Source organism: Perca fluviatilis, chromosome 7 (assembly GCF_010015445.1).
Source record: "Perca fluviatilis chromosome 7, GENO_Pfluv_1.0, whole genome shotgun sequence".
NCBI lineage: Eukaryota > Metazoa > Chordata > Actinopteri > Perciformes > Percidae > Perca > Perca fluviatilis.
The window spans coordinates 24,617,822-24,681,401 of record NC_053118.1 but is presented as its reverse complement, the minus strand read 5'-3'; the positions used below and the strand labels follow the sequence as shown (position 1 = coordinate 24,681,401).

Below are 63,580 nucleotides of genomic sequence, written 5' to 3'. Positions count from 1 at the left end.
CAAAATGGAAATGAACAAATCTTGTGGTCCCCTTAGTCCATCCTTCGGCACCTCACCTTTGGGAACCACTGATTGGGTGACTAGAAAGGATAATCTCACTGTTTTAGATTTGTTTGCTGTATTATTCTCTTTTGGTTGGACGAAGTAAGAGCAAGTTGGTGTTACTAGACACTTAATTCTACCTTTGCCTAACTATATTCATGGTACCTTGCACACTTAATTATGTATCATAAAGGCATACTGTTTCTGCCTTCCCTGCTCTACCTGTAAAGCACTTTGGGTCAACTGTTGTTCGTTTAAATGTGCTATACAAATAAAATGACTTGACTTTTAATTCCTGTCGCATGTTATTATCTCATTGGCAACTGTAAAGTAAAAGTTTAAAAGTAAAAGAAAAGAAAATGTGTCACATAAACAGCACTAAGAAATACAGTACATCAAATCAATTAAAGTTGTATAGTATGCAGTGCAGTATTCCAACAACAGGGGGAGACATTCAACGTGAAATGACTAAGCAGAGGGTGCAAAATAAACAATTTTTTGTTTTGATGGTGCATAAAAGTGCCAAGCTAGGCCTATTTCATGAAGTCTTATTTAACTTTAACACATCAGATCAGTCATTGACATTTCAGTCCTCCATGTGAGAGAAAAATGAATATGATGTTTCTTTTGGGGTCAGATAGGTCGAACAGAAAGATTGGCGGGAAGGAAAGAGAAAAAGGAAATACAAGTACCAGAGTTTCAAACAAACCACATCAATGTGTGCACACATTCGTCTGCGCTCGGTGTGACAAAGTGCCGTCGCTGTGAAAGTGCCTCACTCCTGTGCGGTGCAGCTTTTCTCTGTAGGGTAGAGGATGTGGTGAACTTACTAGCATGCCTCTGTATGTCACTGTACGCTAACTCTCACAGAGGATGCAACAGTCATGTGTGTATGTGTAAGGCTTATTGCTGTGCAGCGTGTGCATGATGCACAGGTTGTGGTTATATGTGGAACACAGAGCCGGTTCTGCGCAGGTTTCTGCGAAAGCAGGCGCTCAAAGGAAGCGACGGGAGAGGGATGTGGCACAGGTGAGAGAGCTCGGTGGTTCCTGTGGTCTTTCTCTCTTTCTCTCTCTCTCTCTCCTCTGCTGTGAATGGATCACCTGGATGACTGGCATGTCAACCGACGGGGGCCAGGAACCTCTACACACACACATACTACACGATGACCCTTTCCAAGTTCAAAGAAGGTAAAACCTGGTTACCTGAGTCATACGTCACATCACACACACTGACATATTGGGAGCACAGAAGCTACTGTGTCCAAGAATCTTTTAAAGCACTGGTTCCCAACATTTTTCACTGGTGACCAGTGGTGTAGTCTACGTGATATGCAGGTATACGCAGTATACCCACTAAGAAAGCTCCAGGATTTCCATATACCCACCTAAAAATGTGCAATGGCACATAACAAGATACTTTCCATTATATTTTTGATATATTTTGAATTGTCGTCTGTGTTTTTCTTCGCATAGGCTGAAAAAAGGTATTTCCACCGTAAATCTGTGCATTAAAGTGTATCAGAATGCAGGAAATTAAGTATTCGACGCTCAAAATTTCCTTGGGGGAGCAGACCCAGACGCCCCACTTTGATATGTCCATTCTGGTCCATATATTTATGTAGAGCAGTATACCCGCTAAAATACATTACACCACTGCTGGTGACCTCTTCAAATGAAGCTGAGTTGAACTACCGAGTTATTTTGTACTCATCATATTGTTACATGTTAATAACTGTAAGAGGCCTGATGAGCTAAAACTTTTGGCAATCATTGCTTTAAAGGATAGTGGCAGATTTATTGAAGTCTATACAAAACATGTCCATATAAATGTTGAAAAGGTTATTTGTCGCTGTCATCGTTTTTCCTCTCCATTGAGGGCGTGCAGTGAGCTCACGCTTGGCCCTTTTCTGTTACCATCCCTCCAACGCTGCTAAGTAGGGAAACACTCATGGGGAAACACAAAGAGGAAACTTCGTATTAAAAAGACTGAATTTGAAGTTTGATTTGACTCACTCAGACTGCTGAAGCCTCATATTACTTTGAGGGACTGTGGCTTTTGTCCATGATCTCTGATGATGTCATGTGTGCTTTCCTGTAACACCTTATCATGTATTTTGGAAGTGTTATGCCAAAGATTTCATGCGGACAAAAACAACCTTTAAATGTCAATCTAAAAAAATGCCATTCTTTTCTATTTTCCTAATCATATATTATATATATATGTAATATGTCCGTTATATATAACAATGAAACAAGTTTAAGTATCAGTCCTCATATCTACTTAAGACATTACTTTAACTATGAAATGTCTTGATCAGTTCTTCAAGTATTATTAAAAAATGCATTTTAGTGGTATATAATCCCTGCTGAACAATGTTTCCAAGTTGATTTGTATTTACTCATTTCAGATATTGTTTACTTTTGCTTATATTTGTGTATGTAGCCAGTGGTGTAGTCTACGTGATACGCAGGTATACGCAGTATACCCACTAAGAAAGCTCCAGGATTTCCATATACCCACTTTAAAATGCCCAATGACACGCAACAACATACTTTCTATTATATGTTTGATAAATTTTGAATTGTCATCTGTGTTCTTTTTCTTCCCATAGGCTATAAATAAAGGTATTTCCACCGTAAATTGGTGCATTAATGCGTATCCAAATGCAACCAAAATTAAGTTGCTGACGCTCAAAACTTCCCTGGGGGAGGACACCCAGACCCCCCCACACTATGATATGCCTCTCCTTCCCCAAAGGCAGATTCTGGCCCATACATATAGGCCAATCTAAAGTACAGTATACCTACTACAATACATTAGACTACACCACTGTATGTAGCCTATGTCTCTGTATGTGTATAGGCTATAGTTGAAGCTGCATTTTGTGGTGTTCCTTGTTTTGGATACATATATTATATATTGCATGACATAAACAAATCTACAAGTAACATTCAATGCCAGCAACTCTTCGCTCCAGCGGCTCATCCTCCTCCTCTTACACACAATATGTGCCTGTGGGAGCCAGCAATGACGTCACGTTAAAAGGTAAATGGGTGAGCCTGTGAGCATGATGTGGGTGAGTGGGCAGCAGCACTGCAGACAAAGTGCTTTTCTTTATTACTGCTAAACCATAGTCTGTAAAGTGCTAAACATATAACCTCAGAGGCCTCTGACTCATGGCAGCCATGAGTGTGTGTTTGTGTGTTTGTGTGTGTGTGTTCATATTTCATCCATGCAACCATCTCCAGCACCAAATGCTCTTGCTCTTTTACAATTAAAAATTATGAAATTAAATGATTGAAGTAGGGAACCGTTCCTTATAAAGCTGATTTTACTATACATAATATTATATATATTTTAGCTAAGACATCTTTGAATTTGAAAATAAATTATTTGCAAAAGATAAATCGCTTTACATTCAAAACAAATAGTTTGACATACGAAATACTCTCTTTCACTGTCTGGACTTAGAAGATAAGATTAATACTCTCTTACCGGTTCGTTGAATATTAAGCTAAAGCTAGCAGTCGGTTAGCTTAGCATGGCACAAAGAGGGTCCTTGGTGAAAACGGGGAAACCAGTAGTAAGCCTGACTCTGTCAAATGTTATAATATGTTTTATATAGTTTGTCAATAGAAAAAAACAAAGTTTTAAAACGATAATTGACCGTTGCAGTTACATTTTAGGCTATTTCTTGGCTGCAAGTCGTTGCCAGGCAACCAGTGGAGACTAAAGTTAGTTACCGGCGTTTATATCATACTGTCAAGGGGTTACCATTGGGGGTTACCGGTCACGGGCATGGATGTATTAAGAGAACATGGGCAGGAAATTAAACTTTTGCCATTTCCTTCCAGAAAGCGCAGTTGTGACTAATTTTTTTAATTTATTGTAATTTTGAAGTATATAGATACCAAAAGGCCTCATTGCTGTTGACGAGACAAAAAAGTCAGAGGGGTTAATCTCTTTGTTTACAAAATAAAATTCCACTGTCTGATTATGTTTTATTAATATGGACGAATGAAATAAGTGCAGACATAAACAAACACACTGATATTCATATTGGGTTTCAAACGGTTTTAATTAACCCTGATTACAGCTTAATTACAAGTTTGAAAAAAAAACACGAAAGAAGTGGAGAAATTCAATGTTACATCATGGTATTAACTCCCATCTCTCCATCTGAGTGTTATGTAACTGCTCGAGGGAGACAAGGCGAAAGAAGAGAGACTGAAAGAGGGAGAAGATACACAGTCAAACAATACACATCTTTTTTCTTCTTTTAAAATGATACAACCCCCCACCCCTCCAAAACAAATGAAAAAATATACAGAAGCAAAGAGAGAAAAAAAAGGTAACATTATAAAATAAAAATTACAATACATGACAAAATAGATAAAATCACTCCCCCTTTGCCCCTAAATATAATCCTCCACCACTGCCATTTCCTCTCAGTCCTGATGTTATTTCTCTGTCAGCATCAAAATTAATATTACACATTTTAGTTATATTACATTTGTAAAAACTAAAGACAAGAAAAAGGTCTCTGGTTGGGGGCTTTGAAAGGTTTGAAACAGGGAAAGTTTGGGGGGATTCCACATCATCCAAAGTGATGCAACACAACATAAAAAAGCAACAGCTAACAGAGCCATGGAATAATAATAATGCCAGGTGGAGAGGTAAATAACCCAATGAGAACAATATTAACAACAATAATCAATAGCAATATTGACATCAGAAAAATAAACTGAGAAACCTTTCTTTTGATAGAGAAATGTAATCTTTGTGCTGTTTATCTACCGTTCTTTGACTGTAGAGCCTGAAACAGGATGTGAGAGAGTCTGCGTTACAATCAATCGTTTCACCCTGCAATATCATGACTGACTCAGATCACGCCGCAATTTGCAGGAAGTCAGACAATGCCTCAAACAGAGTGAGGAAAAATTAAACAGAAAAAAGAGAGAAAGAGTGCAGAGCAGGTAAGACTGATGTCTCATCTGTTGCTGAGATATGAAAAGTAGTAATAAGGCAGCTGTCAGTTTAAATACAGACACAGGACTTGGTGTGTGTGTGTGTGTGTGTGTGTGTGTGTGTGTGTGCGTGCGTGTGCGCGTGTTGTGACATGCTCCAGTCCAGACCACAGGGGTCTGATGAGGAAATTCAATCAGCTCAGCTACACAGACAGCCTGGAGGCCATCTATCTCACAGTTTGCTGCTATAGATCCGTCTTGTCGCTTGTCAGGCAGGGACCGGCCACTGGTCAACATGGCTCAGTTAACCAATCAGACGCCTGGATGTACTTGCCGCAGAGACGAAAAGTTCCAGGATGTTAAAACATAATCACAAGTATAATAATTTGATGTGCATAGTTTGAGGAGAGGGCCTTTAAAGACAGGGCCTCCCATTTCCAGGCTATCTTACAGTAATGATGAACCCCTTTACTCCCAATCCAGAGCTGCTGTGAACTTTGAAGCATTATGCTAACTGGCCTAAAAGACAGGAAAGGATTACTTCTTTATAATCCACGAGCTAACTATGAGCACACCCACACACACACAGAGGTGGCCTGGGGCCAGGACAGCTTGGGTTGGGGAGAACCCCACTGAGCTGAGCGAGACTGTACAGACAGGAAAGAGCAGAGTGTTGCGGAAAGGGCAAGCTACTGCAAATGAAGTGAACAGCAGAGTGAACCACACATCTGAATCATTAGCAGTCTGTTTGAGTCCTGTTTTTTCCTTTTCTAGCTGGTCTTGTTCTGGTAGACTGGCCTGTGCTGTTCTTCTCTGGCTTGTTTTTCTATAAGACAAATTTACAAGAAGAACCCGGACCCCCACCCCGCTTCATTCTGCCCACCCCATCTCCATACCATATTACCCAGTGAGTGGCATGACATGTCTTACCATTCAAAATAATTCACTTACAAAAAAATGTAAATCAATCATATCATTAAAATGCTTTCGTTCTTCTTAAAATCTCACTTTCTTAATAATTTCATTTAGAATATATAAAGATATAGTCTGTATGTGTGTGTTATTAGAGCTCAGTTTGCACTTTTGTACATGCTATAAAAACAAGGCATAGAGAGGCAGTGTGTGTGTGTGTGTGTGTGTGTGTGTGTGTGTGTTTTTGCTGGTTTAGTTTAACACTATCTATGATTGTTAGAGGAGCTTCAGCTGGTGAACGAGGATTCTGTGCTGCTGGGACTTAAGAGAAACTATTTTCAGTGTACAAGCCATGTTAGGTGAAGTGAGAAGGCTAGTTAACAGTTACTTGAACCCCTCAAATCCTTCCTCCCCCTGCTGCCTTCCCCTTGTGGTCCCCTCAGCAGTCCTTTCTCTACGCTGAAGTACTTCTTCATTCTTCTCTTTTCCTCTCCTCACATCTCCCTGGGGTTGAAATTATTTCTGTGAGTGGAGTCATGATCTTTCCACAGGTGGTCCGCAAGAGAAAGAGGGGCAGGACAGGAGAGACAGAAAGAAGGTTATATAAAAGTCAAAAGCTCTGAGAGAACAGTGTGCCAGAGTCAAAGTCTGTGGATGTGTAAATGTGAATGTGTGTTGAGTCTTGCGTCACAGTGAACATTGTTAAGTGTCCATAAGCAATGCTTTCACTGTGAGTCCCCTTCACTGTTGGCTGTTTTTTTTTTGCTTGTGTGTGTTTGTGTGCATGAATCCAATAAACATACAGCAATAGGCTTCCCTGAGTGGAGTGGGCCAGGTTTAAGAGTCAGTTAGACAACACCCAACAGCCCCACTATTCATGCTCAGAGACACACTTTCCTTTTTTCCCCCCCGTGATTTTTCAATATCTGCCAAACTTTACAAGGGTTTCATGAGTTAAAGATGGATTACTCGTAGCAGTCCTCTCCTTTCTTTGCTCTCTTCCATGTCACACCAGGGCTGTGGGTTTTTAGATACAGGCACTTATCAAAGTCCCGTCAGCTTATAGGAAAATAAAACATAAGAGAGTGTGCACATCCTCATCCTATGTGTGTTGCTGGGTTTTTAGGGGGTGTGTGTCCCCTCAGGAAAGTGCTGAGTGGCTGCTGATCCTATTGATGGGGCCTAAAGGCAGGAGCTGTGCTACTGGGGCAGGGCATCTGTAGCTTCACTGGCTAGGTGGGAGGTGAACTTGGAGCCGAGTTCATGAGGGAGCCTCCTTCTGATTTCAGCACTGTTACAGTCACTTTGCCTGGGATGAGTTTGAGTGAGTCCCACCTCCCAAAGGATGTGTCCCAGAAGAGCCTTGATCCAGGATTGGTGGGGCGTCTGACAGAACAAGAGTCAGGCTGTCTTTGAGATGTTGGTTTTCTATGTGTGTATGTTGGACTGTGCTCTCAGTTCACTGGAGGTTTCAGGAATCTAGTTTGTCAGTGTGGGAGAGGGATCACAGAGGAACCATTTACATACTCCTGTGCCACCTCTAGTGCTACTGGAGCAGTAGTGTTTGGGCTTTGTCTCTCATCAGCAGTCTTTGTTCTCCAGAGACAGCTGTGCAGTGGCGCGATGCAGCTCAGCGCTCACCCTACGCTGTGAGGCCAACGGTGTGGCTAAAGAGCCCTCGTATGCCAATGGGGGAGGACTGTCCCCTTCTCCACTGCATGTCCCATCCTCCTCCATCTCCATCCGTCCATTACTTTGCCTCCCTCTTTCCCTCTCCTCCTCTGGCCGTACTTTCTTGTCGTCGGACTCCTCCTGTGAGGCCTCCATGCGCTGGTCTTCGCTCCAGCGCCTCTTGAAGCGCAGCTTAAGGGGGATGCACTTTGTCTGTGACGCTCCCGCCGAGCCCGTCTGAGGTGGGGGTGTGTTACTGTCCCCTGGTTCGGTGGGTTCACTCTTAAGAGTGGGCAGCATGCGATGGAGTGGACTGGAGTGTGTGTGCTGCGAGGTGAAGAAGGGCATCAGGCCAGGTGGAGGCGGAGCAGGGGCTTTGAAGACATCCTCGTCCAGGTCCTCATCAGGATGGGGGTGATGTTGGGGCGCGACTGTGCCGTTAGCAAGGTGTTGGTGGTGTTGGTGGTGTTGGCGGTGGTGGTGGTCAGGGGCTCTGGAGTGGCGAGGGGAAAAGAGTTCAAACTCCTCATCCCTCTCATCTGGGTCCTCGTCACTAATGTCGGTCACCTCCACCTCTTCCTCTGACTCGATATCAGAGATGGGCTCCACCTGGACAGACATAAAAATCGGAACAGAGACAAAGATGAACACAGCAGGAAAGCAGAAAATGGAGAAACTCACTGACAATTAATTAGTAGAAAATTTTCGTCCAGCAATGTTTAAGAAACAGTGAACACAATTGAAGTCAGCTTTAATTATATATATTACTGTAAATGTAGCTTTAATAAAAACAAGTTTGCTTTAAAGTGCTCATATTATGCTCATTTTCAGGGTCATAATTGTATTTAGAGGTTATATCAGAATAGGTTTAATTTTCAAAAAACACCATATTTTTATTGTACTGCACATTGCTGCAGATCCTCTTTTCACCCTGTGTGTTGAGCTCTCTGTTATAGCTACCGAGTGAGGCATCACACTTCTATTCCATCTTTGTTGGGAGTCGCACATGCGCAGTAGCTAGGTAAGGACTACTAGCCAGTCAGAAGCAGAGTATGAGGGCGTGCCATGCTAGCAGCTAGTTAACACATTAACGTGTGTTACAAAGTAAAGCCTGGACTACAATAGAGCTGTTTGGAGCAGTTTGTGAACAGTGTTTTCTTTTGGAGATGGTAAGTCCCTTTGGGGTAGACTTTGGGCTTTTTCACTTTGTAAACCTATAACGTGCACAAAAAGACATATAACACAATAAAGGAAATGGAAAAAGCCAAAAAGCATAATATGAGCACTTTAAGACAATGTCTGGCAATGGAGTGTTGTTAATATTGTAGATTGAATATACAAGTGTCTTTTTAAGATCTTGTGGTGATGTAACCCATTTTCCCTATGTCACTTTGAGATTACTGCGTAGACCATAATGGGGGATATTTGGGTCTATGTATCTCACCTTTATCTTGGGAAGTCCTGCACTGTTTAGAGACTGCGTTGAGGAGGAGGCAGAGATGAGGCCTGAGCCGCTGGCTGAGCTCAGGTCACTGCCGAATGACAGCGAGGAACCCAGGCCAGAGGTAGACGACATGGACCCAGATCCTGAGGACAGTGAGCTCTGCCTGGGTTTACTCTGGCTTTGACTCTCCCTGTGCTTCCTACCCAGTGGCGGTGGCTGCAACTTGAACTTGAAGGGAGACATGTGTGGAGGCTCCTCACCCAGGTGGAGTGGGTGATGCATGGGATGAGAATGGGTGTGAGGATGGGCAGAATGAGGTGGATGTGGGTGGTGGTGGGCAGAGTGAGCCAGAGGTGGATGGTGGTGCCGTTCTCCTCCCCTCTCTCCCCCCCCTGCAGTCGCTGCTCTTTCTGCTCTCTCGGCAGCTACTCTCTCTCCGCTCAGACCAGCCTTGTCTGCGGCGGGCCGGTGGGGCTGAGGGATGACGATGTTGGGGTAATGGAGGAAAGCTCTGGGGCTGAGGCCGTAGTTGTACACCGACTGGGTGTGGGCCTGCAGGTAGCGCTTCATGTCCTCTGGGTTAAAGGAGAAGTGGGAGCCTAACATGGGTGACAGGGTGGGAGAGGGGGTGTAGGGGAGGTGAGATGTCGGGGTCATGGAGAGCGCTGGGGACAGAGGAGGGGCTAGGAGGCCAGCTCCTCCTGGCCCTGGCAGAGGGGACACGGGGAAGGGCGACAGGGAATCTGGGTGGATCCGGTGCCCTGTGTGACCACGGGAGCCTGGGTGCCCTGCAGGGTTACCCGGTCCTCCATACATGCGGAACAGGGCTTCATGAGACAGACGGGGATGGATGATACTCCGGTAACCTCCTCCTCCACCACCAGATCCTCCTCCTCCACTCACACCCCTCTCTCCCCTCTCCTCCGCCGCTCCAGTGTTGCCTTCCTCAATCTCAGAATTGACAGAGGTGCCGTCGCTGCAATCGCTGACGGAGCCTCGTGCCATTCGTCGGGCCACAGAGCTGAACATGCCACCGGGGCTGCGCAGATCCTCGTTCGGGGAGAGGACTTCGGAGGGCGTTGAGGGAGGAAAGCGGAAGTGAGTCCCTGCACCAGAGGGGACAGGAGGGGCACTCTGAGGAACGCTGCTTCCTGGAGGCGCCAAGGGAGGGACAGAGGAAGAGAGAGAAAAAAAAGAGTTGGAGAATACTGAGAAATAATATAGAATGCTCTCCTGTGTAATCATGCTATCCTATTGAGGGATTAGGAGATACACACACACACACACACACACACACACACACACACACACACACACACACACACACACACACACACACACACACACACACACACACACACACACACACACACACACACACACACACACACACACACACACACACACACACACACACACACACACACACACACACACACACACACACACACTGTAGAGGTTTACCAGTGGAGCCCATGTCGATAAAGGGGTAGTTGACCAAAACCAGTTTATTGAAGTTGAACTTATAGGTGAACCTCTTCCCTTTGGTCTTATGGAGGATCCTCTTGTTGTAGTAGTATCTGAAAAAGAAAATACAACAGATGTGATGAATAAAAAATATTTGATAAAAAAAATATTGAGAAAGACACACTGTGATTACACACGCCTAGTGTAAAGACAAATATAAAGTCCCATATCAGGGCTGACTTACTTAACTGCATATTATCTTATGCAACAATGTTGATGTCTACCACTAAGAAATATAAATACTGGCCTATTAACAGTCAAACATTTAATTTAAAATGAACACCTCATTTTAAAATATTATTCTGTTCCTGAAGTAATTGAGACAATGACAGATGCGCCTGCACACTCAAGCACGCACTTTAATAAGCATGAGTCGCCGCCCCCCCCCCCCAACTCCTGTCTAATGATAGATATTACAGAGTGTTGTATGACATTTGCACAAAGCAGACCCAGTAAAGGGAGGGGGCAAGGGAGGAGGGGGGAAAAGACAGAAAACAGATAGATGAGAAGCAGTGGATGGACTGAAGCAGGAGGGATGGTGTCTGGAGAGATAAACAAACAATTAGGACCAGAGGTCAATGTATAATGCCAAATGTAGATTGTTAATGGATTTTAAGGCCACATGGATGTGTGAGCAGTTGCGTGCATGTTTGACAGGCGTGTGACTCACGTTACTTTTTGTGGATTTTGTATGTGCGGTATCTTCAGTAATCTATACCTGTCTAATGGATGGTCAGGAATTTTAAAGTGTCTTTAAGGGTCTTTTATCACATACGACAACAGCTTCTGTCATTCATTTTGCTAGATGGACCCATCTCTTTATGTAACAGCAAAGCAAATCCACCAATAATTCAAATCTTTATCCGTTTATGTAATGGCTATTCTCTCAGTTTTTTTAAGCATTCTCTCTCCCATGGGTCCTGCCTACAGTACAAGGCTTCATTTTTATTAATCTTTGTCCAGCTCTTTATGTAACATCATTCTGCTTTCTTCCCCAGATCCACATCCACTTTATGTAACCTCTAGATTCCTGTCTGCCAACCCTCACACACTGAGGGAGACAGAGCAAAGAAAGAGGAAGAGATAAAGAGCAAGAAAGGAACAAAGGCGGTGTGTTTGTCCGTGAGGGAGATTACAAGCTTGTGTGGCAAGCTCGCCAAAACTACCACCTATCCTTTCCAACTCTACCCCTGGCTATTGAACACAATATTTAACCAGACTGCACATTTGCTCATCATGTCTGCATACCTACCTGCTTTTATATTACTAGGCTCTGCTTTTCCTTCCTCCAGCATGATGTGTCTGTTGGCACAAGTTAAGTTAAGCGTGCTGACAAAGATAGGGGCTTCAGGGTGTGTAGGTAATGCAGAGTAAATCAGAGCCCATTGACTATCATTATAATGAATGGTAGTTATCCAGACAGCAGAGTGTGTGTGTGTGTGTGTGTGTGTGTGTGTGTGTGTGTGTGTGTGTGTGTGTGTGTGTGTGTGTGTGTGTGTGTGTGTGTGTGTCGGTTTGGTGGTGGGGAGGCGTCGCCCTTCACCCCCTCTTATTATGCTTATTACACAGACTGGTTGGGCCGTTTTTACTCTGGGAACAGACTGTTGCTCTTTTTCACTTGTTCTCTTCTCCCATTATCCTTCTGATACCTCTCTCTCTCTCATCAATCCACCTCCCCCTCTTTATCCCAACTCTCTCCCTGCGCTCTCCACTCGTCCCCTGAGGCTATGGGAGAGGGTGAGGGAGTGAGGGAGAGACAGGACAGGCCTGCACTGTTGAAAACATTGTTTACGCCAGGCACAAAGCAGCATGTAATTTCTGCTCAAGGGGAGACACTCACAAGGGCCGAGAACGAGGGGAGAGAAGCAGTTGGGAGCAAGGGGAAGGGCAGAGACAGGCAGGAAGTCAAGCAGAATTAAAAGGACTGTGATCAAATTAGCTGATGATAGAAAAGTCAACAAGCTCTGCTAGGGTCCACATATGGGTCTAATATAAATGCAGATTTCAAGAGAAAAAAGCAATCAAAATCCAAAGTATCTAAACATTATTTATTTTGTGCAACTGGAGCAAAATGTTATGACATACTGCACTTTTATGAACTTCTGAACTATCACAATTAAATAGGATATAAATTAGTTGCTTGCTTATTGTGTAAACCTAAATAAAATTAGGGCATTCTAATGGTGAAGACCCACAAGAAGCAAACTAATTGCCTCCATCACGCTAGTGAGCAAACACTGTGAATAAGCAGCCTGCCAAAGTTTCCTTCAATTTACCTGACTTGTTTTTGTTTCTATCTGCAATGTTGGAGGCAGGGCACATACAAAAAAGCAGCTAAAGGCTAAACCTTCTGTCCCACCACTGCATCACTTTGTTGTCAGGGGAATTTCTCCCTTGTTTGCATGACGTTAGACATTTTCAACTTTCAACCTCTCCCTTTTTTCATGTCATTGATAACACCATTCATCAGCACCAGACTACAGCTTCCAAAATGTCAATAAAGTTGAACCAACCCCTCTAGAAAAGAAATTAACATTATAACCTTTATGATGGAAGATTTATTGTGAGCTGTTGTATTAGACTGCATTCATTTTAGATAAAGTGTATAATTGGCACAAATATGGAGCCATCCCAAAGGCCAATAATATCAGTGTGCAGACACATCTGCCTGACCCTGGCTCATGGCAGTTGGATAGTAGGGAGTGTAGCCAACTAAAATCTTGTGTGCGCTTGAATGCACACATGCAGCTCATACAAAGAATGCTGCAATGCAAAGTTGGAAGCAACTTTGCGTAATCCTAGCCGCAGCAACTGAAGCTGTGTTTGGAGCACATGGTCACCCATTCTTTCTCCATGCCCCCTCCTCCTGCGCCGTCATACAGGCAGACAATCTTTGAAGAGCATTTGAACTCACTTCAAAAGAGAAGAAAGAGATTCTTTGAGTGCCTGTGTTTAGCTGCCCACCGCAGCATATAACTGACATCTCATTCAGGCACACTCAAACACATGGGTGCCCCCACACACCCCCAGCACGCATCATCCAGGAAACGCAGCTTTATCCCGCTCTCTGTTTAACCAAAATAGTAGATTGATCAATCAGTGCAAGTATGGATTTAGTCAAAGCCTTGAGGGGAACTGAGGGCTTTCTATCAGTTGCTACTATGTGTGATTTTAGGCCAGGGATTAAGGCTGCGATTACACAGACCTGCTGTGGTCCAAAACATTATGATCAAAGCACACACACACACACACACACACACACACACACACACACACACACACACACACACACACACACACACACACACACACACACACACACACACACACACACACACACACACACACACACACACACACACACATTTCAAAGCAGCACTTTAACCAGGATGGAATCCATTTTAACACTAAACTAAACTTTTTTGTCCACCAGCCAAATGGCTAGTGAACGTTTAAATTTTACCAGCCACTCAGTACATTATTATTTTTATTTCTTAATTTGAATAATATAAACAAATTCCCTACACCTTATTTGCACATTTAACAAACAAGCCAACTAATAATAAAAGTTATTACTTAAAAGGAGTTTATTATTTACAGTTTATTATAACTTAATTGTAATAGGTTGCTTATAGCTCTATCCATGGGTTCTATCCAAGGGGGTAAGCTTCGCTTCAGAACTCGAGCCATCTATGGCGCCATTTTGTTGCTACCTGGCCATCACCTCCTGTTAGCATTCCGCTGACCGCCTTTTTTTTTTTTTTTACGTCACTTGACAGTGAATAACTTTACATCTGAAGCGTTTAAAGACTCTATTTGTCCGTTGTTTATTTCTAAAGAAACACGACAATGTATAAAAGGCTCCATTACCTTGTACCTCATGTTATGGCTCCGTAGCAGACGTTTTTGTAAAAATAGGCTAACGACTGTGTCACATAGTAGAGGAATTACCGTATAGTACAGGAGAAGCTCGCAGGCAGTTTGGCTTATATGAGCTGTTTAGGATTAATTACTAATGTTAACTAGCATTTTAGTTAGCAATAATTAGCCTGTGCTTATGTTATCTCCTTACATATACCTACACTCTCTGGGCTAGATTTATCAAGCCGTTTGCGCCTGTTTCCAGGCGCTAATTGGTCGCAAAGACGGACGTAACCGATGCGGGCTATTTACAAACAGGGCGCACTTGGGTAAAATCGCAGATTGTCTGCCACATGAGCGAGAAGAGACAAGTTGCGCTTTCAATATGCGTTCGTGGGAGGGTCGGGGGAAAGTGGGAGTTCCACCCAAAAGGTGGGAGGATAAGCGCAAAGTGCACCTAATTATATATTCCGTGGTATTTACAAAGACTGTCAGTAAGAGGCCTCTATTCTGCGGGGAAATTCTCCGCCTCTTTAAACCAGCTGCAATCGAGTTTCCTCGTAGACCTTTGTGCCGCTGGTGAAATGGCAACAGTAATTTGAGCAAGACGAATACATGGCGAGGCTGAAAATATTTTTAACACAAGAATCACACTTTGTCAGTGAACACAACATCATTTAGCGTTTACAGATCAAGCAGCCATGCAATATTAGAGTTACTGGAAGAAATCAAAGATGAAATTGAATCTCCCACTCAGCGTTCACATCCCATTCCAGCAGTTGTTAAACTCCCTCGCTACATTACAAATATTGGCATCAGGATCATTTCAAACAGTCATAGCATCAGCAGTGGGAATATCGCAGTCTGCACTCAGCCATATCATAGCACCAGTACCGCTTTGCTACAGCGCAATTTACGGTATAGTGGGCGGAGAAAGACGCTGATTGCCTGATGGGTGTCAGGGTTGATAAATACTACGCAAACTGTGGAAGCATAGCGTGCGCTATTACCGAACTCGCATAAACGGACGCAGCGCAAACTGCGCTAGTGTTAGTAAATCTAGCCCTCTGTCTCTGTAAGATTGGGAATGATTGAGATTTCTCTTGGCGCAGCTACCAGAATACTTCCAACTTTCAGTCACGTTGCTCACGTCACATTCTCTCAGTTGGAGGCTGCGCAGTAAAGCTGGCCATCACCGGAAAAGTGCTTCTAATAGCCTTCACTGGTCTCCGTCCAGAGCAACGGGGTCTGTTGGTCCATTATATACTGTCTATGGTTCTATCGGATATGACAACATTGTATTCGTCAAGAAATTGCTTAGATTTCAAAAGGCAGCAACATCGCTAAAAAATAGGTCCAACAAGGTACCAAAAACAAGAAGTCAGACTAACATTCAAATAAGTTTGGCTTACCTGGGGGTTTGTTTACAACCTATAAAATTGTCTGACTGCTAATGTTTGTTGCCCCCCTTTGGACTCAAGGTCTAAAACAGGAAATATCAACAAAGCATTGAATGTAAGGACAAAAGACCTGTCCGCTATGACCAACAGCTTGAATTACCCCATTACTGTATATGATATCTGTATAAGCTCACTAATCTATATCAGTATTAGCACACACACACACACACACACACACACACACACACACACACACACACACACACACACACACACACACACACACACACACACACGGCCATTGTTGGGCTGTAAATAGGCGCCGACTGTGACAGGAAGTTTGGATTACAATACTCCCCATGAGCCCCGTGTTTATTTTCTGCCTCTTTCGTCAGCATTGGCTGTTACACATACACACCCCAGCCAGATCCTTCTCTACGGACAAGCACAAACACACACCAGTTGTTGACACTCCGGTGTGTGTGTGTGTACATGTTGCACACGCGAAAGTGCTTTGTGTAGAAACAAGGTTTGACTAGTGTTACTAGGTCTTTCAAAAAGAAAAAATTTTGTGCAGGGATGTGGGTGTATATATATGTGTGCGTTTGTCTGTGAAGAGGGGGATCTAGTCCGATTAGGATGGTCACATGCTCTGGGGGTGCATACTCAAGCACACTTTGGTGTGTGCGCGTATTCCACACTCATAGAAAATAAAGGCCTCATTCAGTCTGGGACAATGACATACACACAACACTGTTATACGCTGAACAAATACATGCTGCAGATAAAGACAATGGAAAGACAATGCACACAAGCATAAGTTGAACACAAAGTCATACAGTGGTACTGTCCCTGGGTGCTCCCTCTGCACTTTCTCTCTGGCCCTGGGTGTTTCCACACAATGCGCTGATGTAGAGAGGCCTTCTGACCTAAACAGGCCCAGCCAGATAGGTGAGTAACGCTGTGTGCATATGCAGCAGTATTTCCTGCAGGATGTGTGTAATGTGTTGACTGGGGTTACTTCTAAATGCACAGCAGAGCCAGTTTAAGTGCAGCAGTTTAAAAATGGCTACTGGATTTCAGGGCTTTCCTTGGAAGACTGGAGCAGTGGCATTAAACGTTCATACTCCACCATAGTACCATCAATCCACTTAAAAAGTAGGTTATTAGATGCATGTTCTCATATAGTTTTAGTATACAATAAATGGTAAAATGTTCTGAATTTAAAGCATCACCATACCCAAGAATCTTGTGGAACTTTCATTCTATTTAACTGTTTCTCTGTGGTGGCAATTTTCCATCTGTGGTGGCCCATCACAGTTAAATGAATGTTGGGACATGAAGCAAACACTACAAACGTGTGCAAGCAAGCATGCATTGGCAAGAGCCTGTGCACAATGGTGCATTTGTGTATGTGAATTTGCACATGTGCTGTGTTGTTAATCTTTGCCAGCTGTGCGTGGCAGTCCCCCTGACCTCTGACCACTGTGTTGGAGCCAATAAGGGCTGCTGACTGGAGGGCAGGGGGGCCTGGAGGTCTCTAGGAGCTGGGACCTCTTAGCATGATTACACTCATTAAGTCAGCATTCTGCAATGAGTGATTGGCAACAGGCTTCATTTCCCCTACTCACTCTCGTTTGTGGATCGGTACAAGTCTCACTTATGAGAGCGAGACGGTGGTGCTGGGAAACCGGAGGAAAGGGTAAGACTTGGCCTTTTTATTAGTGGACAGGTTTACTTCCACGTCCTACCAAATTAAATGATTCCTCAAGATGAAAATGCACTCGACTGTTAAAGATGTTGTCCTTGCTTTCATTTATTACTTACCAAAAATATCAGATAGCCCTGACCTAAAAAGCCCTGACACACTCTGGACAACACCAACAGGCCTTAATATTCTATTGCTTTTTTTTCCCCCCACATTTGATTCATTGTAACAAGGCAGAACAACAAAGTCATTCATTACTAATTAAAAAAAGCAATACTATAGAATTAGTCTAACGTCTTTCAACGTCAAGCATGTTCACATGCACACACTTGCACATCAACACACACGCAGTGGGAGTGTAATCCTCTCAACAGGAGTGGGAATTTCACAGCGGCCGTTGGAGCGGGACACCAAGATGACGCATGGACTGTGAGGCTGTGTCCCCTTAACGGCAAGCCAACTGATACGCATATGTCCACACACACAATGCAGCAGCGCTGATTAAGGGAATTTCCATCATGTGCATGGCAGACAGGAAAGAATAAAACAATTGAGGTAAAAATAATAATTACAAAGGCTAAGTCATAAAAAGAACACTTCAAAACAGGCGGGCTTTTTCAAGTATGTGAGCATGTGTGTGTATGCTAATTGCCACATGCCGACTGTGGTCTCCATTATTAGCAGACTCCAGGTTTTCTCCATATGAAGGGCACAAGGAGGCCTGCTAGCCAACAGTTTGCTCCATATGGGGACTGTTACCATGCACATGTGTGTTTGTGTGCCTCCTTTATAACTTCATTAATCTTTAGTGCCAGTAATCCTCTTGCCACATTACTATTGATGTGCGTCTTCCGAGGTTTCATTTCCAGTGTTTCTTGCAGTGAAGGACTGTCAACAGCTCTGGTGTCAAATCAGGTGACTACATGGACGTAGGTGTGTGCATGTGTGTGACGTTTTGTTGACTGTCCTTCCCAATTTGAGCCTGAAGTGACTCTGCTCAATTTACAGGCACTGAGGGAGACAACCTGGCCGTAAGAGGGTGGATGAGGACACGAGTGCCAGAGGGGAAACTCCTGTGTAGAAAACGTTTTGATAATCAGCCTCTAAGGCCAGTTTATCAGAGGGCACTAAGACCTGCTATATATGCACTTCCTGCAGCCTAAGCTCCAAATCTGTTGCAGCTCTAGAGGATGGACGTGCTATAAATACACAGCTTGACCACAAGTATCCTCATCCATATTCTGTTTCTCTCTAATTCAGGAATCCTAAATCTGGACTCCAAGTCTGAATGTGTATGTGTGTGTGTCTCATGCACACATTAGTCCATGTTAATTCCCTCGGTCCCCATAGGATCCCATCTGTAACAGACATTATCTTAATCTCACCAGTGTTAATGACTGAACATAAGCCTCCCCACCCTAAATTATGTAATTCAATGCATTTCACTCCTTTAATGGCCTATGTTGGCTTTCTTTAAAGTGCTTAGCCTAATCTTGGCTCAGTTTGGCTGTAAACAACAAGCTGGGGACACACGACAGAGTTAATGGGATGCTCTTCTTACTAAAACTGGCATCAGCTGAGAAGAGTCCCCCAGGGATATGTGATGTCCGTAATTCTGAGCTCTAATGTGCTGAGAGGCCACAGTGGTATAGGATAGATCACAAGATTGATTAGATATTAGGGTGTGAATCTTCACTGGCCTCATGATTCAATTCTATTATGATTATCCTGTCAACGACTCGATACGATTTGATATCACGATGCATAACTTCCGGCAAATTTAAGATCTGGCCAAGAGCCCATTCAAGCCCATTTCCAATTTTTCCAAATTGAGGCACCAATTACAACCGTTGAGGCGGGCTTTACATGATGACGATAGCGCAGCGAAGGTAAGCAGCTTTTTGTTTACATTCATCATGACGGTCTCCGACCCTCTCTCAGTTACAACTGAGAAGGGTCTGGTGTCAACCAGGCTATAACGATGCACCACCTCCTCAAATGTATTATATACAGTATATTGCTACACATGATTTTCATCAACCATTTCCAGATTTATATGAACTCCCATTTTTATTGCATCTGGTCTTAAAAAGACACTTCCTGAATGTAGCAGAGTCTGAACACAGAAGACAACAGACAAAAGGCAAAAACTGAAAAAGCAAACTGAAAATCAACAAGCAATATCAGTAGGCAATATTCGATTATTGTCTGTTACTGCATCAATGCAGAATCATCCACATCTGCATCGCGATGCAATGATTAATTTCAACACTCCTATTAGATATATCTTCTTTCTATAATCAAACAATATTGTGACCTAATGTCTCATTGTTAAAGCCAAAAGCACAAACAAAATCAGAAGCATCTGTGGTGAAGCTCAGATTTGATCCATTTTATGAAACGTTTTCGCCTTGCATACCCCCACTATTGTGTTAGTCTTGAAGCAATTTACTTTATTGACTTGTCAGTCCAATTTGATTTACCTCATACTTAGCAAACCCAAATTAAAAGGACAGCAAAGCAGACCAAGAGAAAAACTAAACCAACCATTGCATGCAAAGTTTAAACTATGGCACAATATTATTATTATTGGAGGTGCAACGATGAATCGATTAGTTGTCAACTTTTAGATTAATCGCCAACTATTTTGATAATCAATTAATCAGTTTGAGTCATTTTTTTATAAAACAAAAAACAAAACAAGATTTCTCTGATTACAGCTTCTTAAATGTGAATATTTTCTAGTGTCTTCTCTCATCTGTGACAGTAAACTGAATATCTTTGAGTTTTGGACAAAACAAGACATTTGAGAACATCATCTTAGGCTCTGGGAAACACTGATCCACATTTTTCACCATGTTTTGACATTTTTATATATTAAACAACTAATCGATTAATCAAGAAAATAATCAATAGATTAATCGACTATGAAAATAATCGTTAGTTGCAGCCCTAATTATTCTTCACAATACGTGAGTGACAGAGGTCCAAATCAGATTATAAAGTCTATGGATGATATTGAATCATAATGTAGTTGATATCAAATGGTGTTAAATGTTGTATTTATTAGCTATGGTCACAACCAAAACTGTGTCAAATGGGCTTGGCTGAGCTGGCACCCATGGATATAACCAAAAGGTGGAAAGGTGTAACCAGCCAAATGGGTCAGTGTTGTAACTCTACTTGGAGCATAATAGTAGCTAAACTTGTCCAGGTCAATAACCTGTGAAGGCATGTGGCCAAGGTCACTCTTACGACATTTACACGTATTATAGACTTGGTTGTGCTATTAGTGCCTTGGCAGGCATGACTAATGCAATGTCTGGGTGAAACTGGTCTGAATGAAATGCTTCTAGCAGGTCATTGCTATAACTGGAATCAAATGCCAGGGTAAAATATGGTATGTGACAAAAGGCTTCTTTACAATAAATGTAGCCTGAGGGGTGTCTGTGTGTGATTTAGTCATAACATCATTTACTAAATATTTGCTAGTTAATCTGTGTGTGTAAAACAACCTCCCTGATCACTCAACATGTGCTCACGTTCCTTTCACACATGGAAACCACATTGCCGCTGGGAACGAGATTGTAATGAACTTGGCCTCATGATAAAGTATTTTAAAGAGTGGCACTTCAGGAGTTCATGACCACAGGTGAGGGTTGGAACATAGATCGACTGATAAATCGCCTTCAGGCTCAGCTCCCTCTTCACCACAGAAAAATCTCATTTACCTCATCTGTCATGCCACTGCAAAACCTTTTCACTACTTCAGTGACCTCCGCCAAAGAGATAGGCGAGATAAGTTAGGGCACCCTGGTGGTCTTGAAGTTGGGGCGCAGACTATAGGTTGGGCAACCCTGGTTCACGTCCAGCTGGGAACTTTTGCTGCTTGTTGTTTCCTGTCTCTCTCTCCAATCTCTATACTGATCACTGATCATAAAGCATAAAATGCCCCAAATTATTAGAAAAATGCATGCAAGTCCTTTAAGTTTACAGCTAGGCTTAGACATTTCTTAAAGTGTTCCTTCCACCACCTAACAATATCCCTCGTCGAGGTGAGCAGTTCTCTCCTGCTGAGAAGAGCCTGGGAATGGCACTGCCGGTCATCAAATTATCTGGAAAAAGGAGCAATGTCAACCCCTGTCCATGAATTGAAATCCAGAGACAATACTATCTCAGGCTCATTCTCTCCAAAAAGATGACATTACATGTCCTGAGAGCCAGTAGCCAGTCAGTCCACCAAGGGCCCTGCTTTTGCCCACGGCTATGTGGGCAAAATGCTATGTGGCAATGCACTACAACTCTACACTTCTTTGGCTGCGCCAACCATCCACAAGATTGTGGCACCATGTTAACGGTGTCGGGAGACCAGGTCCGACAGATTACTGCAAGCTCACTCAACCTGTTGCTAATTCATAATAGGTCACTGAATCACTCTTATGGCTGTTTTATGGTTCTGCGGAGGCTCCACGCAGAGCTTTCGCCGTAGCCTATGTAAGTGGCCTGATGTTTATACTTGTGCGCTGGTGTGTGTGTCGAGCCAGCATGTGTGTGTGTGTGTGTGTGTGTGTGTGTGGTAGAGCGAGGTAGAGAGAGACCGTGACGGTGATTAGCTTTGGAGCGAGTACCGACTCTAGAGTCACTGGGACTGGTGGGAAATCTTTAGCAGGAGAAGTTAACCCTCTCCTTGATTTCATGTTGTTTATGGAGAAGGAGAACCAGGAAATGAGTCGGGGGGGAAATGCAACGCTACCAAGCCACTGCCGAGCGATGTGCGTCACAGCGACGTGTGTCGCTGCGACGTGTAGTTACATTTTTCGGGAGGTGCACGTCAGGCTACAGCGTAGGGTCCGGCGTAGGTTTGTGTCTTCACGTACCTACGTGCGTAGCAACGGCGTAGATCTTACGTTGAAGTATAAATCAGCTTTTAGTCTGGCCCTTAACCAGTCAGTGATTTTTAATAATATATTTATTCTATGAAAGTTAATTTTCTTCCACTTACTTAATTACATTCCTACAATTTTAGCATACGATGAATGTTCATGTGAGCCCTGTAAGGTCCACAGATCCTTATCATAATCATGAGCTCATCTGGTGTATTTGCTGGTCTCCACAGAGAAGTTAAAGGTCAGGAACAGGAGCCAATAACTATGAATAAATACACACCCCCACATACAGATACACAATGAATCAAACATTTTCAGCATGTTTCTCTGTCATCGTACCTGAGTGCCCTGCTCAGCTTATCATAGTTCATTTGGGGTTTACACTTCCTGGCTCCCCACAGCCGGGCCACTTCATCCGGGTCCTTGATGACAAACTCGCCGTAGTCCCCCTGCCAGGCGATGACATCATGATACTCTTCTTTCCTGAGCAGCTCCAGGATGAAGTGCCACAGCTGGATCTGCCTGGACCCGGGACTCGACTCAGGCTTGTAAGCCCATTCTGGGAAGGCGATCCCTGTAAAAGACAGATAAAGAGAGCGGGAGGGTTACTGTGTGCGTCATAATAAATAGCAAATGATGCTGTAAAGAGCAAATGTTGTAAATACATTTTTTGCTAACAAGACTGTATCTAATTTCGAACAACTGAGTGACATAGAACTCAAATGAACCCTGAAAAATCTTGTTTCTGTCCTGAAGAGAATTTTTGACTTTTTTGGAGAAGCCAGGCACAAGAAAAGACAAAGGTATGATTACAATTAGGAGTCAGAAATTGTAGCTGTTTCAGGTGAGTGGAGTAGAGGATTATAGGTGTCTAGCAAAGTATAGATGACACATACAACAAGAGCAGCTGAGTCAAGCACAGTGTCCTCGTCCATATCTTAGATTGCATAGCTGTCTTCGCTACTTTCAAGTCTTCGCTGAACTTTCACTCTCCGGACAATCTTCAAAAAAAAATTCTGAAGCAATTTTGTTTTTAATGGACAGTTTGACAGAGTAGCAAGCAGGAGTAAGGACAGGCATGATGTAAAGAGAAGAGAGAAGTGGCCAAGTTGGCTCAGTGAGTAGAGCAGGCGCACATGTACTTAGAGGTTTATTCCTCGACGCAAAGGGCCAGGGTTCGAATCAGACCTCTGACGATTTCCTGCATGTCTTCCCCCTCTCTCTCACTGTCCTGTCAAAAATTAAAGGTGGAAAAGCCCCAAAAAATAATCTTTAAAAAAAGAAGAGAGAATAAGGCATCTCATAAACAATGGCATACAAAGCACTGTAACATGCCTTAACCTGCTGCATCCTAGGATGCCGCTATAACTTTTAATATAATAAAATTTAATAATTGTCTTTATCTTACCTCTGTGGACAGAGGTCTCTATTAAAATGACCTAGAAATGCTATTGAAGATGCAAATAAAAATGTAGACGGCCTAATGTGGAGGTAGACCAAGGCTTTGGTATTAACCACATTCCTCTAATGGCATTACCACAGCAGCTCTTCACAGGAAACACACATGCACACTGAAACTACAATACTAAAAGTTGTAGTGTTAGTGGGCTTCATGGAACAGTTAGGCACATGAAAACTCTTTCCACTTCTCCTCCACCTCTTTCCTCTCATGCAGTCATTCTTTCCTATGACAGGAGGAAAACAACATGGCCAGTCATCTCTCCTGTCTATCCCTCCATCTTTCTCTACCCGCTGCTCGAAGGAAACGAAGAGTAAGAGACACAGAACGAGACTGTGGGCGTGGGTATATGAGTGTTTGTATGAGCATGTGTGTGCCCAAATGTACGAGTCAGAAAGAGTGTGCCAGTGCTTGTTTAAAAATGTTTGTGCAAGTCTCCCACTAACATTCTGTCGCCTGGGTGGTCAAGAAAGTTTGACACGACCAAGCAAATTAGACTATAACAGAGTAATATTCAGCCAGATATAGCCTGGACTGGATTTTATTTTATCAACAATCATCCTCATAGCATAGAACTGATAAATGCACAAGTGAGGAGCTGGAGTTACCAGAGAAATAGCATCCATCCTGATAAAGTGTTGCTGTGCTGGACATTTATTGCCCGCTGATGTTAATTTATAATGGTTGGTGCAAATAACACTACGCACCACGTTACACTGAATAACCAGAACAATGTAGTTACCTGATGTAATGAAATGCAATACAATAGTGAATAAGTGTATAAAACAAAATTAACAAGTTGATAGAGTTTTAGAGAAGTAATATTTAGTAGAGGGCTTTTTTTATTTATTTATTTATTTTTACACAGGTGACAGGTTATTTATTGTATTTCTCTATTCTCATGATTTATTTTATAATTACTTCCTTCTTTGGGGGGACCTGGAAAGACATATGGCTAGCATGAAGTCAGTGTTTGCAATGCGTTTAAGAGCACTGCATGCAAATGGAAACAGAGGAAATGAGACAGGCTGGGCTAAAGATTGGAAAACAAACAGGCCCAAGTCAACAGATTATGGATGTGCAGGCTTGTCAATGGATTTGCTGGATGACAGCCTGAGGCAGAGATAGATAAACCTTATAATCTCTGCTGCACTAGCCTGTTCTGACCATTTAGTCACTGTTACATAACACTAAATAATGCTGATAGCACATCTGCCAGACCTTTATGAATCTGTACATAGTACTGGAGCATTCATCAACATGAGTTAACAACTTTACTTTTGTATGCTATGCAAGAGACCCACCAAAAGCAGGCACATTTTGGTTTCCAGTTTTTCATTAAATAGGCAGAAAGGAAATCTATGCAGGCCACTAGATATTTCTTGCCACCAATTTGTGGTGGTTTTCATCCACAATTATGTATTTGCAAGGCATGGTCACTCAGTTGTTCCACCTACCAAGAGTCATTTTGTGATTCAAAATAAAGATTTTTGAATATCAGTCAAACAATGTGCGTTCACATTTTCAATCTCTGAATTCCAGACAGGATTTTATCATCGTTGACTATTATGCAGATAGTAGGTGGCCAATGAGGAGGTCAACAAACAGGCTGTGCAAGCAGCTTAGCCACTGCTACAGATTATTGTTCTTTATAACCGTGTGAAATATCCATGGATGTTAAAACTGCATGAACTGCGCTGTCTGTGTCTGTAATTTCTCAGACTTTCCAGACCTGCATAAGTAGGTAGCAGTTAGCATGCAAATTAAACAACACTCACTGTCATTTTTTTCCTTTTTCTCTTCCCACCTTCCTCCTCCTCTTTCACTTTCAAACTTTCAAACAAACACTTGTTGCACGATCAGACCCTGAGTGAGCTACAATCACATAGGAAAACACCGGGGGCAATCATAAACATACTGGCCCAGTATGTAACACATAATCACCCACACACACACACACTCCTACTGCAGAGGACAACATATTATTTCCAGACATAGCAAACTGATGGTGACTGTGTCAAGACAAGTCAAGATGTGACTGGTCAAATCACCAATCTGGCTGAGGTGAATAAATGAGCAGTGCTTAATATATCTTAACCACCGACTCTTTGGTGCTGCTGTGGCGCTGGAAACAACATTACAGCTTTTAAGAGTTTGAGTGTGCAAAAGTAAGTCAGTAACTTTGTGTGCCTGTGTATGTCTGTCAAGATGCATCTGTAATGATCTTTTTGACTTTAGCATGGACCACAGAGGTCACTATATACACACACATTATATTTCAGGTCCTTGGGTGAAATGGATCTCATGTAAACACTTGGAGAACTGCCAGCCATGCCGTTTTTGAAATAAGGCAATAGTGTGTGTGTGTGTGCGTGCTCATGCGTGCGTGCGTGCGTGTGTTGGTAGGGATTAGGTTTAGAGGAATGCTGAGACCAAGAACAGGTGCCTTTGTCCTTCTATCCACCCAGAGTCCAACCCAGGCTGAGCTGTCCTGACTCACACTGGATCAGCTATCAGACACACTCTGATCCGTTTCATCAGCGCTGTACACCCAATATGAGAATTTTTGGAATCTGTGTGAGCGTACGATCGGTGTGAAGGTAGGATGAAGAAGAGAGCGAGGAGCAGCAGCAGCAGGGAAGAGCCTGCAGAGCACGACCTAACCCCCTCCACCACACTTAACCTCTCTGACCTCGACTCTCCCTCTCTTTGGCTCCTTTCCTCCCTCGCCTCGCCACCCCCCTCCCAGGGGAGACACCAGATAGCCATTACAGCATGCAAGCCTCACACACACACTTACACATAGACAGACATCAATAATGTAGGGACTGGTGTGGAGGGTTGATGATAGGGGTGCGCCTAATTTCTGGCCTGGGACACTAGAGAGTGCAAGTGCGTCAAGAGGTGTGTGTGTGTTTGTGTGTGTGTGTGTGTGTGTGTGTGTGTGTGTGTTTGTGTGTGTGTGTGTGTGTGTGTGTGTGTGTGTGTGTGTGTGTGTGTGTGTGTGTATGTGTGTGTGTGTGTGTGTGTGTGTGTGTGTGTGTGTGTGTGTGTGGTGTTGGGACAAGTGAGGGGCAGGTGGTAGAAAGTGATGCAAAGGGGATGAAGAGGAGTAGGATGAAGGAGGGAGTGCAAAAGGAGGGAGAGAGGGGGTGGAAGTGAAAGAGAAGAAGGCAAGATGAGATGGCATGAGCACTAGGACAAGTGGAGAACAGAGAAAAGAAAGTAGAAAAAGAGACGGGGGATGGAGATCAGGGAAACAAAAGTGGGAAGCGCGAGAAAGAGAGACAATGGCAAGAGTGGGAGAGGAGAGAGGGGGTGGATGGAGGGAAGGAAGGAGGACGAGGGGGGAGGTTGAGGGAGCGATGAGATCATAGCTCGTCTGGTAGTCTGTTGTCATCCAGATCAGATTGCTTATCCCCCCTTCCCCTCCTCCTTCCCACTCCCCTCCTCATCCTCCTCCGTTCTAGGAGAGCGGATGCCTCTTTTTCTCTGTGTGATCTTGGTGGCAGGCCCCTAGCAGACTTCTAACACTGTTGCTATTCCAGCTATGTGTGCGCCGCTCACCAGCCCAACAATGACCTTCACTCTCTCACACGCCGCAAGACCAGAGAGGGGGGTCAGGGGAGATGAAAGCAAAAGAGTGGTAGAGGTAGGAAAGAAAGAGAAAATGGCTATCATCCCTATTTTACGTCATGTCTGTCTTGTGCTCTTTCAAAAGCCCCACAACACTACTTGTGAAAATTATAAACACAACTTGAAAGATTTTACAGTAGAAACAGCTAGTTTAGGCAATTATTTACAAGCAAAAGGTCTGGAAAGCAGCTTTCTTCGGCTTCTTAAATGTGTTTATTTGCTGCTTTTCTTTGACATATACGACCACCACTACTGTAGCAGCGCTATGGAGCAGTGCAACGCAATACACGTCCTTGCTTCTAGTTTTTGCTATTCAACATCAACAGCTGGTAGCTGTAATGCACACAATGGTGCAACACACCAGGAACACACCAGGAAAGGCTAGGAAGACGAAGACTGCTAGCAAGCAAACATGGATGTAAACAATGCAAGCTTTGCAAATGTTTTATAAAGGAAGGAAATGTATACACACAATGCATTTGGGTGAGAAACAGTGTTTGTTTAATAGAAATCTCCACAGGGAACCTTTACCTGAATAGCTTTGTGTTTTGGAAGGAATTTTAAGTTATTGGGCTCTGAAAAATGATAATAGACATTTTTAACTATTTTCTGATATTTTATTGATAACATGCTTAATCAATTAATTGAGAAAATTACAGTGAATTTATCTGTGATGAAAATAATCATTAGTTGCAGCTCTAAAACATTTGACAACTACAACGCCTCAAAAGGCATGATCAACTGGATCACCGAGCTGGGACTGAAGTGCCAAGAAGGGCGAGAACTGATGGGAAAGAGGTAGAGACAGACGGGCAGTCAGACAAAGTATTGGAGTGAGAAAGGAGACGTGGAGGAGAGATTCCCAGAGCTGCGAGTCCTACTCAGCAGCAAATCAACTGACAGGTCTGTGCCAAACTAATAGTGGAGTTGCAGACTCAGGATTTTTATACAGGGCCAGGGCCTCTGAACAGCCATTAGCGGCAGTTGGCTAGCACCGTGCTACTTTAACCCAACTCAGCTTTAACATGGATGTGGGAAACGACCAGTGCAAGTGTGTGTGGGTGAGGGGGGTGAGGTCACTGTCGGCTCTGAGAGTCTGTAAAAGCACTAAAAACTGAGAGTCAGTATTTGCCTATAGCACATTCATACACAAGTATTATACAGCCTTGTCTCTGTCACAGCTGCTTGGATAAGTGAAACTGCCTCAAGCGCTTGGGGAGACAGAGAAGACAGAAACACAAGACCAGGAGGTGGAGGGGAGGGATGGTAAGATAATAAAAGACTTGGTGGGTGAGACAAGAGAAAGTAAGAGTGAAAGGAGGGAGAGAAAAGAGGAGGGTGGGCTCTGCAGGAGAAGGAGTTGGAGGGTAATCAGAGCCCATACGCCTGAATCCCAAAGTGTCTGGACTCTTCCCACCAAGTCCATTAAAAATTCATTAGGCCAATACTGGAGGAAGACTAGAGAGTGGGACAGACAGAGAAAAGACATGGTCACAGGAGAGGGACAGAGAGCAAAAAACTCCAAACATTGATGGGAAAATTTAATAATTCTGAAGGGAACCTTAAACTCAAAATGTATTTATTAAAAATGCTACTTCCAAAAAGTTTTTTTTGTACTAGTTATGTATTTTGAAATTATTATAAACTGCAACATAAAAATGACACAATCAGCTAAATGTATAATCAGATGTTTTAAGCTGCCACCAGTGGAAATGTCTAGTAGAGATGCAGATTAGATCAGTAACTTTTGACTGTTTGGGCTTAAGTTTCCATTTGAGTTTCACACTGGTTCACTTTAAGTTCTGCAGAACTTGAATGAGACGATAATAAATAAGTAGGCAAGTTGTTTGATTAATTACACAAGTTTGTTATCATGGTTTTATTGTAACATGCAGAGTCGATTTAACTCTAACTATCGAAAGAAATGTGGGTTGTGAATAATCGAGATGGAGGAATCGTTCTTGTTGGAGGTCCATGCTGGAGCCAAGAGCGTTCATGTCCCCTGCAACAACTGAATGACACACATCACACAGAAAAACCTGTAAGCCTAGCAGGCTGCTCAACTATTCTAAGAGGTCACCGACATTCTATATTTTCTATAGGCTTTTACTCACTGCCATAAAGCTGCAGATGAGAGAAACAGAGAAAGAGCAAGAGGGAAGAGAGTGCTTTGTGGCCTTGGAGGGGCCAAAAATAGCCCACACACACACACACACACACACACACACACACACACACACACACACACACACACACACACACACACACACACACACACACACACACACACTGGGGGTTATTGTTCAACAGAGAACACACAACATGGATGAGGAGAAGAGGGAAAGTACAGAAGTGCTGAAGAGGAAGAGGAGGAGGTGATGAGGGAACAAGTGGGACAGGGAATGAGGAGGGCATGACATAAGATGTTGACTCTCGGCCTGTGTCTTTTCCAGGAAATTGTAGTGGTGCAAGAAAAAAAAGAAAAAGCCTGAGCATCTATAGGGATCCTCTCTTCCAGAACAAGCTCTTCTCTCTTTACATAAAAATATAAACTTGTCAAGTCACTGACAACATAGTACCAAATGTCCATTAGTTGAGAAAAAAGGCTTTAAAGTGTGTGGAAGAGTACAGTATATCAGGGTTAACTTTGAAAGCAAAAACTACATTTGGTTTATCAACTGACTAAAGCACTTTATTAAAAAAATAAATGAATAATTCCATTGTTATCATTAAGGGCTCTACTTGTGATTTTGCATATTTTTTTTACCACTAAATTGAAAATTACTTTAGACTCTGAGAGTCTGAGAGTCAACTATTTTTCAAAGCAAATTGATTTCCAATTTTCCACACAGCTATTTATTTCAGTACATTATGAAAATCAACTTGCAGAGATTTGAACATTTTTAGATAGTTAATCCACCACGGGGAACATTTGGTGATGTGAGCTCCCTTTCAAAGTTACAAATAAAGTGTGCTTATGCAGTTAAAAGTAGAGAAACAAGAATTTTAGATAATTTGGACAAAACAAAACAAATTTGCCATGACAAGTAACTTTCAAGTTAACGTTCAGCAATAGTGTAAGTATAATCCTTAGCCTGCCTGAACCAATAAAGTTATTGCATGATTGAAAATAATTGCCAAATGTAATGTAAACTAGACTAAAATATTGTGCAACAACCAGGGTCTATTAGGACTGAAAACAAAAAGACAGAAAAGAAACAAGTTTAACGGATTAACCACTAGGTAAAACTAACTTAGTGAAAACTTGATCACCTAAGAGGGGTCGCCTGGTCTCTAAAGAGGCTGAGCCCGTTGGTGATAACTTAATTTTAGGCTGTGAGGACCCCAGTGGTGTAGTATCTATCCATATGGGACAACTGAACACACTATACAGTCCATGTAACTAGCAACATGTACACACAACATGAGGTTCTTCGCTTGGGAGGCCTAAGAAAAGGCACAAACACACACTCGCAAAAAAGTCACAAATGCATGTCGGAGCACCATGTGAACAAAAACACTGAGCAGTGTCCACACACAAACACACATAAAGCCTCAAGGCACTGTCATGATGTGGTCTCAGGTGGGCTGGACAACTGGACTCTTCTCTGTGTAATCACACTTATAAACAAGCCTAGTGGGAGAGTGTGCGTTTGTCTGTGTGTGTGTGTTCCCCAGAGTTAGTTAAGAACAGCAGAATAATATTGTGTCAGAGAGAGAGAGTCCTGTTGCTCTCAAGGCACTGTTAGGTATATTTACTGTCACCAAAGTGACACACTGCTCCCAGGACACTAACCTTTCTCCTTACACACACACACACACACACACACACACACACACACACACACACACACACACACACACACACACACACACACACACACACACACACACACACACACACACACACACACACACACACACACACACAGTCAGCGGCAGTTGGTAGTTGAGTTACCCGAGAATAGGGGGCTTAAAGCCGGGGTTGGATACTGAACGTTAACGGTATCTATCGGACGGAATAGCAATGCAGATTAGACGTTAGAGGCAACAGAAGCATTGCAGCATGTCACACTAGTAAACACTAAGGTTACACTTGGCAGCAGGTAACGTTAGCCTACCGTTAGATAGTAACTGGATTAAACATGGTTAAAAAGCTGACAGCTAAACGGTGTAAAAGTCTGACTGTATTTCACTGTAGAGGATTCCAACACCAGGACGTACAACAGTCTGCCGCTAAAGACACAAACTAGCACTTGGTCACTGCTGCTGTCAGAAAAACAACATACGTAGATGGGACTAAATGGTGCGTTTACTTGAAACTGGTAAACCTTAAAGTTATTGTAAAATACCCTTTTCTCATCTGTTTTTGTCGTTTAACAGCAATATACTGGTGAAATAAGTTATTATTACATTTTTAATAAATCATTTAAATTCCACTTTTTTTGTGCTGAACCAAAAATTGATCCGATCCGTAACTCAAAACCGTGATCCGAAGAGAACCGTGACTTTTGTGATCCGTTGCACCCCTATTTAATAGTGTGATACTCCATTGGCAGCCGTAAAGATGCTTCAATTGCTAGTGTAATTTTCTCTGTAATAAATAAATAGTGGGTGGATTTAAGCTTGTCAAAAAAATGTTTGAACTATGCTTTAAGTCCCTATGAAGCAAATTCTTCTGATGAGCATGGATGCAACAATCTTATATGAGTTTTTTTAAAAGTCTTTTTCCTGTCAACACAACTTTTCACTTTTTGGGGTATGTGTGAGAATAATTTCAATCTGGCAATGGAAACACCTTGTAAGTCATACTCTTCGTCATCATTTTCACTTTTACATTAAAATGTAAAAAGTAAAAATGTAAAAAGTTAGCTCTCCACACAATTTTTAAAAAATATGGTTTTAAATCGTTAGGGGCGTCTATGTCTGTGTATCTAAGCTAAATACATGATCATTTTCCCATGATAGTCAGATCAGTTTCTTCAAAGTTACTTTTAGGGAAAAGCCGTTAAGACCTAACAGAACCATGTTACAGGCCAGAGGCGCCTCTCTTCTCTTTCACTCTGAGGCCCCACCTAACACGCTGGTGTTAATGTACTTCTCCAGCCAACAGCTGGGCAAAAAGCTGCCAGCTGACGCTTCACCTCTGGTTCAACAACACACTGCCTACACTTACTACTGCCTGTAGGAGAGTGTGTTTGACTGTGTGCGCATCTCTGTGTGTAGGAGAGCATAGGGACCTCATCTCAATATCTATATGATGTGTATTGTTTTTTGTGATTAACATTTTTTTTTAAATCATACAAAACAACTAATACAACTTGCAACATGAATACACCCCGCTCTTCATCATCACCACCCACCCAGACAAAAATTAAGAAAAGATGACGCAGTAACCACAATATTCAAGACCATTCAACAAAATATTAACAAAATAGACAGTAAGTCGTAGACCAAAGAAACATACAACAACACCATAAGCCCATCATACACGTCTCTCCCCAGCACAATGCTTCCTAGGAGCCCTCCAGAAAGCTCAGGTACTTTCCCCATTTTCTAGTATAGACATCCAATCTGACAAACTGTTTATATATTTTTTCAAACGCCACCACCCTAGCCATCTCACAAGCCCATTCCTGGATTGACGGCACCCCTTCATTCTTTCATCCCCTTAAAATAATGGCTATCATTAAACTATGTTATACCATGGTCTGGGTGAATACTCGATTCTGATTGGCTGCAGGGTGTCCATTAAGTAAGGGTTAATGCCCGACGAGGTGTCCATTAATGGACGACCGCAGCGGAGGGCGGTTGCCTCCGCCGAAGTCCATTAATACCTGACAATGGACACCTCAAAGGGCATTAACCCGCTTATACCATGGTCACTTGCCAAATAACACATTTTTAAAACATTAGTTCATATCTTAATTAGTTTTACAATCGAACCAGACCATGGTATAAAAAGTGTTATACCATGGTCTGGGTGAATACTCGATTCTGATTGGCTGCAGGGTGTCCATTAAAAAGTGATAGAGGACACCTAGTAAAGGAGTTCGGTGAAACTGACTGTTTACTGTTCCAAATGAATGCGCTACATTAAATCAATAAGGAAATGTGGATTTATTATTTCCAACTCCTCCTCTGAACACCACAGGATGGCGCTAAAACACACAGGCTGCAAGAAGTAAGTTATACTGGCCCTCTGGACTGACTTTGTTTCACAGCGAATAACGTTATCTCACATCCCGTTCACTGTTCAGCTCGCTGCTTCAGCCTGCGCCGCTGCAGCCGACAGTAACGTTACACATCGCGGATCAAATTCTTCGTAAAAGTCGTTATATTGTTTTGGGGACAATGACATGGCTGGATAGCTAGCTTGTCTTGTTGTTCAACATACTGTCAAATAATTTTTACTGATTGCCAACTGTACACAATGTTATTGACTTTGGATCTTGCTAGCATAGCGTTAGCTTTCTGGCTCGTAGCTAAACTGAAGGGTTCTACCAGCTGAGCGGACTATATAAATATCTCCGGTTGCTAAGGGAGGCAAGTCGTATCTAAGGTTCTTCCTAATTCCTGGTGGAGAGAACAACATTTGCATTGCATAAGAACCTGATGGATGGGAATGATTGTTCCAGGTATTAGTCAAACCGTCAGGCGTAACCAGGGAAACGGAGTTATTGTTTGGATTAACTTTAGATTTCGATTGTAAAACTAATTAAAATATGAACTAATGTTTTAAAAATGTGTTATTTGGCAAGTGACCATGGTATAAGCGGGTTAATGCCCTTCGAGGTGTCCATTGTCAGGTATTAATGGACTTCGGCGGAGGCAACCGCCCTCCGCTGCGGTCGTCCATTAATACCTGACAATGGACACCTCGTCGGGCATTAACCCTTACATATGTATTGTTTAAATTTTATTCAACCTAGCAAAAGTCAAGCTTAGCTTTTAGAGCTGAAGATGACTCCATCAAACAATTAGTCAATTGAGTGAATATTAATGCCTTTTGACAGTTTAATTTTTCAAAATGCCAAATATGTACTTGTTCCAGCTTTTGAAATGTGAGGATGTGATGCTTTTACTGTTATTTATGACAGTAAACTCATTGGGTTTTGGACTGCTGGACAAATATAGTTTACAAGACATGACAATGTCAAAATGGGAATTTCACAATTTCCAGACATTACATAGACAAACACGTAATTGGTAAATTGAAAAAAAGTTATTTAGCAAAAATAATTGTTAGCTGTAGCCCTATTATCTTCATCCCAAGTTATTTTGATAACATTATTTCATTTATACTTGAGAACCATGGAATAGCAGTATGTGACCACAATATGCAGTTGGTACTGTGTGTGTTTGTAAGGTCAGTGGGTCAAAGGGTGACTTTGCCACACAGGAGTTAATTACATGTGGCATGATCAAACCGTAAATGGCGTAAATGTGTGTGTGTGTGTGTGTGTGTGTGTGTGTGTGTGTGTGTGTGTGTGTGTGTGTGAGAGAGATAGGTGGCACTTTTGGGAGGTGGTTTCCTGGAATGTGGTACTAGAGCGGGACAGGATGTTAGCAACTGTTAAGCACCACAACAACAGATCTGTTTCCTGTGTGTGTGTCCATGCATGTCATTTCTGATACATACACAAATCTGGCAAGAATCAAAACCAACTCAGGCAATACAGAGGAAAGTACTGAGAGGATGTTACATACATAGCTTGCTCAGTCTACTCAGAAAAAAAAATAATTATTTCTACTCAGACATGATTGTTTTCATTGTAAAAAATGTGAAAGTACAAGAACATTGGAGAAAACAGTCAAGACTGAGTGCTTCAAACTAAAAATATTTGAAGACTGTAACAGTGACGCAGAACTGTTGCACTAGACTATCTTTCAAACAAATGAGCATGCACTTCAGACCATGTGCAACTACTCACATGTGTGCACGTGACAGCAGGTACTGAAGATGAGCCAGAATCAAATGACAGTGCTCAGACCTAATACACAGAACCAGAAAAACAAGTCCACAATAACACCTTCAGACTAAAACACCCCATGTGCATATATTTATGTGAGTGTGTGTCAGTGCTGACTCAGTGCGTCAATGTTTTTGTAATTCAGCCTTCACAACGCAAACTCTCCTCCATTCTCTCTCTTTCTTTCTCTATGTCTCTCTCTCACACTGTCTCCTAGCAACCAGACACTTAAGGCCTAAAAATAACCCCCCAGAAACGAACAGAACAAAAAAATAAAGCATAAACGGCAATTAATCCTTTCAAGCCTGGAACACAGACTCAAATAGACCAGGTATTAGAAAGGGAAGAGTAGGGCAGGAGCAAGCGAGCGGGAGATGGAGAGACACAGAGATAAAGGAGTGGGATGGCTGAATCTGCCAGCAACAGGTAGTCGTCAGGAGACAGAGTTCTGCGCTATATGTGTGTGAGTGTGTGTGTGTGCATAATGTGCGTGTATACGAGCGTCTGTGTGCCCACTAGCCTTGGCTGGGAACAAGACAGAACTTTTCCACCCTCTCCAAAAGCTTCTCAAGGCAAACAAGGCTCCAGTGTAAACCAACCCAGTGGTCCTGCAACAAGCTGGCAACAAGGCCTGCGTTACACAGAGTTTGAAAAGGATAACATGATGCACTTCAAAAGTACCCCGCAAGGCCTCTCTTTTCTTTTTTACGGCGAGCACTTTTATTATGATTTCTTCCCTCGATCCTCTTTCTACAACATTATGAAATAAAGGTGATAAAACAACGCAAAAGACAACTGAGTCATGAGCACACACGTACACAGAGGCCTACTGTCTAGCGTCTGAAGCTGACACATTCCACAGTGGATTAACTTTTCTAGATGGGTGATGGCAAGTGAGAGACAAAGCAGTGAGACACCTGATCTTTATTTCAATATATAATCAGCTCCAGCTTTGATTGAAATGCTTTATGAGACCGAATTGTGTCAACAGTGCTTGGATTTTTACACCTTTTCAGATAACAGGTGATGTCAACTAGGTGGTAAAACTTCAAGCCATTCAGTATTCAGTGAGTTTGGCATGCACACGTTCTCTCATTTCCCAGAATAGCCTCACTATAATCAAGGACCTTGCAACTGGAAGTTGCCATACAACAGCAGCTGTGTTTTACCCCAGTTCATTCTTTAGAAATTGGGATCACGATGGAGCTTTGGTGATCTAACCCAAGCTAACATAAATCGGAAAATTGCTAAATCATGTAAACTGGTGACCTGCTACTTGCCCAATGCAATAACTATTCTTGTAGCAGGAGGTCAAATATTCTGTTAGGGACACTCAGCATGCAACCATGACATATTCTGTCAATATTTAGCCTTTACATACAAACTGCAAAGCAAGAGCAGGTTCATAGTATTCAAATGTCCTCTTTTAGTAGTGCAGCAAGCAGCAGCTGCATCTAAAAATGCTTTTTTATAACTGAATGAACAAAGCCATACATTCATTGCAATGACACACAATGTGGCCCTGAACTATTTAGACTGAAATGCATCAATGAATTCGGAATCTGTGGCAGGCCAATCAGTGTGAGAAGGATAGGGAACGGCCACTGTAAGTGGCTAATGTGTGGAGGGGGAGGGTCCTAGAGATAATCGAGCGTGTGTAAATGTCTGTGGGAAGGAGACAGATACACAACCTGCTATGTGTGTGTCTGAGCAATGAGCAAGCAAACTATTGACTATATATATATATATATATATATATATATATATATATTAGGGATGGTACGGGATGGTACGGTTCATGAAAAAACACCCGAACCGCTCGGTTCGCTAGTCTCGGTTCGGAGCATGTGTGTACCGCACGGTTCGTCAGTACACTGTTAAGGCCTTTTAATAGTTGTGCGTCGGCTCCACGCAGAGCTCTCGCCGTAGCCTTAAAAAGTGGCCTGATGTTTATGGTGCGTTCTTTTTGTCCACCGAAGTCATTTTACGAGTTGTTTTCCGGAGTTACGACCCGGAAGTTGCAAAAAGAACGCCACCGAGGTCGTATTTACGACTCGTCAAGTCGTCTGAACTCAGAGGACCCCGAGCTCACTTTCAAAGATGGCTACGTCGTGCATCACACGTAGTAAACATTGTGGTTATCTACAATTTTAAGCACTTTTGTCTTTGTTGTAACCAAATGAAGAAGTCATACACATAGCACTATATACTGCTACCTATAGGCATGTCGCTACAGTCTTATTAGGAGTTAAATACCGCCTAATTAGTTATTTTGTAGCTTGTGCAGCTGAAATTGGCTAGAGACGCTCGGTTGCTATATGACAACAATGGCTTTAAGCCGAGCCTTGAGCAGAAAGCAGAGCAGTAGCCTAACGTTAACGTTAATCAAAACGTATTTTCATGTATCAAACTGTGAAATATATGTGTGTAATATGTCAATAGCTGGGTGAATAGAATCCTAAATGTTACTAAAAATGTTACAAAAATAATGCAACAACCCGCGGTTATTCGTTTTCGACACGGATGTGACGTCACGCTCGAGCTACTAGTCGATAACGATACAAAAAGAACGCACCATTATACTTGTGCGCTGGTGTTGCGTCGAGCTGCGGTGTGTGTGTGTGTGGGGAGTGTGTGGTAGAGAGAAGTGAGAGAGTGCCGGGCGATTACCTTCGGAGCTCGGAGCGAGTAGCGACTCTAGAGTCATAGTAAAAGAGAAACAAAGTGTCTCCTCTGTGCTTTCTGACTACAGTGGGAAATATGTAGCAGGAGAAGTTAACCCTCTCCTTGATTTCATGTTGTTTATGGAGAATAAGAACCAGGAAATGAGTCGGGAGAAACCACGCTACCAAGCCACGGCCGAGCTACGTGATGTCGCTGCGACGTGTAGTTACATTTTTCGAGAGGTGCACGTCAGGCTACGGCATAGGGTCCGGCGTAGACGCAGAGGGGTCTGCGTCTACGCCGGACCCTGCGCCGTCGATTTGACGCACAACTGTAAAATGGCCTTTAACCTCTTACTGCCGTAGTGCCCACTTTATATACCTATGTTAAAACAGTTACTGGAAATGACGATTAGCGGGATGGGCGTGACAAACGCAACCCATGGCAGCTGATTGGACGATCGCGTCACATGGGTCTGGCTGGTCCCTAATTTCAAAACAGACTGTCATGGCGGCTCGTTCGTTTTAATATATATGTCAATGGTTCAGAGTACGATCTCATATTGTACTAAAATAGTTCACCGAAACGTGTTTCTGAAAACATTTTAAGCGAGAAATAGGCCACGCAGTTGCTGAATCTGTCTTCATTTCAGATCGACAAAGGTCAGTTTAAAAGATTTTCGTCAGATTTTGAGAGACACCGAACCGACCGCTCCTCAAGTGGAGTGGGGTGCCGCTGCAGGTCACGTCACGTCACCTCAGATGAAATAAAACAATATAGAACTGCCACTGTGTGCATGTTTTGTGCAACATGCATTCAATATGCTAATTTTGGCTATATATCATATGCTGAAGTATATTCTGGAGTGTTAAAGATTAAAAAAAAATAACAAGAACCGTACAGAACCGAAAAACCGTGACCCTAAAACCGTGATACAAACCGAACCGTGGGTTTTGTGAACCGTACCACCCCTAATATATATACATACATATATATATTTGTACTGTCATGACAGTGATGGTGCTTTCGGTTTACCTTGTTGCATCTTCAAAAGTGCACAATAAAATGTGGCACTGAATTTGAAACAGCACATTGTAATTTCTGCATCTATTATCCAAGTATTTATTAGTAATACTGAAATGTAGTTACTGATGATGATGTACTTATCATGGACCATACAGAATATATAGATATAGATATAGAAAGCCCAGTCAGATTCTTGTTAACCCCTGAGACAACTTGCTAAATGCTTAAAGCTGCTTTCATTCAGGGAAAGCTACATGCAGGTTTATTGTTTTACTACCTGCCTCCATTACATTGCAATTATATTAATTAATGATGGGTACCACAGCCCTCTTTAATTTTCTGGAGATGCATACTGTGCTACCTTTATTTTAAAAATGTTGTTTTGAACACCTCAACGAAAGAGCTTAACGTGTAATTTGTTCGCATCCTATGCCAAATAGTTTTTCAGTTTTGTACACCATTAATGCTTCTATACACATTTGGCCTTTACTTAGGCTGCTAGAGCTTTCATTACCTAGGTATACTACAAAAAATGCCTACCTAAAGCTATGTTTAGCCCAAATAATAGTTACTCCTCTTTAAAACTTTAAATACTTCACTCTTGTGTAGCAAAAATATATTTTTTTAACATGTTCCTATTCCTGTTCTTAGACACAACAGCCACAGAAAAAAACAAACATCTTCACACTCATCTTCAATAACTCAAAAGCTCAACTGGGAAGCCTGTGGATGTACTATATGCGCGTGTGTGTGTGTGTGTGTGTGTGTGTGTGTGTGTGTGTGCCTCTTGTTATGAGCTGCATGCTGTTGTTCAAACTAGAGGTGAGCGTGGAATAGGTGACTGGCCCTGGGGAATCATGTTTTTCTCTTGTACTGCTCTGATGCTGCCAACTGTGCTGCTGATGGCTTGCATTCATGCGGCATTCACAGTAAGTAGTACGGTACAAACAGAAATGCAGAGTGTTTAAGGAAAAGTGAAGGTAACTATCATAAAAGCTGCACAGATTACTACAAAAACGTACATTGACAGTGCTTGTATGCAGAAAAACAACATCAAAGTATCACTTGTTGACCAAGTGAACATGCTCCCATCCAACACATACACATACACTCCCTGGTGATTGTCAGGGGAGACATAAACCTAACTTAAGGGTGAAGCAGAGGGCTGGTGGCCTGGTATTCTAAACGGGCCCTTGGGTGATGAGTGAACAGGGGACATCAGCAGCTTGCCAACCACCACTGTTGTCCTTAACACCTTTCTGCTGTTTGGGGGAGAGCAACTTTGGAGCTGTATACAACATCTAGCTTCCAAAGTGGTAATTGATGGTTAATTACAAAAATTAAGGGTGGGAAGTTTCACAGCAGCATTGCATCATGGTGAGAGAAACAGACTGATTGGTCTGCTTTGCGGTTCACAACTGAAAAGCAGGTCTTTACCGGACAGCATTTATTAAAATTGGGGCTGTGTTAACTGACAGCGTTACAATGGTAAACCAAAAAAAAAAGGTCTAACGAGCATAGTAACAAACAATCAGCATCTCTGATTACCTCTGCTGCTCCTTAATGCATTATATTTATTTAACACAGGTCCACACAACCGCAACAATACTAAACACAGCGTATTACACAGCAATACAAGCACATTTAAAGTATGAGACGGTGGTAGACTTTATGCCCTAAGTGGTTCCTGTGCGTCAGCAATGTGTGTGAACAGCACCAAAAATACACACGACTTCACTAAGCCCCATCAACCTATTCCTTCCTCCACTTCTAGTCTATTCCTCCATCAATCCCCCATCCCAACCCCCCTCAACACTCCTGTTTGTGGGTCCAACCCTGTGCGCTTTCCTGCCATTCTTCTATCTCTGCTAATTTTAGATGAAGGAAAAAGCTCTGTCCACATCTGTTAGTCATTCTTTAAGAGGTTTGTGTATGTGTGAGTGTGTGTGTGTGTGTGTGTGTGTGTGTGTGTGTGTGTGTGTGTGTGTGTTTGGGAAGGAGAGAGAAAATAAAACTGTGAAAAGGTCAAAGAAAGGAGAAGCAGTGGAATGAGTGCTGAAAAGTTAATCAAAGGAAAGGTATAAAACAACCAGGGTGAAGACAGAGTCACCGTTGCTACCAGAACAAATGTGCATCTTGACTCAAATACAATCATTTAGATTTGGAGTGTTTCCTCTACATTTACTTGACAGTGGTGAACCACAATGGCAACAAACTGCCATCACAAGTAAAGAGAATGCAAAATAAACTAAACACCATAATTTAGCTCAATTTGCCCCAAAAAGCACAGACAAATGTGAAGGCAGAGTGCGTGGAAACGGTGCTCTAATGATCATAAATCATCCAAATGGGAATAATTTGGAGTCCTAAATAAAAGTAAGTGGGAGAACGCACAACCTATGGTTTTAACCACAGGAGAGGTCAAAGCTCAAGTAAAGGAATGTGATGAACACAAAATAAAAAGATTTCTTGCAACAGGATTATAGTATGCAAAACATTCCTTTTCTTCATGCGTTTTTAATGCTGCTTTAAAGATTTACTTTAGAAGACATGATACCCAAACTTACCTTTACGTGATAAGAGTGACAAAAATAAGGTGTTTATTCAATTAAGATTAACTTATAGTGTATTTTTAACATATATATAAAATAAACACTGACTACGTGCTTGCTGTGAAAGCTTAGTTCTTAGCCTTGGTAACCGGCTCATTTTCCGGGCACATAAAACCTGCGAGAGTGTTTACAGTGGTGAGTGATTGGAATCTCAACAACACAGGGATGGCTGATTCAGTGAATTCAACATTCATCATGTTAAATACAGATTGTAAAAATGTCAGGTTTACGTCTTCGGAAGGCTACGTGTGTCCGCTGTTAAACGTGGGCCCAAACAAAGACTAGCATTGTCTTGACTAGTGCGGGGTGACAAAGTCGTCTTTCACCCGGAGTGGACAGAGCGAATCTTAAGAAAAATACACCCTCACATGCGTACAGCTATAGACAAACATGCACACAGGCAAATGCACACACATGGGATCCTGGCAATCACCACTGTGCGTAACAGTGGGCTGTAAGGGGGACACAGAGGGCAGAGCACAGCATGTTTATGTGTTTGTGTTTATCCTGTCGTAAACAGGGACAAGAGACACATGCCGTGTCGCCGCCTGTCACCACTTTCTTCACCTCCTCGCTGCTTCCTCCTTCTCCTCCTCTTTCCCTGAGCCCACTTGGTCAGCTTGTTAAGCATGTCTCCAAAAGCTGATTAAGTAGTGTTGATCAGCCTTAGGTAAAGGCTCTGACACACCAACCCGACGGCCAACCTTCGGCAGAAAAGGCAGTCGGACTGACTGCCTCCCCGAGTTGGTCAAAAAAGTGCCTCAGAATACACCGAAGCGACGCCGACTTGAGTGTACGTTCTGCACCTGCGTGACACGTAATACGTCTCCATAACAGCAGGCGGTGCTAATCTGTATTGTGTCCCAAAAAATGAAAACTGACAGTTGATTGGATGAACGCGTCACATGGGTCTGGCTGCTCCCGGATTTTACAACGGAGCATAATGGCGGCTCGTTCGGAATACGATCTCATATTTTACGAAGATAGTTCACTGTTTCTGAAAACATTTTGTGAGAAATAGGCCATACAGTTGCTGAATCTGTCTTCATTTCAGATCGACAAAGGTCAGTTTAAAAGATTTTCGTCAGATTTTGAGAGGCTCATCCCGCTCGTCATTTCCGGGTTAGCGCTCCACCAATCAGATTGGTCATTGAGTCTGACTGCCCGCCTTCCGATTCAACATGTCAAATCGGCTCAAATGAAGGGCGACGGCTCCTCAGACTGACGATGGCACGGAACACACCGAACAGACTTGAGTCACTGACCTCGCCAGACTGTCTGACGGCCGATAATCTGGTTGGTGTGTCAGGGCTTTAACATTCACCTCGTACAGACGTCGCTGCCAGCCAGCCAGCGTCTTTGTGCCTCTGTGTATGTGTAGAGATCAGAGAAGGAAAATCTGTTTCCATGAAAATTGCTCTACATGGAATATTTGCAACACACACACACACACGCACGCATGCACGCGCCTGTGTGCATGTATTACGGTAACACTATTATATGTCTTATATGTCTTCTTGGATTGGAGCCAAGTCAGTGTATGGTCTCATTGACATGAGCACATTTGGTGGAATGTGCACATCATCATGGCCTGGTGTGTGTAAATGTGTGTGCGTGTGTGTGCATGTGTGTGTGTGTGTATGTGTGTGTTCCTACTGCAGGCTGTGTAGATCACTGCTTATCACCCAGTTAGCATGGGGCTGCCAAGAGAGACCATGCACCTACAGCACTGCAGCAGGGGGTGGGACACACAACAGCACACACACTTGACATGACAGACTGCAGGCATAAATGATCAAAAAACAATTTTTACAACTACAAGCACACACACACACACAAACGCACACACACACACGCACACACACACACACACACACACACACACTTTAACACTGTGTTGGTGGTGCCTGTAAACAAAGCCCTGCTCCAGATCTCATTAATTGGCGGAGTGATTGAGTTAACGAGGCAGCGTACACAGGCAGGTTAGAAAGGTTGACTCTCCCAGCTCCTCTTCTCTCCTCTCCTGGTTTGCTCTTGTGCTCTGCCTCATGGGAAAGATTAGAATCCTCAGCTGGAGCAAATAAAGCTGGACGTTATGCAAGAGCCCGGGAGAGGGAGGAAGACAGAGAGAGAAGAGAAAGGCTGATGATGATGTAACTTGAGAGAAGAGCAAAATACTGAAATCAAGAACAAGGAGGAAAGACAAGAAGAGACCTAACAAAAGTCAACTATGTACCTTACCGTACTATATAGTGCCAGTCATCCTAAACAACGGTAGCCGATCTGATCTGACCAAATTCAAAATTCACAGTATGTAAGTGCAACAGGCCGTGCCGAGTGGGGGTGTTCATGAAAAGCACTGTCACCGTCTACTGCCCTGTTGCTCCATTAGTAAACTAAGCAACTGTTGTCCTCTTTGTTAACACGAAAGATAAACTATCGAGCCACGACTGGACAGATCATCATCACACCAAACCATCTGACTTCAAGTAGACAAGAACAGAAAGGGATGAAAAAAAGTATAAGACAAAGGACCTATGTTGGATAATAATGTACATGTTCACCTTAAATCACACTGATTCACCACCAACAAAATGTCCTGCCTTCACAAAATGGGATTTAAACATTTAACAGCACACTCTTCCACTGACCATACTTAGCTTACTTATTTTAGTAGTGCTGCTGATTGGGAAACCAACTCTACTTAGCCTATGTGTGCTACAACACATCATATTGTCATATAGTATTTATTACATTTAATGCTACATACTGTCACTTGTGATTTTCTTCTCCAATAAGAAGCTGGTATGTTGGTGTTGTTGTTGGCAAATTGTGCATATCAAGTAAAAAAACAAAAACAGCAGGTGTCAGGAGACAGAACGAGAAAAGAATAAAGAAAGAAGGAAGTGAAAAAAAGAGAGAAATGAATGAGCGATGCGGAAGGAAGGAAGTTCACAGAGATAAAACACTGACTGGCAGAGAGAGAGGGAGAGCAATGAATGCCCCCCCCCCCCGTCAGTATATCGCTTGGATGCAGTTATGCAAGAGCTGAGTGTTCTCATGTGTCATCAGTTACATTTCACACACAAAGACATGTACACACATATCATACAGCTAGCATACATACAAACTACTGTCCTGATTCAAAAGGGCTCAGATTATACATCCAAGGTGTTAGGTAGCACGGGGGTCCCCATGAAGTGACAGCTGCACTGGCTTACAGTTACACCTCCACAATACACTCTTATTCATTGTAGTGGAATTAAGATGTAGTGAATATTTCAATGATTGTAAACGTAAAATCTCAATTATGTACAGAAGCTGGAGAAGAAGCTGTGAAATCACTGTAGCATGCAACTGATGTCCGTTTGGAAAATTAAATAAATCACCATCAATATTCCGTTTTTTTTTCGATTGCTTAACGACAGTGGCTGGAGCCACGTGCAAAACTGTAACCACAGTTTTGCACAGCAGCAGTTCATGAAGACCAAACTCTAGTTCGTTTTTCATTGATTGAACACAGTTCTACACACTTATCCCATGGCTTTTACCACAACCTGCACAACACTGTGAATTTACAGCACTTTGTTCAAATGCTAACACACTGCTGTCAAAACTGTTAACCACGCATTGAACAGAATGGATTTCAGCCCGGTGCATTTCATAACACTGCTGATTGCAATTTCAGCTGAAAGCCTAAGTAGGTGTCTTGTTTTAGACTTGTTAGTGAACGCATACTGTGTATATACACTACCGGTCAAAAGTTTGGGGTCACTTAGAAATTTCCATTCCACTCCATTATAGACAGAATACCAACTGAGATCAGTTGCATTGTTTTTTTTTTAACCAGGGCAGCAGTTTTCAGATTACATTATGTGCTTACATAATTGCAAAAGGGTTCTCCAATGTTTTCTCAGTTAGCCTTTTAAAATGATATCAGATTATTAAACAGAATGTGAGTTTGGAACATTGGATGAATGGTTGCTGATAATGGGCAATGTAGATATTGCATTAAAGATCAGCCACTTCTTTCTACAACAGTCGAGAACCCTTTTGCAATTATGCAAGTACATAATGTAATCTGAAAACTGCTGCCCTGATTAAAAAAACAATGCAACTGATCTCAGCTGGTATTCTGTCTATAATGGAGTGGAATGGAAATTTCTAAGTGACCCCAAACTTTTGACCAGTAGTGAGTGAGTGAGTGAGTGAGTGAGTGAGTGAGTGAGTGAGTGAGTGAGTATGTATGTATGTATGTATGTATGTATGTATGTATGTATGTATGTATGTATGTATATATATATATATATATATATATATGCTAGTGTTTTTACTCTCAGTGTATTCTGAGTGTATGTTGTCTCGATGAGGAGGTGACAGCAAGGCAAATACCTCATCAATTGACTATGGACTGACCAGGTTATCAATCATCAGGCAAAAAAAATAGCCTCTAAGACATCTGCCACCAACAACAACACCTACAACAGTAGGCATGGGTCTTCTTTCAGCAATATGACTGACTGAATCTGAAATGCTGATTAAATGCCACATGATGGTGGCAACAATATTGTAACTTATTGCCCAACCCTAACTTACAAAGAGAAACAAGTTTACACATTCAAAGCTGACATCAATGAGTCACACACATGCACATATCCCACGTTCCCACACACACCTCTGCCTCCTCTCACAACTAACCTAAGGGAGAGAGTGTACCTTTGCACAGAACCCGGCTAATACTTGGGCCAGACGAACACAAACGCGCTACTAACACAACACCCACACACAAACAGTGAGGATACTAGCTGGGGGCCAGCTGGAAAGAAAGCTGTGTACGAGGGTGTGTGCGTGATGTTAGATGCCTGTGTGTGTGTGTGTGTGTGTGTGTGTGTGTGTGTGTGTGTGTGTGTGTGTGTGTGTGTGTGTGTGTGTGTGTGAGACTACAAAGACCTTAGTGTTTATTAGTGTGTGTATGGGCAAAAGCAATTCACTAATATTCTGTTTACAACACTTCTAATTCATTTTATGCACTCTTTCTGTAGCCTACCGTTAACAACATAATCTAATCATAATAATTTGATTGACATCTTTTGGCAGGCAAAATATGCTGCACTTGTTTCCAAGGTAACATGTATACAAAGTATTATGTACCACATATGCATTATGCTGGCAGTTAAAAACCACACGTCATGTTACAGAAAATATGCTAATGATCTGTCTGATTAAATTCACAGTGGATTCTTTGCTGAGGATTTATGTTGCCATCTCTTTAAATTAAATGTTTTAGATGTCATTAAGTACTATTATATAGATGTGATTAGTTATCTTTTAATCAGTGATATGTAACAACTTGCTTGATTTTTCATTGAACTGGGTTTCAGAGCCTTCCTGTTCTTCACTTAATAGTCTCTTTCTGATCCCTATGAACAAGCACCTTTTGTCCATTTCCTCTTCCTCCATCATACTTCTGGTTGTCCCTAGTTTGTCACTCCCCATTTCCCTTCCCCATGCTTTGTCAACCCCTCTAGTGCCCTTAATCCATTCTTCCCAGCTTTCCTTTTCCTTCTCACCCTGTGACTGGTCAGGGGTTCTAGCTCACTGTTCTCTTCATCAAAAGCTTTAATCCCCTAAAACAACAATCGCTGTGTGTGCGCATGTACAGTAGGACTATATGTGTGTGCGCCCACCCACATGCAACTGCCTGGTTGTTACGTAATTTCACTGGCCACATCTGATGCTAAAAATGGACATGGATAAAACTAATGTGACCGAGGGAGGGGCTATTGCACAGAGGCACAAATGTACACACAGACAGCAGGGGCTAGGCAAGCTGCTTAACCCTGATGTCATGAACCAGGGATGCAAATTGTAAACGTTTTTTCTAAAGTCACGTTAGTATTTAGTCATACATAATTATTAAAGGCTTCTAAAATACAAACTGAAAACTTTAAACATGGGCTATACTTGAAGCACAAGTAACTAATCTAAGCACAGTCTTTACAGTTTAATGTATAACTTTATTAGGGGTGGGAATCATCAGAGGCCTTACGATACGATATCATCACGATACTTATGTCACGATACGATATTATTGTGATTTTAAACATATTGCAATATTCGGCGATATATTGCAATTTATTACCTTTTTTCCAACTTCAAATTTTTCCCAATTTCAAATTATGTCCCCGAAAGAAAACAGTTTATCTAAAAAGATACATTTCTCTGTTTGTTCATCTCACTTCAATTTTATTGCTGCAAAATGGGATTGTCAAGCAGACAAACTGACAAACACATAAAAAAGATCGATACTTGGCGTCTCTGTATCGATACAGTATTGCCACGGAAAATATTGCGATCCTATGCTGTATCGATTTTTTCCCCCACCCCTAATCTTTATGGTAATAAACATTTGGTGGATCAGGTTTGCAAGTGATAGTGTTGTAAAAGAGGATTGGTAAAAGGAAAAAGCAACCACAGTGAACTCTTACTCAAAACTCTGTCTCTGACTAGCCTAAGTGTAATATTTTTCCAGCATGAATAATTAACTTAAACTTCAGCAAATGACACACACATTACAACTATTTAAATAATATATTATAAAAGTGTTCAGAAAATGTAGTTTAAAAATGATCCCATCCAATGACAGGTCTTAGTCAAAACACACAAGGTTAGGTGACTGGGACAAGACAAAAACATTACAAATAAATAAAATAGGATAAGTGATATGTTTGGGTCAAGGCTGGAGAGTGGTAGAGCACATACTATAATACTGGCTGGCACACTCACTTATGGACAATCTCCTAAGGAAATATGAGATGAGCATGTTTCCAGCTGTGTGTATGTGTAGGAGGTTATGCTATATGATGCGCAGTGCTGATGGCCGGCTTTGTCATTAAAGTTTAAACACTCTGCTTTCCTATAAATACCTTTCCAATGATCCAATATATTATTTAGACACACACACACACACACACACACACACACACACACACACACACACACACACAAAAAGAAGAAAGCCAGCGCCCTAGAGGAAGGAAGTCTTATGAACATTTAAGATGGCCAGTGGCCAAAAATAGAGTTAGAGGTTTGTCCTGCTGTGAGTGCAATCTACCACACTTTATTCTGCCCATGACCACTCATCTTGGAAGGAGCCCAAGGCCTTGCCACATGCACTAAGGCCAACTTGCAGATGATACTACTTGATATGGTTGTGGTCTAGTCTGACTTTCAGTTCATATTTTGAGTTTTCAGGTTGACTCTGAGGAGGTTAACACCGACCACCACCTACTGCTGATCAGAGAGTCATGTTGGCTGGTAAATCTGGGTGTCCAGTGAAAGAAAAAGACACAGGGTAAGGTGACATGAAGCAAGAGAGAGGGGAGAGAAGAGGAAAGAAGAGGAAGCTAATGGAAGAGGAGCTGCCACTGGAGTATTAGTCCATGGATTGGTGACACAGAAATGAGAGGGAGGAGAGGATGGTTGGGTCAATCGATGCTTAAAAAGGTTTCACTCCCCTACAGGGACGTGTGCATCTGTACACACACATACACACATGCACACACTTTACACACACACACACACACACACACACACACACACACACACACACACACACACACACACACACACACACACACACACACACACACACACACACACACACACACACACACACACTCCATCTGGCTCAAAAGTCAGAAGTCTAGCGAAAGAGCAGCATTCAGCAGCAGGCCTGGATGGGACCGTGGGTTTGTGTTTCTAAATCCCAAGCATAAAAGACAATGCTTACGTATTAGGTTGTCCAAAAGGTTAAATTAGATCAAGCACACACACACACACACACACTGCTTACAGTAACTTGCCGAACAGATTGCCATTTGGCTAGAAATGTTGTGGTGTCCACACACCTGCACACAGCCAAGCTGTTATTTAGCACTATATGCCTGTGCTCAGATAAGGAAATAGCTGAATTTTTGGCCATTAACGTGGTGTTAACTAAGTGTTTATAAGTTTATAATTCCTAAAAAGGTACACAGAATTAATCATTTTATTAACAACCGTTTGGGACAGTTTGTTCCCACACAGACACACTTTTTTCCCTCTGACATGGCATTCCCACCTAAAGCCCTGCCTTTTAAATGCACATAATCTTCTCACTCACAAGCATAGGCTGCAATGAGTCCAAAATGAGTTCTGATGTACAAAAGAGAACAGGTCTGAACATGGAGAGAGAGAGAGAAACAAGGTAAAGACAGAGAGACAGAGACAGCACAGTGAAAGACAGACAGGCAGAGGAAGAGGAAAAACGTGATCTTGCATTCCTTACATGGGGTGGAGGGAAGGAGAGAGAGAGGTGAAGAAAAAAAGAGGGAGAAATGGGGGAAGGGAGAGAGGGGAGAAAAGGAGGAGGGTGACAAGAGAGAAAGTTTAACTTGGCGCCAGACAGCATTTCAATACCCGACAGCCAACCACACAGACACTCACACAAAATATCGACACTATGTGAGTGGCACAGAAGTCCTTTTGGTGACTTCCCATCGTCTGAAATTAGATTAGATATTTGCCCTCCACCCCCACTCCCTGGGTCCAGCACAGAGGCAGATTCCCAGATAAAAATAGCCAGAGGAACTATTCAAACACACTGCTGCATTTCTGCAGGGAGTGTCTGCTGACTGCACTGGACTTAAGGGGTTAGAGAGGGGTTAGGAGCTCCACTCATCACCTCCCTGAACCAGAGGGCCTGGGACAGCGGGACAGCCCTATCTCTATCACACTTAAACACTCAAGCACTATCATGTTTAAATAACTGTGTACAAGTTGTCATTTCTGTTTTTTAACAATTATGTAGAAAATATGACATACTTGCAAGTAGAAAAAATGCCCTCTCTATTAGACTGCTGTTGAAGTTTCCAAATTGCCAATATTGTACATGATTAAAAAACTAGAAAATGCATTTCCTGCAGAAAATGAGTGTGGATGCTGAATAGCTAAATTGCTAAAGCTAAACTGCTTAAAGCTTAAATCTGTAAGAAGTTGAAGTAGTGAGAATAGTTGGACAAGTGGGAATTGCTTTAATTGGTATGAATTTCATTGACAAGTTGAATAACACTGCTAATGTAAAAAATTTGGAAATGTGTTTTTTTTGTTGAAAAGCTAATGCTAAAGCTAAACTGGATTGCTGGTTAAAATGTGTAAGAAGAAGGTGAAGTTGTAAGAAATGTGGAAAAGTGATAAGTGTTTTAATTATTATATCTTCAAAAAGTTGAATAATAGCCATATTGTATGAAAGTTGAAGGTGTTACAACAGCGGCACAGCAGTGGCAAGCGAACAACATATAACTGTCTGTAGTTGCAATTTTACAGTCTGGCGAAAATGCTGCGTCATGCTTACTAATCAGTGGCCATGTTTGTAAACACAGAGGAGATCGCTTTGATCTCTGGTGTCAGCTAACGACCAATCACCTGTGTCAGACTACTTTTAAGGGACACAGAGCCATTAAGGGACACAGAGTGACTTGTGAAAGAAAGGCTCAGACAGCCTAAACTATAGGTGGCATAAGTGAAATGACCTCATCTTCAGTGCCGCAAGTCCTTTGGGAACATATTGATGTAAAATTTATGTGGAAAAAATAAAAAAATGTGGGCATATCAGCGATTCAAAAAAGTGGTCCGCTGTGCCTTTGCACGGAAATGTCAAGGATGTTTAACATGGGCAGCGAATGGAGGAAGCTTTGGAGCTGTTGTCATTTGGAAGCTCACCGAGCAAAATATATAAGTTCTATTGCTTAAAAGAGCTGAAAGTAGACAAGCATACCTACGTTTTGATGTATATTTTATGACAAGGAAAAATTGTGGGCGTGAGAGTAAGTTATAGAGAAGGGACTAAGATGATTTTTTTAAGGCTCCGTGCTCTAGCGATGACATCACCCATTATAAACTTCCTGACAAGAACACTAAACTTAAACTTAATTTTCACAAAAACTGTTAAATATATCAAACTGCTGAGATAGAGCCTACTAGCTGAAGTTTGTTCAGTTGTGAAAGGTTTAAAGTTTGATTGGTGTCTGAAAGTATGAAGTAGGAGTAGCATTTTGAAGTAGAAGATGATTTGAAGCCTGCTCTCATTGACTCTAATTGCAAAAAAAAAAGCTTAATATTTTAAAAAGTATAAATAGCAGAACAAATGTTAAAGAAGCCCCATCATGTGCTGAAAGAGCTGAACATTTTGATATTGGATTGTTTTTTGTAGCTGAATGTATGCAGAAGTTAGAGGCGACCAAAGAAAGTTGAAGGATAAAGAATCTGATAGCAATACTGTGAATGCTGCTGAATCAGCATTCACACAATTAGTATACACAATAAGACACTCAATTTACACACAAGACTTACAGAATGCACAGAGGCTTTTTATAAGTTCAAAAGGTTTCAGAAACGTGTTAGTTCATTTTAATTCACAGTACAAAGTTAGAAGATCCAGTCCTTTTGTTGTGATCCTGTCCTGGAAATTATATTAGCAGCCACACTGTGTGCTGATCCCCACTGTAAAGATGCCCTCAGCATGACCAGTATTATTGGGGTTAATCTAAGAAGATTACCATGGTATACATTACAACAACGTTCGGGCCGAGCCCTATCATTGGCAAAAACGACCACCGTAGGTATAGAGAGCCGAAGTCACGCCCTTCTACTTCCGGCCAATGGGACCTATCTTTCGAAAAAAATATGAACGAGGGTAGATGGAGAGATAATTATTATTTTTTGATCCCGTTTGAATTGAGCCATGGATTACAAATATGATGTTTGTCAATTTAAAACATTATTTTTCAACCGAAGAAAGTATCAGGTTATTGTTAAACTGTTGAAGTATAAGACTGTGAAAATACGTAATTAGAAAGACTACACACTTCATGGATGACGTTGATGTAACGTTACTCAAATGAGCAGAGGATCTCGCTTGTTCTTTTGCTTATCTGCTGAAAACACTTCACTGGATAAAACACATCAGGTAAGATAACGTTACGTGTGTTGTTTAACAGAGCTAAGCTAGCTAGCTAGCTAGCAAGCCGAATCAAGCTAGGTGAGGTAGATTGTGTGAGACGGGAGATGAGCGGTTTTACACAAAACTAAGTGGTCATATGACAAACCTACGGCTAACTGAGACTTTCTTCGGTTGAAAAATTATCTTTAAAATTGACGAACATCATATTTGTAATCCATGGCTCAATTCAAACGGCATCAAAAAATAATTAGCTTCTCCCCGTTCACATTTTTTCTGAGTTTAGGTCCCATGAGGTCCACCGGAAGGGGCGGGTGTGTGTGTGTGTGTGTGTGTGTGTGTGTGTGTGCGTGTGCACGCAACATGCCAGGCCAGGTGATTGTGGTGTAGTTTATAAGTGGTGCAATGGGGAAGGGGTAATCTGCTTGCTGTTCCCTCACTGCAAGGAACACCTAATCACTCAACCAAATCCCGACTGTTTGCTGTCCTGGCTCCTAAATGGTGGAACGAGCTCCCCATTGACATCAGGACAGCTAAAAGTCTACACATCTTCCGCTGCAGGCTAAAAACACATCTCTTCCGACTGCACCTTGGCCAAGAAGATGATGGTTATAAAAAAATAAAATTGTACTTACATGTGGCACTTTGTAGTTTGGAAGCTATTTGAAGTTATGTAATTCTTCTATGGGATTCTTGCTGTTCCGAGTTTGTACCTTCATGGTTGAATGCACTTATTGGAAGTTACTTTGAATGAAAGTGTCAGCTAAATGAAATGTAATGTAATGAAGGAAGAGTTAGCTTTACCACTGACTTACTAAGTGCTGTCATGGTCTTGGTATGTTACACTATGATCATATTCCAGAGAAATGACACTTCAGGCTCTAACCTAAAGGACAGGTCATTATGTTGTGTAGATCAAAACAAAACCTCTCATCTGGTAAGATCAGAGGAATAGTTACCTGATCTGCACGTGTGTGTGTGTGTGTGTGTGTGTGTGTGTGTGTGTGTACACGTCATCAGACTCAGATTAGTTTCAATGTCATCGCTGCCATCAAGAAGTGGTTGTACATACACCCACATAGCGAAATACACACTTTTTTCACAAGAAATACCTTTGCACAGCTGCCCACCCAGAAAACCACTGTCTCCTTTATATACACACTTGATATTCTTTTACAATAACATGCCATTCTGTGCCTCACTCTGAGTCACCTCTACAACAATGTAGCTCTGTAAACTCCCCATATTACATTACAATACACATTCATGTGCAAACACAAACAGCTGCTGAACAGTGCAGATCAATCCATGCACACCAACACACCCTACTGCATTCTCAACATGAATTTTGATACCCATTTGAAAATTGTGTGTGTGTGTGTGCGTGTGTGTGTGTGTTTTGAGGCTGGTAGCTTAAATTGAAAATATTACTTCTCATCTCTTAAAATAAAAAGGCATTATTTTGAATGCATTCATTCTGCATCAGTTTTTATTCATATTGTGCTTATGAGGTATTCAAAATGTGTTTGTTTATGAATGCATGAATGCCTTTGTACCGAGTGAGTGTGTTCAGGAAAGACTTGCAGAGATAGTAACTGTTGTGTTTTCCCCTCATGTGTAATGCAACACAGCCGGCAACTATTAACCTTCTAAGCAGGAATGTGGGAGGTCCAAGAATTCCAATAAAAAGCAGCAGTGTGTTCGAGTGTGTGTGTTCTGTGTATGTGTACTCACATATATGTTCGTCAAAGTGTTACAGTTATCCGTCAACAGTCCATCCCATCCAGACATGCAGACCCACCCCATTACCATCCCTGACCAATAACCAATACAGTCAATATGGGGTCATGTTGTCGTCACAGACATACACACATGGCCGCAGGACACATTTAGTTCAGCTGCAGTGTTATCACGCGAAAATAAGTGGATTTCAAATGAAGCTCTTTCATGTCAAACCTCACAACTATGCAGCTGATCATAAAGGTCTGAGGCCAATAATCTATAGGACTTAATGGTCAGATCCGAGGTTAATGTGCGAGTCCTTGGGGCAGGGCGTCAGAAGCCCCAGGACCGCCATGGGTGATGTGGTCTTGTTGGCTGTGGTCTCTCTGAACTCCCTGGTCAAGGGCAGCGCAGGACTAATGGTGGGGAGGTCCATTAGTGTCGACTGGCTGAGCACATTGTTCCCTTTGGTCACATTCCTGGCTAAATACAGACATTTTCACAACTGAAGGCCCCCTCTACCAGAAGTCATTTGTCAACTTAGCGTCATAGGCGACCATATCAAAATTTTATGAAGAACTGTTTTGACAAGGAAAAGTGGGCCATGATGCCTCTACACTGGGAATACTCTGTCTGTTAGAAAATCAATCTCTATAATATTGAGCGAAAAATTCTATATTTTACTACAACTTTAAACACTACATTAAAATAAATATCGTAACAAGTGTTATCAGAGTGTACATTTTAAGCTACAAAGTGCAGCATGAGATATTAGCCCACAATTTTGTCAGCAAGTGTATTTTGACTTAATAGCTTTAGCAGTATTCCTAACAGCTGATATGTTCACTTCACACCAGCAATCAAAGTTGATTCTTGGCACCTAACTCAATTTGCCAGATTTTTCAGGAAAAAAAATAACCAGTTTTGTTAAGAAACATCATCTGCTTCAGGCTTAAAAGCATGTTGACTGAGCCTGATCACAGCAGGGCACTGTCCCATAAACCAGGCTGTAAACTGTATTGGAATAATGGGAGGCAGTGGTTTTGCTGTGGTCAGCACTGCGAGGGAGTTTTCACAGATAAGGCTAATCGCTGCGCTTATCATTACAGTGATTGTGTTTTGAGATTGAAAAGCATATGCTCACAATTGCACAATGCAAACATAAACCCAGACAGGGAAAAGGTGAAATGTTCCCTCTGAAATCCTTGCTCACAAGCTACCCTTTTGTCTCCTGTCCTGCCACATCATAAGGTAAAACGGTGTACGACTGTGAGTGTGTGTCTAGAATAAATGGTAAGATGGCTCCATGGCATGTCAAAATAAACTGGGGTGTCCACATTTACCTCACTTTCTCTCTCTCTCTCTCACACACACACACACACACACACACACACACACACACACACACACACACACACACACACACACACACACACACACACACACACAGTGCGGTCTCTTCACTTGTCAAAAGCACCACCAAACTATGAGCTACTCTGCACCATTATGAGTACAATGAGAGGTCCCTGGCCCCACAAGTCCACACACAATCAGCCCCAAGGCTTGCCCCACTCCCACCATTGTCCCATACTCCACACACATTCACACAATGGCCACTCTAGAGCCAGGGGTCCCACTATGCAATTCCATCACACAAAGACACACACCAGTCCTTATCCCGTCAGAGAGAGAGTGAAGAATGATAGAGGTGGCAGAAGAAAAATTTTGACCCTTGGGGAGGGATGGAAGAAAATGAGTAAAACACAAAGAAGTGCAAAGTGTGTGTGGCAGGAGTCTCGATGACATCTTAGGGAGGGAGAGACATACAGTAGGCAAGTTATTGTGTGTCCAAGTTATCACTAGAGCTTAATCAATCATTAGCACAGCCTTTGAGGTACACAAAAATGTCAACTGTGTAAGTGTAGACGAGATACTGCATACCACCAACTCCCTGTCTGCTGACTAATGCAACCTGTAGAATACTTTGCCTCTAACCAATCCCCCAAACTACATCAAACACAAATAAAGACCAGGTAAATAGCAGTGATTAGATATAAATTAAATTGGATACTTTCCAACACAATGAACCCAACACTGATCTGCCAACAACAACAGATGCAGCTACAGTATATTCCTGTCATTTCTTGCTTCATCATATCAATTCTTTATCTCAGCAGAAATCCGATCATCTATTCACACTAATGAAGTGACTGTGGAAAACAGGAGTGCAAGGGGAAGTGTCCGGTGATGGAGAGAATGGAGGTAAGCTCCATAGAGAAGCAGCTTACCCTATGGGACATAATCCCACATCACCAAACATGCCAGGAAGGGATGATTACATTCTTTATTCCAGGCACTGTTACATCCTTCTACATTCAAGAAATGTGTTCACTCTAAATTATGAGATCTACACAAGATGCTGTTTTAAGATCAGATTTGTTGTTAGATAATGCCTCTCAGACAGAGTTGCTATGTTTACTAAGAAGTGCTGAAAGGATTAATTAAGTTAGTTATTCAACAGAGAATTTATAAAATGTTATTTTGGTAACTGACAAATAACTTCATGAAGCTTAAGCCTTCATAGGAGCAAGAAGCTGTTTGCTTTTCTACATTTTTAGATAATTAGATTAATTTACTAATAAGTTCAACTCTATCTATAAATTAGTCAACAACTATTTTGATTTTTAATAACAGATAGAGCATTTAAGTCACTTTTCAAGCGAAACATGTTTGCTGTTTCCAGCTTCTTGAATGTGAAGATTTGCTGTTTTTCATTGTCTTACATTAAGGTATCCTGGATATATTTGGGGTTTAGACTGTCACCTTGTGGTCAAGGAAATTGTAAAGAGGATGTTTCACTTTTTTCTGACTTTTTATAGACCAAATGATTGATCAAAAAAGTAATGAGAAATTGTTTGTTGCAGCCCTAATCATTATAAATTGATAACTTTTGGTTTCGAGACCTAATCAATTAATAAGCAATAATAATCAACAATCAAAATAAAAGTGAGATGCTGCTTATAACAAAGTTAAATGGTAAATAAGACTAAAGTTGGATGGCAGTGCACACTTCACACCAACCAGACTAGTAGGTCCAGTTAATGTTCTTCACCTTTACTCAATAGATTACACACACAATCAACCTACTACACAAACACACACACCATCCGCATGCATCAAAGCCATAACCGAAACACAATACATTTTTAGTCCCTTCCCAGAAGGGCTTAAGCTATCTGCTGCCACACAAACACTGAGTTTCTTGTAATAAAGGGCTACTTGTGGTGGGATGTGGTCTGATGTCATGGCAGCCTCCCCAGGGCTGCTGCAAGAAGACTGTGTGTGTGTGTGTGTGTGTGTGTGTAGGAATGTTGAGGGGCTGAAGCTGGGTGCAGCAGGAGTCAGGAGGGGACAGGGTGGGGGAAGGGAGGGGAATGTCCCAAGTGGAAAAGGGTCCCACACAGTTTGTCAGTCACACACAAGGCACTGTGCCAAATGCTTACCAGTAACTACTTAGGAAGTCATCACATTGTTCCCGCGGGAAAAACAACTTATTAAATATGTATATTTTGTTTTACACAGGAGGGCCGAAGACAGTAAATGGTTGTTATATACTTTCAGATGTTATCCCATTGGTCTCTTGTGCTTAAATTGTGTCTAATTTATACGAATCAAAATCATGTAGTTTTGTTACTAAAAGACAGGGTCATTTCAGGCAGTTTATTACTGACACTCAGAAATGATAAACTGAATAGCTGGCACAAATTATAGTAGGCCCACTTCCACTTCCTCCTTTCTAAAGAAAATTTGCCTTGGCTTCAAGAGAAGAGAGCGAAAACAAACTTATGCAAGCATTTCAGGAATTAGACTTAAAGACACACACACACACACACACACACACACACACACACACACACACACACACACACACACACACACACAGAGACCTCAGCTGACTACTGGAAAAACCCCTGCTCTCACTTCAATTTACAGACAGGCCTAGGACCTGGCACATGTATGCTCAGTTATTGGTTTGATATCAGCTTGCTGCGTGTATACCTGGCTAGACCCCATCACCTCAACACCAGCACCAGGAGGAGAGGAGTCGTAAAGTAACTTATCAACACGTCCAAATCTCTCTTTTTCACTCAGTCAGTACAAAAACACACTCGTGCAGTGCTTCTAGGATTTTCAGTCTGTTCTCTAAAAGGTGGCGGATGGTGAAATTAGGTTGTCAGGGTGACACAGAGGATGTCGCTGTAACAACTGTACAGTAGTTTAACCACTTCCTCTTGAACCGGAGTACAGTACTAAACCTGCACCAGATTTCAGTATCTTATCTAACTAGACCACGGACTATTGCACTGATCCCTGAACAACTAAAACCAATCAACAGGTTTTTTGATTGGAAGTGGATGTTGATAAGTAACTATCTGGCGTCTTTATTAATCAGTAATGCAGTGACTGTTAGCTCTGCCGACAACAACCACGGCAAGTAAACAAGAAAGACAATGGTGGGTAGAAATTCATAGCAGGAGTCACGCAAACTTACCATTATCTCCAGGTGTTTTCATTTTTTTCTGCTTTAGCTACTTAGCTAGACAGCAAGCGGTTAAAGTTTGGTCAACAGGATGAATTCCACAAAGTTGCTTGTGGAAAGAAAAGCCCGTCTCTCGGCCTCTTCCTCCCCCCTCTAGTTCCCAATCTGGAAAACTGGGTGAATATACGGCAAACTTTTGTAGCTGCTGCTTCAGCGGCTCTCTCTTCTCGGGCCACCGCGCACTCTCGGTCCGTTTCAGCGGATCTCTGCCAACCGACCAAACCGACCGAATGGCTTGCCTTTCAGCGGTCAAGACCTCGCTGTTGGTCCTCGCTTCTCGTCCCGTAACTGGCAGCGTTCAAATCTGCCCAAGTTGCGGCGGAAAACGACTCGAGCCAGCCGTAAAGGCTCTCTCTCTCTCTCTCTTTTAACAAGTTCTTTCGCTAACTGTCCGGTAGCTGTTTACTCCGTCTCAACCGCATCTTCGTCGCTGTTTGACATCTCGCTTTGTTCTTTGACAGAAATGAACGTTGGAGAGGAACCTCTCTTTCTTTACAGACTTTTTTTTAAGTCCTCCACTCTCTCTAACACCATTCAGTGCTACTCTCTCCTCCCCCCGTGCGTCTCTCAGTCCTCGGGGTGTCGTGTTTCGCTCGCTCTCCTCTGAGCGCGGGGCCCGCCCACACTGACGGGAGAGAATGGGGGGGGCTAACGTGGCGAGTCACGCCCACTCACCACGAGCCGGGGCCGGGGCCTGGGCTGGCGTCACTGCAGCACGCGGCGTTGCCTTGGAGACCGCCACAGCGCGCTGCCGTGGTGACATCATATCCGAGTCCTACGATTCAAGAGAGGCGCGAGAGCGCTCGTCTCACGGTGTCCATTTACGTCAGTCAGCGGTTACGGTTCTAATTAGGCCCTTTCATAGGAAGATAATTACACTTTTTAAATGGGCACATTAAATATGAAAGCGTCAGTTAGTGATTAACACTGACAACAGGAAATTCCAACTGTAGTGATGGAGAACATACTCTTCTTTATTCAGAAGAATATTCAGATATATAACATTCAGAATCTTACTTAAAATCCACCTCCACTGAAACATATGTTTTGTTTATTGTATACCTGAATGTTTGACCTTCACTGTGCAGAATGATGAATCATTGATGTGCAGACTGACTCTAGAAAGCTGTTCTCACATTCATCTGCTGATTTTGTGACATGTCACAAAATGTATGGTCCAAAAACAGTGTTGTGCATTTAATTGAATTTAAAGTTGTTGTTTAAACTAAACCTATAGGGGGTAACATACTATATATCTCCATAATGAAAAGAATTTGTGGTCTCAGTCTGGACCAAAGCGGTGGGCCCACTGATCAACAATGTGATTGCTAGAGACACTTCACCAAATGTCAGTTGGCAGTGGCACTGGTGAGTGCAGGCCTCCAAACTCTAAGATTTTGAATAATTTAACAACCCATATTGAGTAGGCTTTTCATTAAATTAACAAACTAAACAAGAATTAACCTTTTTGGTCTTACTTTTAAGACTTCTGATGACATCCTGACTTATTTTTTTAGAAATCTTATCAAGTAAAAATCATTTACTGCACTTTCAGCCTAATTTGCTTGTTTCAGGCAAAAGCATGCTCTAAAAGTTTTCACTTCAATTTGATTGGGCATTTTTACAGTGTATTTTATTTTGGGTCTCCATATGCATAACATATTTGCTGGCTGTTTAGCGTTACCTGTTATTGTAATTCAGTAAAAGTCCCAAATAAAAAAATCTGATGTGTAAAACTGCACTGTTATTTCATTTTGGCACCCACAGTAGCAACCACTTTTACCATTATTTGAATTTTGACTGAAATATGTAGATCAAACCATAAGGCGAAAAACTTTACATAAAACAACCAAATAAAAAAAATAAAAAACTTGTGGTTAATTTGAATATGAATCTGCATCCTGTTCTGTTGCTGGTTTCTCATGTAGGGCTAACTCCCTTTTCCTCTTTTTTTTTTAAGGTGCAGCCAACTATATGACCTTTAACTCACAATCAAACACACTTGGCCCAGAGTGAGCATTAGCATATGCTTTATTTATGCATGCATGTCCACGTGCATATCAAGTGCTTCATCCGGTCAACTCTTTAACTTGATCAGATGTTTAGCATGGCTCATTTGATTTTGAAGAATGGTTTGAGTGAAGACCGGTTCAGTGGCGGGCATGAACCAGACTTGTTTTCTGTCAACTCAAACACCCTGACCTTCTGCTTCCTCGTGTGCCACTAATATGAAGCTGTCATATGTTAATGAGTGCATATGAGTGGGTGAGGCGTCATACATGGGAGGTGAAGTGTATCTCCTCTTTAGCCTTCTTGTACGATTGCACCTGGTGCAGTGGACGGAGGCTTTATGTGTGTTTTTGTGCATTTTTTTTTTTACCTCGCTGTGACATCAGCGATACACCACACTGCCCTGCCTTGTCAACAGGATAAGACTGTGGTAGTAAAACAAAGTAAACAAAGTCCCCTGACAGCAGCAACGTCCCTGCAGTGTGATTTACAACCAGGATTTCTGCTCCCTTCGCTGGCCATTCTCAGGAAACCCACTCTGCTCTCTGACTGATTAGAAACTGGACCTAAAGAGAAATAAAATGGGATGCTGAACCTTCACATTCAGGAAACAGCAATACTGTCCTGTCTTCTTCTTCAGAGCAGGAAAACCACTGCACAGACCTGCGTGGCATTTTCTCACGCAGAGGCTTACAATAGGGCAATCAGCTGGGAACAAGAGAGTTGCACTATTCCCTTGTTTCTCTTTTTGTTGCTGTGACAGGCATCCACCACATATCTGTAATTTTACCATTTTCTGATGTTTCTGGTTGAGGTGAAGAGCTCTTCAGCTTCCCCTTCTGGGCTCTTCACACGGAGGGAGACATGAGAGAAAAGAAATCAAAGCGAGGACAAGAGGACACGCTCCAGAGGGAGGAGGAGGAAAAAAAACACCTGAAAAGAGTGATTTAGCGATTAAGTTCAGGGTGGACAAACAGCTTCTGCTCTTTTATATTTCTGTGTATTTATATGTGTGCTTGTTTGTGCCTTGTTGTGTGAGCATGCTCTATTGTAACTCAAGCACAGCTGACACATTTGATGACATTTACAGACAAATCTTCAGCACAGTACATTCTGAACACTGATAAACACAGAGCTTCACTCAGCACCCTCCCTCTGTCCTCCTCCTCCTCCTCCTCCTCCCTCACTCTGACTGTTTATCCACCTCTCCTGTTTTCTCTCCCCCATTCCCTCCTTACTTTGCTGCTACTCTGTCTGTTTGCAGTCCTGTCGTCTTTTACCACTCATCCATCCATACATCCGTCCACCCTCCCTCACTCTCACACCTCTTATTTCTCCTCCCGCTCCATCCTCCATGCCTGCATCTCTTTCCCTCCCTAACACTCATCACTCATTTTCTCTCCTCAGGTCATTATTATTTGAGCTACAAGCTCAAGGTTGATAGATGAGTTATATATTTGTGAAAGAAAATGTAGTGTAATTTCCCATTTTAATCTGTTTTGGCCACAAGTGTACATGCACTGCAGTGAAAAGTTTTTACACATCCCATATTTTTTTGATGTCTTGTTGAATCTCAATAATTGTGCTCATTTTAAATACCCTAAAACTACAAATAAAGACACTTTTGTGATTTCCAAATGTAGTAGGAAATTGCCAATTTTGTTAAACAAGATGTTCATTATAGCCTGAATAAGGCACATACAGCAGGCAAAATACATTCAGTACACTCCAGTTAATGATGGTGCTGTCTCTTGATGTTTTAGTTTATTTTATAACAGATAGTGGACCTTTGTAGTGTGCTTGCATTTAATAAGTTGTCACAGAGACTCATTAGGATGTGAACGCTTCCCAATTAATAGATTTTTGTGTTTTTTAGTGATTTTTTTGTTTTTTTTGTAGATAAACTAGCTGTTATCCAGCTCAATGGAGAAATTGCCAATCTTTAAGTATCTTTTGGCACTTTTGCTTATGCTATCAAACTGAAATAAAATTCTTACATACATATGTTGAAAGCAGTATTTAAGGTTTCCTGGGGGGTTAGGGGTACCGGAGGGGGGGTTAGAGGGACTAGAGGCCAGAGACCTTTTTTGCATGGGATTTCCAATCTCTCTCTTTCACCCAGCATGGCCTGTCATCTTTATACAATAAACTCTTTATTACAGGTATAAAATGCCCCCTTCAAATATTCTTTGAAAAGTTGCATCTATTGAATGATCAGGTTGTTGACCATTTCAGGTTTGATATCAGAACGTTTGGTTCTGCGGTGTTGGAGAAAGTACATTTGCAGTACATGTGCAGTGCGTTTTTCACATTTCATTTTTAAAATGTTCACATGTATTTAACTATTAAATTAGACCCAGCTAGATCTTGGTGAATGAACTTGATGTGTTTGACAAATAGAGTGTATCAAAGAAGAGCCCTGTCCTATTGGTTCCACATCATCTGTAACTCCCTCAAT

At 42.1% G+C, this 63,580-nt stretch overlaps 1 protein-coding gene across 1 annotated transcript; it reads right to left on the bottom strand.

The window, feature by feature from the left end:
- Positions 1-4,104: 4,104 nt before the first annotated feature.
- erfl3 (Ets2 repressor factor like 3) lies at positions 4,105-59,702 on the bottom strand. Its single transcript, XM_039805667.1, has 5 exons — positions 59,065-59,702; positions 22,761-22,995; positions 10,504-10,619; positions 9,040-10,190; positions 4,105-8,204 (listed from the first exon to the last, which is right to left on the bottom strand). Exons 1-5 carry the CDS (start codon positions 59,084-59,086, stop codon positions 7,506-7,508), a joined length of 2,223 nt encoding a protein of 740 aa, XP_039661601.1. The 5' UTR covers positions 59,087-59,702; the 3' UTR covers positions 4,105-7,505.
- Between the last annotated feature and the right edge of the window lie 3,878 nt (positions 59,703-63,580).

What these genes read in the sequence shown, in the direction of transcription:
- erfl3 (XM_039805667.1), bottom strand. Translation starts at nt 59,086, where the DNA reads ATGAAAACACCTGGAGATAATG. An exon ending in AAGCTGAGCAGGGCACTCAG is followed by an intron (nt 10,620 to 22,760) that starts GTACGATGACAG and finishes TTTCTTTTTCAG; the next exon opens with ATACTACTACAACAAGAGGA. An exon ending in TATCGACATGGGCTCCACTG is followed by an intron (nt 10,191 to 10,503) that starts GTAAACCTCTAC and finishes TGGCGCCTCCAG; the next exon opens with GAAGCAGCGTTCCTCAGAGT.